General features: G+C 37.9%; 2 protein-coding genes and 1 long non-coding RNA gene across 3 annotated transcripts; 2 read left to right on the forward strand and 1 right to left on the reverse strand.

Annotated features, from left to right (window-relative positions):
- Positions 1-31,170: 31,170 nt before the first annotated feature.
- Positions 31,171-32,334, reverse strand: LOC141626620 (uncharacterized). The gene is made up of 2 exons (XR_012536223.1): positions 32,191-32,334; positions 31,171-31,948 (listed from the first exon to the last, which is right to left on the reverse strand). It is a non-coding gene; the product is annotated as an uncharacterized LOC141626620 (long non-coding RNA).
- A 19,477-nt stretch (positions 32,335-51,811) lies between these two features.
- LOC141627793 (uncharacterized) lies at positions 51,812-54,939 on the forward strand. The gene is made up of 3 exons (XM_074441014.1): positions 51,812-53,431; positions 53,858-54,103; positions 54,232-54,939. The coding sequence occupies exons 1-3, from the start codon at positions 51,812-51,814 to the stop codon at positions 54,937-54,939; spliced, it is 2,574 nt and encodes an 857-aa protein (XP_074297115.1).
- A 3,218-nt stretch (positions 54,940-58,157) lies between these two features.
- LOC141627794 (uncharacterized) lies at positions 58,158-60,025 on the forward strand. Its single transcript, XM_074441015.1, has 2 exons — positions 58,158-58,865; positions 58,976-60,025. Exons 1-2 carry the CDS (start codon positions 58,158-58,160, stop codon positions 60,023-60,025), a joined length of 1,758 nt encoding a protein of 585 aa, XP_074297116.1.
- The last annotated feature ends 12,064 nt before the right edge of the window (positions 60,026-72,089 follow it).

The following is a 72,089-nucleotide window of genomic DNA, read 5'->3' on the forward strand; positions in this document are numbered from 1 at the left end:
TGTTACGGACGTCCTTCTTCGTCTTCTATGAGCATTCATGGCGGATCTTTATGAACGGTTTCTTGTCTTTCTAGTCTTTACCAGGTCACGGAAGATTCGTTCCCAGTGATAGAGTTTGGTGCAAGCGGTCTCGGGAAGGGTTGGTGTGCGTGTTTTGTGTGTTACGCGTCTTGTTGGTTCCGATGGGTTTTCGGCCCTCCATGGACTTCTGTGTTCATGGAATGTTTGTGGTGGAATTAAATAGTCTTTTCCTTATTTGTCTTTTAAGGTGGTGGTTTAGACCGTATGTTGGGTCTGTTTTTATGCCCCTTTTGTGTCGGACTCCCGTCCCTTGTCCTGTCACCAAAAACTGTACGTGCAACCTAGGGGTGATCTCCCCCCCCATTCCCCTCACCCCTGGTATGGCCGGTCTTTTATTATTTCGTTGGTATGTGTCGATGTGCTTGGCTCGTCTGTTGTTCTAAAGATTAAAGTTGTTGTTGTTCTTTGTGGTGATGTTTGGGTCTGATATGGTGTTCCCCTCTTTCCCCCCACCTATTGGCCCATTTGCCGTGTCAATAGTGTTTAGTCATTGTTGTACCTTTGTTCGGCCTTGTTGCATGATAGGCGGTGGTCTTGGGAGGTGTCGTTAGGTGAAATTGGGTGTCTTTTGCGGGGTTCCCAATCAATCATGTTCTCCTTGTTCTTGCCCTTCTTTGGTAAGGTGTCTGTGTTGGCCCGCCCTTGCCTTGGTGGTTTTGTCACTCTGGTGTTCTTTCGACAGTTGGGGTGGTTGTAGTCTAGAGGTTTATGCCTTTATGCGCCCGTGTCTGCTATGGTACTATTAATTGGTTACCTCTAGTGAGTGCGAGATGTGTAGTGCATTTTTTGAACTGATTTGGTTAAGGGCTCTGGTGGTCCATCTTTCGTTTTCTTTTTCGGACGGTTTGTGTGAAACTTATGGATGGTTTTTGTTTTCTTTCGACCGCCTTTTGTGAGCCTCTTTGGGTTGGATTCTTGTTGGGGTGAATCGTTGGACTGTGTCTACATGAGCCTGGTGTGGAGTTGGTTGGTCTTGCTGTGGTGGTTTTTCTCTTCATGAAAGGACTTTGTTGGAATGTAAGGGGATTAAATAACCCCCTTGCCCCTACAATTGCAAAGACTAGGGCGCTTCTTTCGAGTACGTATTTTGATTTTCTGTTCTTAGCTGAAACAAAATGTAAAGTTGACTTAGTTGATCCTATGTTTCGTGCTTTTGGGTTTTCTCGGAGTTTTGGTGTGGATGCTCACGGAACCAAAGGAGGCCTCTGATTAGGCTTTAGACCTGATGCCCATTTTGAGTGTATTATAGCATGTCAAAACTTCATTATTATCAGAGTCATGCAATGCAAAGGTCGTTTTTGGTACTTATGTCTTATTTATGGAGAACCGATCACCCATAAACGAGAAGCTGTTTGGAATGAGCTTAGTCAATGGATTCGCTCATTTGGTAACCCTTTCCTGCTTATTGGTGACTTTAACCAAGTTGATTACCAGGAAGATAAATGGGGGGGGGGGTAGTAAGGGTCGGATTCCGGGAGCTGCTTTTTTTAATAAATGGAAGGCTGAGCATTTTATGATGGATATTCCGTATAAGGGGCCAAAATTTACTTGGTGTAACAAGAGGGATGATCATAGTGTAGTGTTGGAACGGCTTGATAAAGGTTATGTATCATGGGATTGGAATGACTATTTTCCGAATTCTGGTATTACTCATCTTCGTATTCAAGTTTCAGATCATACGCCTATTATCTTTCAAACAGATTTGATTATTTGTAATGGTAGACGGCCTTATCGAATGGAGGCTTGGAACCTGGATTATGAGGAATGTATTCGCTTGGTATATAACGAATGGCTTGACCCAGTCTCAGGTTCTGCTACCGTCCGAATGATACGTAAGTTATCTAGAGCTAGGAATTGTATGCGTCTTTGGTCTATTTCCAAGAGGAAAGAATGGAATAAGAAATGGAGTGATTTTGATGACACTTTGGTAAAAGGGCTGAAATTGAGACAAAGGGAGTGACTCGAACTTTCACTAATGCTTATGATAGTCAAGTGGAGTATGCTAAGGTCTCATCTAAATATTGGAAACAGAGGGCCAAGATCAAATGGAACATTGAGGGAGATACATGTTCCAAGTACTTCTTTAATTGGGTTAAGGGAAGGGCAAGTAGGAATTACATTGCTGGGATTAAAATGGATAATGGGGAGTGGAATTTTGACTGTGAGGACATTAAGGGATTATTTCTCCAATTCTACTCTAGACTCTTCAAGGAAGGAGCAAATCAGATCACTTTTGAAGAGTACCTCCCTACTGTTAAAAAATTTGTTCAGTATCGATAAAGGGTTCCTTTCTCCTGATGATAAAGATGCACTTGGCATTCGTTTCACTCATAAGGAGGTTCGTACGGCTGTGTTTCAATTTGGTCCGTTAAAATCTCCGGGACCTGATAGTATTCCTGCTATTTTCTTTCATAAGTGTTGGCACTTTATTAAGCATGATGTCGTTGGGACTGTCTTGGCTATCCTTAATGGTAATAGTTCACCAGAATTCCTGAATAAGACTTTCTTCGTTCTTATCCCTAAATCTAGTGCCCCTGAAACGGTTGATAACTTCCGATCGATTAGTCTATGCAACATTATAATGAAAGTCATTACTAGATGTATCACTAATCGTTTGAAGAAGTTCATGGGAAAACTAGTGGGTGACTTTCAAAATGCATTTGTTCCTGGGAGGAATATTGGTGATAATATATTAATTACAAATGAAATACTACAAAAAATTTCTTCATCTAAAAATGGTAGGATGGCCTTTAAACCTGACATGAGCAAAGCCTATGATCGGTTGGACTGGAACTTTATCAGAGGTACGCCGATCCTGATGGGATTCCCTCCTAACTTCATTCAGCTGATTATGAAGTGTATCACGACGGTGTCTTATGAAATACTGGTAAATGAAGTTCCTTCAAGACGCATCCACCCGAGTTGTGGCCTTCGGCAGGGTGATCCTCTTTCCCCGTATATATTTGTTCTGTGTACTGAAATTCTCTCTTTAAACATACTACGTATGGAGAAGGAGGGTCTTATACAAGGAATAAAGGTCAGCAGAAACAGTATCCCTATCTCCCATATGCTCTTTGCGGATGATTCTGTGTTTTTTATTGAAGGTAATTCTACGAGTTGCGTAAGCCTGGACAGAGTTATTAAGGACTATTGTCATGCTTCCGGTCAAGTTATTAATGATAATAAGTCCTCTATGATGTTAAGTTCGTGCTCTAGTCTATCTTTTGCTCGGAAATATTTGAAAACCTTCAACATATCGTGTGACACTAATTTGGGCTTTTACTTGGGTATTCCTACTGATGTGGGACTCTCAGGTGGTAACAAAAGTAAAAGGGACATTTTTGAGTTTATCATTGATAAGGTTAGGAAGCGATTATCTTCATGGAATTGCATTCTTCTATCGTCGGCTGGTAGATTGGCGTTGATTTCTTCTGTCTTGTCCTCCCTCTCAGTTTACTTTCTATCTATATTTAAAATACCGGTAAGTGTGACAAAAAGATTAGATGCTATTTTGTCACATTTTTGGGGGGCGGGTCATAAGAAATCTCATTCTATTAGCTGGTGTAGCAGGCTTTTCCTAAGCCAACCCAAAGGGAATGGTGGCCTGGGTATTAGACGTATGAAGGAGTTCAATCAAGCACTTCTAGCAAAGATTGGATGGCGAATGATCACTCACCCAGATTCTATTCTCAATAAGTCTATTGGTGCTAAATATGGCTTAAAGTGGCGAGATGGTGACCTGGTTTTTAAGGATGGCATGAGTAATTCTTCATGGGGATGGAAAGGTATTGTTTGGGGCCTTCAGCTCATCAAACCTCTTTTAGCGTGGAACATCTTTCCATTTTCTAATCTTGGGGTTTCGAATACTAAATGGGTTCATGGAACGGTGCCAAAACCACGATTTGTAGAGCTTATTATTGATTCCCCCAACTTATGCAATTTGAGAATCAAAGATCTTAATTGTAACAGTAACAACTGGGATCATAGACTCGTGTCTATGTCTTTTGATGAAACTTCTGTGAAGGACATTCTTGCTATTCCAATTCGATGCTCTGAAGGCAGCGACAATTTCTATTGGTCGGCTTCATCGTCTGGGAATTACTCAGTTAAGATTGTCTATCACATTTCTCTACAAAATTCCTAGAATACTTCAGCTACCCCCAAAGGACCGTTCAAGAGTTCCTTCTGCGTGTATGGGTGTTTTTCACAAAATCCTATGGAACCTACCAGGGCCAAAAGGCTGGATCATTCTTATGTGGAAACGTCTCACGGAATCGTTGCCCAGTGGGCAAGGATTCTTAATGAGGGGTTTTGATGGTCCATTCTCTTGCGTGATTAGCGATTCACAAGAAACGAAATCTCATGACCACCTGTTCCGAGACTGTTCTTTTGCTAATAGAGTTTGAGCTGGAAGTCTCCTGGGAATTAGGGCACATTTAGGGGATAGTTTGAGTCTCCGGACTTGGGTTTGCAATTGGCTCTATGTCCTCTTTAAAGCTAATAATAAGCAAGAGGCTTGTCTATCCTTTTTGTGTACCATTTGGACTATTTGGGTGGTAAGGTGCAGAAAGATCCTTGACAACACCGAGTTCTCCCCTATTGGTGCTATCTTATTATATCAAGATTCCCTTAGCTCTTTCTGTTGAAGATAGGAAACCGGGGGCCATACCTTTCCAAACACCCGAGGAGGAGGACTTGACTAAACTTAGGAATGGAGTGCCCTTTCTTTTGATTCGGAGTTCTGTGAGCTGCTCTCGGTATGATATTTATGTGGATGCGACGTGGTCTAAGGAGTTTGCTGCTGGGTTTGGTGGATGTATCATTTTTTATAATGATGTTGTTTCTGAATTATGTATCAAAGGAAGTGCTGAAAATGCTGAACAAGCGGAAGCTTTGGCAATTAGGGAAGCTTTAAAGTGGGCACTCTCTCGCAACATCCTTCATATTAACATTTTCTCTGATTGTCTATAGGTTCTTGCTCAAGTCCTACGGTTATCTCACCTCAAACATTGGACCAGGAATACTATTGAAGATTTAACCGATCTAGCGACAAACTTTCACTGTATTTCTTTTGCTTAAGTTCCTAGAATTTGTAATAAAGCTGCTCATAGGATAGCTAAGCGTGCTATTAAAATGTAGATCTCGTTAACCCGATTGTCAAAAAAAAAAAAATGTTGATTTTAAATTAGAAAAAAATAAATTGTGTTTGTTTTTTATAATTGTGCAATATTTTTTTTTTTTTAGATTTTCTAGAGAAAGAACTTAATTCATCTACTCATGCTGGTAATATATTTTCTTGATTAGTGTTGTATTTATTCAAAACAGATTCTTTGATAACTATTTTACACTAATATAGGCATGATTTTCTTGTGATTAGACCCGGTTTACGAAATCTTCGTGCAAAATCTCTTTCTACAAGACTCAATATTAGACCTAGCAAAAGTAACCCGACCCGAAAAGACTGACCCGAGACCCGAAGTGACCCGAACTACATCACCCGAATGTGACCCAAAAACCCGAATTGACCCGAACATGACCCGAGTTTTCTTGACCCTAATTGACCCGACCCGAAAATGACCCGATCCGAAACCACCAAACCCGAAAATGACCTGACAAAATATAACTATAATTGAACCGAAAAGACTTGAAATGGCTATTTCTCTATTATTCATTGACCCGAATTATGCATTTATATGCCTCCCCTTACTTTTGATACGATTTTCGTGATAAATTATATTGTTTATATGCCATTTATATTAGAATGTCGTCACTTCCGCTATTTGGTGTTTAATGCAGCAATTATGCATTTATGGAGCAAAAGAATGAAATGTAGCACTGTGACACCCCCATATACCAATGAGCCTTAACAAGACCTTCCCTAGCGTATAACAGCGTCACCATCTCGGTTACCCGAGGACAGTAATAATCAAATGTCGATAAAAGAACAATTAAATTGTATTATAGTGATTAACAAAACTAAGATACATATATATAAAGGAACAACTCAAACTACTATCAGCAATGTGAACTACTTATGTCGTGACTCGTGAAAGACTCATCCCGCCAAGCACCCAACTAACATCCAGATCACGACCTGCTAAGACTGGCTGCTCACCATAAGGGATCACGGCAGACACAATAGAAACAAACAACAAGACAAAACCACACAAGGTCAGTAACTGAAGAAACAGACCAACAACCACAGACACAACACGGGCACAACAGAATATACACACATCACACCTCCTCCAACCAATCTCTGTCACCGAGTATCCACTGACCAGCCCTGCCAGTGGGGGACCGCTGCCGTACCCACCAAATCCCCGCTCATCATACCGAGCGATAAACCCATGTCCATTAATGTGCACATCCCCTCCCGTGGCGGGTTCCATGGAGGGCGAACTACGGGCGTGAAGCCACTCCCGCAAATGACTCCACTCAGCCGAGGACGCACCTCGAGAACCAAAGACAAACAATCACAATCAGCTGCACCACAACAACGATAAACAAAATAACACAACACCAACCAATTACCACAATCAATCAACCACACCGACACTACAACCAAACCACATCAAAAGACACTCTAGACCACCAACAGTACTGAGTAGGCGAACATACCTTTAGCCAACCACAGTAATTCCACGTCCGACCATATGATATCAACCAACCACGCAACGCACCTATACAAATAGTACAACCATCTATCACTATCACTAAAACCCTTACTGAAAAAATAACAACGACAATGATGATGACGACGACATACCTATGCATAGCAATCCGACGTCAAGACTGCTACCCAACTCAAGCAACCCATTCCCATGGCATAAGCATCCTCGAGGACTCCAATGGAAGGGACTATGGTGAAGGGAAGAAGGAGAGACGGCATCTAGGTTTAGGAAAAGAGGTGCGGAAATGATTTGAGGTTTCACGAAACACGATTTATAATTCCCCGCTGCAAACCCGTTACTCGATCGAGTAACTAACTTACTCGATCGAGTGGCACCTACTCGATCGAGCACCCAAGCTGCTCGATCGAGTAGCCTCAGCTAGATCGAGTCCCGCGTAGAATATAGCTCACATCGTCACAAGACATAATCCTTAAGGTTTCCCAAGGTCAAGATCAGTGTCTAAGGTCAGTCAACGTCGGTCAACGGGTCCCTAAAAGGACGGGTATTACAGTCTTCCCCCCTTAAAAATAACTTCGTCCCCGAAGTTCGACTCATCCGCTCCCGCGGAACACGATAAAAAAACCAAGGTCATCACCACCATTTACCCGACACAGGTCAACATATTTGCTTAGAAATACCATCCCCCTACGTATGTTCATCAGGCATCATCATCATCCACCTTAACACACAGTACACAACACGACTCTCAACGAATCTCTAACTTCCTTTTTGAATCACTGAGGACATACTAACCACAAGAACGACTAACTCGACTATCACTTGCACTTACTACACAATATTATCCAAACGTACACCAACACAATTATCAGACTATACTTTTGTTCATCACTCGTCAACCATTATCAATTACAAAACATACAAAACAACGGTGCTACCATAGATTCACAACAATACATGATTCATTCCACCCTCTCACTTTAACCACACAACAATTCTACCAAAATACCACTATTGCTAATAGCATCTAATTCTCAAGCCATCCTAGCGAATAATTACTGAAAATAAAGTATACAATATACTATTTTATTCAACCATTATAAACTCTTACTCAATTGCACATTAACCACTATAAAACTATTCAAACAATTATTCACATACTTTAAAATACCACAAAAATACTGTAAAATTGTTATAATTACGTCATTTTTCCTTTGCGACATTACTCTTCCCCTCTTAAAAGGAACTTCGTCCCCAAAGTTCATCATCAACCAACCTTCCTGCCCCGCAAAAAACACGTAAATATCTCATTGACATAACTCACAACCATAACGCAAACCTTGACTCATGATAACCAATATACTTCTTAACATTACTCAATGTAACTCGTATAAACGTAAAACCACTGAGAGCATGTAGCACCCGCAAAGGTATATTATTACAAATTAGCAGTCATGTCACCAATTATTTGTTATACGATCATACCGATTATGCAACAAAATTATAATTATTATAAACTACCTTTCTAATGGGGCTTGATATAGAACACAAATTATATAAATATCACCGAGAGTTGTACAAATTAACCAATACGCACGTTCGACTCAGGCTAGCCACGACATTTTCTTGACATTACATGAACATGACTCACATGTTATATATATATATATATATATATATATATATATATATATATATATATATATATATATATATATATATATATATATATACTCCCTCCGTACCACACCAAAGGTAACACTTACTATAAACGGACGTACCACACCAAAGGTAACATTCCTTATTTGGCCCACAACATTACCAAGTTATCCTTATAACCATTTGATATTTACACAAAATGTCACTACATACCCCACCTACCAACCCACAATTAAACACTCAATTACATACCCCACCTATTTATTCCCTCTGTACCCTTACTTTTTCCACTTTTTCTTAAATACTCCATTTTTCCCCACGTTACCTTTGGTGTGGTACAGAGGGAGTATATAACTAGTAAGAAAGTGAACAACATCGCTGGACATCCAATCATCAACTATCAAACCTGTCACGACTTACTCCCTTATACGATCATACCCACATGCAACAATAGTGGCAACCGTCACATATTACGTTACCTAAAGCAATTGTTGTATCGTTCCAAATGATACTCATAGCATTAAAAATTGTATACAATTCACGACCACACGCAATTATATAACTATTGTTGAAGCTAAACAATGATATAAAACACACCCAACAAGAAATGATATCACAACATGATGATTCAATCAATTCCCAAAACGGAAATAAGCTATAACAGTGCTACTCGATCGAGTTGGTTAGGCACTCGATCGAGCTGAGCTTACTCGATCGAGTTCATCAGCTACTCGATCGAGTAGGCTGAGATCAGAACACCTCTCAAGTGACACACCTGTAGTTACTCGATCGAGTGAGAGGCACTCGATCGAGTAGCCACAGGTCGAAAAGCCTCCATAAACCATGTTAAAACCAAACAGTTATATAAACACGAGTCGGAACGCCTTCCCGACTCCAATATCCTGCAAAAATAGTCTAAGAGTACTCAAAATACGGCCTTATGGACAACGTACAAACCAAGGTCTAATAAAGTACTACCAACAAAACAAATACTATCCACTACAAATCCATGAAACGATAGAAAAGAAAAGGAGTATCATCACTCCGCGTCCTGCTCATCCATGACCTCGTCACCACCACCATCACCAGATGTGCCCGCTCCTGCTGCATCATGACCTGCAACACCACCAACACCAGCATCCGCGCCCATACGCCACGGGGTCAAGCAACCGTAGGGATATGACTGAGGCTCTCCCTAAGTAGACCTCTCCACGCCGAAAAAGTGAAAAACTCCACTGTCGTCCCCAACGCCCCTCCACCACACAGGCTGCATTGCCTCGATCCCGATGCCCTGCACATACGCCATCTCATAGAGGTTCCATAGTGTCAAGGTAGCAGACACCCTCTCCGTAAGCTGGCTCACTCTCATCTCGGGGATATAGAAGGGAGGATAATCGGGAAACTGGTACTGTGGAGGTACAGGCTGCTCTGGCTGAGTCTCAGCCACCCTCTCCCTCACTCGTCGCGGTCCTTTCCCCAATCGAGGCTGGGCATCCTCAGGTCTCACATGGCCCTCCTTCCTCGGCTCGAGCATCACCTCCAAGATATCTGGGTCAATGAGGTACAGCTGCCTCTCAGGAACCCCCTCATCCCCATCATCATAATCGGCAGCCACTACCGCCGCCGGCTAAGGCTTAGTCACTGGGAGGTGCTTAGGATCAGGTATCTTCATCCAGCTCATTCCCCAAACTCTCCAAGCTAACCCACCACCCTCCAAAGTTCTCAACCATTTCTGGTCGAGGAAATACTCTCGATCCAGGGTAGGCACCATAGAGGTCAAAGGGGTATAGGCCAAGGAGGCCTCAAAGGTAGTCAGCCTCTCTGCCAACCGAGTGGCAATGGCACCACAACTCGGAAAACGGGTGTCGGAAGAGGCCATTAAGGCCAAGCTGGCACACACTATGTCCGGGGAACTAAAGGTGACTCTCTGGGATCGGGTGGGGTTAAGGTATGCCACCAGTAACATTAACTCATGTGAGTTAAGCTTACTCACATCCTTCCTCTCGTAAAGAAGACAAGTCAAGGCACGGAGGAAAAACTTCAAGGTGACATGTTGGACATCTTTTATCAACATGTTACTCGAAGTGGGAGCGGGTTTGCCGGTAAATCAAGGCATGAGGCTACTAACCCCACACTCATACGGGATGCTCCTGAGGGCTCCCTTGGCCGGTTTGGCAAGGCCAAGGTAGGTGGCAAACATATCCATGGTAAGAAGAAAACTGGTGTTCATAAGGCGGAACTCAACGGTCTGTTCCACTGCATCATACTTAAAGGAACTCATGAACTCAAGGGTCATAAAAGCATAAGATTGCTTCCGGAGGCGGTACAACCCAGTCATTCCCAAAGTCTCGAAGATATGCCTAACATCGGTCTCAATCCCCAAGTCAGTCAAGAGAGTTGTGTCGATACAACGGGTGGGTCTCATCTTTCGTCTTTGTAAGGCAAAAAAATTATACCTTTGTGTAAAGTCCACACAGACAACAGACGGGTACTCGGGTACTGCTAGGATCGTAGGTCCCCCACTCCCCTCTCCTAACTCGGGCTCAGAAGCCCTCCCCCTCTTGCTCTAACGGGTTCCCACAGTTGGTCTTGGCATCTGTTTTGTGACACAATCTTAGATTCACATATCACATATACTTGGAAACATGTAAAACATTCATGTATGTTCATGGAAAAGGATTACTACGTATACACTTTCACTAAACAATCAAGAAATTATAATTATAACTCTCAAATTTATCATCAGACGATCTCACAGCTGTAAAAATTTATAACAAAGATGGCATCAATTAACAATACAACTATTAATTTTGAGAATTAAACCTTCAAATTAGCTTTATAGATAGACAAATTTCACAACAATGTAAGACGAATTTCAGTTTGGGGCACTGTTAAGACGGAGTTTTAAGGCAAAATTTTGAGTGCAAACCATCAAAATCAACTCCAAATATGATATATACAACATACATTACCCAATTTTCCCCCCTTTTATATCCAAAAGATCACCAAAATCCAATTTAAAATCTCAAACCCTAGAAATTTCGAGTCATATAATCCCCTTTTTTTTTCTTTTTTTTGCATAACTAACATCAATAATCAACAAAGCAAATAGATCATATTACAACAATTACAAGCAAGATTTGGCACATATAATTCGATTTTTCAGCAAATACCAACATCCTACATGCTTCTAATTAGTTAAAAACATAGGAATAGGATAAACAAACTCACCTTGATGGATTAGCAAGCAAAAAGGGAATGAACTAAGCAAGAAAACACAAGATCTAAGCACCAAAGATCACAAGGTTGAGAGCACTTTGAGAGAGTTTTAGGAATTAGGGTTTTGATGAATGAAAGAATAAGGAAGAAATAATAGAAAAGAAGGGTTATGAATCACGCGAAATCCCGATATTGTTCACTTACTCGATCGAGTAAGTAGATTACTCGATCGAGTTGGAGCTACTCGGTCGAGTTTCCGCTGGCAGATCCAAGTTTTTCGACGTTATAACTTCCTAACTAGATCGAATGAGGTCTACTCGATGGAGTAAGCACTCCTACTCGGTCGGGCAAGATTAAGAACAAGGTAAAAAGTTTCAAAACAACAAATCGTGTTGATTCCAAAATGAATTCGGAAATCGTCACAGATTATTATATTCATTCATGAAGTATTACTACTAATAAAATGTAACGTATCGATCTATCAAACATATCACTTCACTCAACACATTTTACTTCATTCTATGACAACCATTACGCAACCAATTGTCTACGCTATTACCTTTCTCATGCATACATTAACACATTTCTTTACCTCTATTCATGCATTTGCGACTTCAACAATACAACGTCTAATCGTATCACTCTAAGCATTCATCTAACATTTAACCATGTCACAACAAATCATCACTAGCTTTCTCAACCTAATTATGCCATATTACGGAAGCATTCACCCATTCATCCATCACACTTACCAAATACTACTCTGACAAACGTTACAATCAATTCAAAACTCACTACTTACTATCATCACCACATACAAAACTCACAATTATTTTATATTAGTCCGCATAAAATGATTTGGAAAACATTACCATCACTACATCATACACATTGTCACATATTATAAACGTTTTACCACTTCTACTACTTTCACATTTATTTCCATTCAACCTCAGACTCTCACTGCTTCTCATCACAATCATACATGCTAGCATCGATAGAGACTTCATCACAAACATTTCTAACATAACCATTATACATACAAGGCACATAGTTTTCCGACTCGACATTCCCATACCCGGTGACTGCTTAAGCATAATGGGGCCATGATTTTGAAATGAGGGCGCCTACTCACCCAAAATCTAGCATCAGCTGGGGCTCCCAATACACATACACCAGGTTCATTTTATTAGACTCACTACGTTCATTAGGCTCATTTGTTACAGATTCCAAAATCGTCGCTCTGATACCACTTTGTGACACCCCCATATACCAATGAGCCTTAACAAGACCTTCTCTAGCGTATAAGGGCATCACCATCTCGGTTGACCGAGGACAGTAATAATCAATAGTCGATAAAAGAACAATTAAGTTATATTATAGTGATTAACAAAACTAAAATACATATGTATAAAGGTACAACTCAAACTACTGTCAGCTATGTGGACTACTTCTGTCGTGACTCGTGAAAGACTCATCCTGCCAAGCACCCAGCTAACATCCAGATAAAAACCTGCTAAGACTGGCTGCTCACCATAAGGGATCACGGCAGATACAACAGAAACAAACAATAAGACAAAACTACACAAGGTCAGTAACTGAAGAAACACACCAACAACCACAGACACAACACAGGCACAACAGAACATACATACATCACACCTCCTCCAACCAATCTCCGTCACCGACTGTCCACTGGACCAGCCTTGCTAGTGGGGGACCGCAGCCGTACCCACCAAATCCCCGCTCATCATACCGAGCGATAAACCCATGTCCATTAATGTGCACATCCCCTCCCATGGCGGGTTCCATGGAGGGCGAACTACGGGCGTGAAACCACTCCCGCAAGTGACTCCACTCAGCCGAGGACGCACCTCGAGAACCAAAGACAAACAATCACAATCAGCTGCACCACAACAATGATAAACAAAACAACACAACACCAACCAATTACCACAATCAATCAACCACACCGACACTACAACCAAACCACATCAAAAGACACTCTAGACCACCAACAGTACTGATTAGGCGAACCTACCTTTAGCCAACCGCAACGATTCCACGTCCGACCATATGATATCAACCAACCACGCAACGCACCTATACAAACAGTACAACCATCTATCACTATCACTACAACCCTAACTGAAAAAACAATAACGACAATGATGATGACGATGACATACCTACGCATAGCAATCCGGCGTCAAGACCGCTACCCGACTCAAGCAACCCATCCCCATGGCATAAGCATCCTCAAGGACTCCAATGTAAGAGACTATGGTGAAGGGAAGAAGGAGAGACGACATCTAGGTTTAGGAAAAGAGGTGCGGAAATGATTTGAGGTTTCACGAAACATGATTTATAATTCTCCGCTGCAAACCCGTTACTCGATCGAGTAACTAACTTACTCGATCGAGTGGCACCTACTCGATCGAGCTCCCAAGCTGCTCGATCGAGTAGCCTCAGCTAGATCGAGTCCCGCGTAGAACATAGTTCACATCTTCACAAGACATAACCCTTATGGTTTCCCAAGGTCAAGATCAGTGTCTAAGGTCAGTCAATGTCGGTCAATGGGTCCCTAAAAGAACGGGCATTACAAGCACCTCGGAGATGGCATGAAGGAATACACGATGCATGACACGGAAATCTAGAAGAATAAAGGAAGAGAATTAAAGAAGGTTAGACGAAGAAAGGAGCTGAAATGAGAAGTACTCGATCAATATGACAAGGACTTGGTCGAGTGTGTGTACTCGATCGAGTTCCTTGTGACTCGATCGAGTATACCCCGATATGATAACTTCCGCGCAATTTCCTAAAGTCGATTTATGTTTACTATAAATACCTAATTAGTGCCCTATTATAATTTACGTATTATTTTACCCTACAAACTCCTAGAATACTTTAGATTCAGTTTATTTACGAATTGCTTCCGGATCTATACTCCCTAATTACGGTACTAATCTTTCTTTGGTTATTAATTAATTCGAAGTTCTTATTATTACAATTGCTTTATTAACATTCATCTCATTATGTTTTTAATTATGTTTTCTCCTATTGTTATTGTTGTTGTTATTATTAGTATGAGTAGCTAATTCCTTTATCTAGGGTGAAAAGGGATCTAGGTTGTTAGAAGGGGGTAATTAATGAATTGATGGTTTGTTCAATTGTTGTCTTAAACCTAATTGATTAATTACTGGTTAGGATTAGTTAATTAGCATTGCGAATTAGGATTATTACCAACCGGATTAAGACAAATATAGGCTACGACAATTGAATAGGCTGACTTAATGATAGCGACCGCATGTTAATTTTAGACCTAGAGATATGTTAGAATCGACCGATCATATGACGTTCAACAATATAAATTGCTCTATCAACTAGTTAGATCACACCCCCGGATAACTACCTAGGGAACTTGATCCCTAGACTCTTTAATATTATTGAATTTGTCTTTTATTTACATCGGAGTTAGTTTTTAGCAAACCAATGAATCCTCCAAGAAACGGTTACTTTAAGACGGACTTAAATATTAACAAACTAGAACAATTACCTCGCCTGCCTGTGGATTCGACCGTTCTTACCGCTAGCTATTAGTTAGTAGTAATTTAGGTTTATTTTTATATAGGTGATACGACTTTGGCCTTATCACAATATCCCAATGGAAATGTACCTGAATTACCATCTCAATTTTGGTTGAAGTTAGTTCCCAAGTGATCAGGTGATGTGTAGTAGTGGAATTAAACCTCGTGATGCTTTGTATTTTTACTGTATGTGGTTGTGATCATGGTACTACTCTAACAACATTGATGAATTTTCTACAGGTTCACTTGGATGTTTAGATTCTAACTTGTTTTGTGAAATTATGTTTCTGGATTTTTCCTCATTTGATTAGCTCTAACGTCTTAATTATTCGATTTCGTCAGTGATTTGGAGAGATTCTATTTGCTTAAAACAAGTGGTCTTAACTCTTACGGTATGTGTTGGCTAGTTGTTAGGGTTTATTGGATGTTATGGAACAAGGTAATTGAATATGGGGTATATTCTGTCTTCATGCTTGTTTTGCAATCGATTTTGTGGGGGTGCTTTTCCTCCTGCGACTAATTTTATTCAATGGATTCCCTGATGTAAGTTAAAAGTTGGATGGCATCCCGTGTTTGGGTCATGACCATTTTTGCAATAGGCTTGGACTTGGAGACATAACATATGGGTGTACCGAGCAAGCTTTGCATGATAATTATTTTGATTTTTAGTCGTAAATTGAATGCAATGGAACAATATGGTGTGGGTTTGAGTGTTGTATGCTTTCGTCAAAGTGATTATGATGATGTCTACAACAGTCGGGACCATTAATGTCGGCGCTAGACCTAACAAAAGCCAAAGATGATAACTAGTTAATACTTTCTCCTATTCACTATATTCTTCCCCTTTCCTTTTTGCACAAGGAATAAGAAATCAATTTTGGATCACACAAAATACACTACCCCACATGTAATTTAATTTGGACCACACAAATAAACCCAAAAAAAGAAATAGGGAAGAAAACCCGAATAATTCGAATAACGAAATAGGGAAGAAAATGGTGAATAGGAGGGATTATGGAACAAACTTGTTGAGTATCTAGAGCGTGATGTTGATGATATAGATGTGGTTATGTCATTTCATGAGTCCGTTTTTGAAATAATGCTCAAAAATAAAAGAATTGTCGTTTTGGGTCGGTTTTGAAAACATTTATCGAAATGGTGTCCACGTAGGCTCGGTTTTGACGAGCCTGTATGGGGCTTAAACACGTCATACGTATTGGCGTGTTTAACTCATAAAACACGCCATTACATATGGCGTGTTTAGGCAGTCCAAAATTGAAACCAAAGTCAGTAGCTGAATAAGGAAGGAAAGGAAACACGCCATTACGTATGGCGTGTCTTAAGATGGAAACACGCCATTACGTATGGCGTGTTTTAGCAGCCCAAAATTCTTAGCCAAGTCCAGTAGCTGCAATAATAGAAGAAAATAGAACACGCCATACGTAATGGCGTGTCTTAAGAGAGAAACACGCCAATACGTATGGCGTGTTTAGTCAGATTTTTTTTTTTTCATTGCTGCACAAATTTCCTTCGTTCTCGTATCTTTCCTTTGCCAAAACAGAAAACCAAACTCAACAATGCTCAACAATGCTCAACAATGCAAAGGACAACACAAACCATTGCCTATTATAAATAAAAACCGAGTTTACACACCACATAAGCTTCGCACAAGGGGATTAAATTCTAAGTTTTACAACTAAAATGTCAAACAAATTAACCATCTAAAATGTCAAACAAACCATTAATCCTCTAACTATTACATCAAGTCCTCAAGTCTTCTTCTTGCTTTTTCCTCGAATGCGACTCCAAAACCCTTTCTTAGGCTCCGGGGTGCCTTGTTCATTGACGGGTGACATTGAAGACATGGAAGGCATTGAAGACATGGCCGGCATTGAAGACATGGAAGGCATGGAAGACATAGAGTGTCTAGCCGGCATGGATGACTTAGAGCGTCTACCCCTCCTAGTGTATTGAACCAATGGTGCATCGTCATCCACATTCATTGAGTCGAGGGACTCTTGAACTATTGGTGAACTTTCTTCCCTTGGTTCTACGGTTGGTTGAAGGAGATGGGAATAGCTTACATGTTCAAGCGCTTAAGAGGAGTAGTCCCGTAGGTGTGAAACCATTGTCCGGAAATGAGGAGGCACCTCAAGAGGCATTTGTCGAAGCTCCTCATCACATGTATTATGGACATTGACGAAACCTTGCGCCTAAAACAAAATAAGTAGTATAAGCTAATCACATTTTATGATATATTGGTTAAGAATTTTAAGACAATTATATTAAGTGTACTTACAAGATATTGTGTGGCTCCAAATGGTGCTTGATAAGTAGCTTGTGGGGGGAAAGGGTTCAAGCGAAGAATAGTGCGATCCCGGTACCAAACCATGTAAGGGTCCTAGTAGCTCATTTCAATATCATCCTCTTCACCACGGAACCGAAAATCACCCCTCCTAACCCAATTTGATATGTAGGGTTGATGCTTTTCTATCCAATTCCGTGAAGAGGCACCCCTTTTGTCAACTTTGTGCAAGTTTGGTTCGGTATTAGAGTTTAAAGGGATAATTTGTTTCCACCCAAATTGACGAGCTATCCTATTAGGAAAATGCCACTCAACAATGTCGAAATAAATCATAGGTGCCATCACTGTCCAATCGTCGGAGTCATCATAACAAAACTCGGGCAAAAAAGACAAAATCTGTCGGGTGTAAGGTTGCCATGTAAACTAATCATGTCGCATTGAATCAAAAGCATCCCTATACCCAATTAGTGTGGTCACCCCTTCCGGCCTCTTACGATTCACACTTGCCCACCTACGACCCAATGAGTCAATCCTGATTTGATGTTGAGAACCTAATGGGTTCGGTCCATGATGGGTAGCATTAACGGGTCTCATGAGTGTAGGTCGACCAATACTAATCCTCTCCCATGCCCACAATTGCAATAGAACAAGGGGACCTCCAATGTCTTTGGACTTTACGTTGCTTGCTCTACATAAATTGCGATATAAAGTAGCAAGTACGGCACTTCCCCAAGAGTAATTATCTAAGTTGCTCAAATCCCTCAACAAAGGCAAATAAACAACTTGTATGTCATTACCACTCTTATCCGGAAACATGATAGTGGCCATTAAGATAAGCAAATATGCCCTCACATATTGATGTAGAACATCTTCATTTGCATCTTCCGGAAGACCACTAAATTGTTCTAACAACTAGGGGTGAGCAAAACCGTGTACCCGATACGGTTTTGAAAACCGTATCGGGTATACGGTTTTAAAAGTCACAAAAATCACTATACGGATCCGATACGGTTTAACCGTATATACGCTTTTCGGGTACCCGGAAAAACCGTGTATACGGAATCCGTATATACGGATACGGTTTGGTGACAAATGCCCAATTAAACATTGTAATTATTCAAGAGTTAATAATTATCTCTAACATGACCACCTCTTATGAAGGGCTGATTTTTGTTTATTGAGATAAGTTGGTAAAAAAAAGTCGTAAAAACATTAAAAGAGTGGAGTTGAAAGAGGAACTTTGCATTTTTTAATATTTTTTTATACAAAAACTTCAAACCGTGTCAGAAACCGTATATACGGTTTCGTTTTTGCCCGGATACGGTACGGTTTTATAAAAACCGTATCGTATATACGGAAATCCGTATAACTCAAACCGTATATCGTATCGTATTCGTATTATAAAACCGTATCGTATATTTTTGCTCACCCCTACTAACAACCAACCAATCCTCAAAGAAGCCCCCTTAAGGTCTTCACTACTCGGTGTTTTGCCTAAGAGTTCAGTTATTAACAAGGGCCAATTATAAGCGGTTGGTCCACTAATAATATCCCCTCTAATCCGTTGCCCTAACAACACTTGAACATCTTGCAAGGTCACAGTAGCCTCGCCAATAGTCAAGTGAAATGAATGGGTTTCCGGCCTCCATCGCTCAACCAAAGCACTTATTAATTCCACATTAAACTTCAACCCCACTAACCTATGAATAAAAAAAAACTGAGTGTCCCTAATGAAATCAACTACATGCTCACTTACCAAAAACCCCTTGTGCGAAACTAAGTGTGACCTACATCGAAGGGAACCAACGTCCCGCCCTTCCAATATTGCCTTGCTCCGGTGTACCTCTTGTTGTGTGAGAAGTTCCGGGTTCACCGGGCCTTGTTGTTGATGTTGTTCCATTATTCCTACACATTTAAAAGAAGATTATTAGATTAGCATGAAAATAAATGTTATTCAATTCATCCTCATCTAATTGATCAATCTTATTAAACTCAACAATGGGAGCACTAGCAAAGACAAGATCATCATCACCATCTTCTTCATTTGCCAACAAATTCTCATCAAGTATTGCCAATTCCTCATCAATCTCATCACCTTCTAAGTTACCATAAAATTCCCCATCAGTTACGTAATTAGTTTCAAGTGAAACAAATTGAGCAACATCATCTAGCCTAATACTTGGTGTAGGAGTGACAATTTGACTAGTAGAAACTTCTACAAATATGTCCATTGAAGGAGCATGTGAATGACGAATACTTGCCCATAACGCTTTAAAGGCTCCCTCATTATTAAGGGGAACAATTTTGAAACACCCTAAGACTCGGAAATTTCATCATTACCTTCAATTGAGTACCCAAACTTTGAACACCGATTCCCTTATAAATCTCTTCAACTAATTCAAGATATGTCATCTTTGTACTAGCTAGAATAAAACATTGATTCCCTCCTCTATAGGTTACACATCCATTTTGCTCCAACACTTCTCCATCCCAATAACAAATAAGAGGAAAATCACAAATTTCCATTCTATAAAAAAAAATTGAAAAAATTTAGTATAAATCAACTACCAATAACCTAATTTCCCTAAAATACATACCTAAACAACAATTAAAAATCATAAATCGTTCATCCTACCTAATTAGGGTTTCGAAAATTTGGGGCTTTTTTTAAACAACCTTAAATTAACACATATAAGTTGTAGATCTAGGTACAAAACAACATAATTACCAACAATGAAGACAAAATAAGCAAAATCTACATTCAAAAGATGAAATTAAATAAGTTAAGAGAATTAAATTACCTTGCTAATTAGGTAGAATGTATAATTTGAAAAGCAAAAACCCAATATAATGCCGGAGATACGCCGGAGATTCGCCGGAGATGAGTGTGAGGTGAAGAAATAAGAAGGGGAGTGAGGTTTGTTGAGGTTTGTTCTATCGCACTTGGTGTTTGTGAGGCGAAGATGATGAATGTTTTGTTTAATTTGGTAGAAAGGGACGGATATACTAAAAAAAAAAAAAAAAAAATCTGCCTAAACACGCCATACGTATTGGCGTGTTTCACTCTTAAGACACGCCATTACGTATGGCGTGTTCTATTTTCTTCCATTTTGCCGACTCTTTGGACTTGGGCTAAAAATTTTGTCAAGTAAAACACGCCATACGTAATGGCGTGTTTCCATCTCAAGACACGCCATACGTAATGGCGTGTTCTATTTCTTTCCTTATGTTGCTACTGGATTGAGGGTAGAATTTCAGACTGCCTAAACACGCCATATGTAATGGCGTGTTCATTGAAATAAACACGCCATTACGTATGGCGTGTTTAAGCCCGCATCTGCTCGTCAAAACCAAGCCTACGTGGACACCATTTCGATAAATGTTTTCAAAACCGACCCAAAACGACAATTCTTTTATTTTTGAGCATTATTTCAAAAACGGACTCTCATTTCATGCACTATTTTCCGACCTACGTTATATTCCTTTTATGCTATTGTGATCCATCACACGCTAGACATTACTTTTCATATCCACATTCTTGAGATATTTTGATCTTATAGTCAAGCATGCCTTATAGCTTAGATGAAATAAGGCAAGCTTACTGTGACTTTCGCTACATCTTGGAGACACTCATATTACTATATGTAAATCCCATGGTCAAGGTTTTCATGAGGCCTTGCTGAAAGAATACTCCCTTCCATCCAAACCAAAGGTAACATGGGAGGGGGCACTTGTTTTAAGAAAAAATGGAAAAAGTAAGGGTAATATTGGAAATATAGTTGGTCCACTTGCACTTTAATTGGAAGAGGACCACAAATATAATGGCATTGTATGTAAATAATAAGGGTATGTAAGGGTTTTTTAGTGATGTTTTTTACTAAAAAAGGAATGGGTAATTTGGTTTGGATGGTCCGAATAAGGTAAGTGTTACCTTTGGTTTGGATGGGAGTACATGAGATTGGTGTTTTTTCAGCTATGTATGTGTTAGCGTTACATTATTATTGTGCAAAGTGTTTTTCTCCACCCGGACCCGGACCCGGACCCGGACCCGTAACTCTAACCTTGGACCCATACCCGACCTGTACCGGAAGGGTCCAAAATAAGCAAATCCATAGCCAGACCTGATGGGGATAGGTCGGGTCGGGTCCGGGTCTACCCGTGGGTCCAAAATCCAATAAGTCATCACCCACCATATATCTCTTCATCTCCACAACCACCCATTATCTGAGTCGTGAAACCAACTACCGCTACCGATTCTACGCCGGAAATGTCACCAGCACTGTTTAGTCGGGATGAGAATGCCATTTTATTAGAATATGGCCGATAAACCCATTAATGAACTCTATTTTTACAAATACCAAGTGCTTTCTAGTAGATCTGGGATAAAGAATCCAATTTTTTCAAATTTTAATAAGATAATGGAGGGTAGATATGGAAGAAGGCAAGCTTTTATGGAACGAAAGAGTGTAAGACATGTGTTCGGAGGCTCGATTTTAGATCGAGACATTAGACAAGGAAAAGGAGTAATGGTTATGGTTATATATGTTTAAATATAGTGAAATGTATACTCATATGAAAGAGTTTTTCATAAGTAATTTAATAGTATATTTTTTATAATTTTTTACCAAATATATTTTTGTAAATATTAAAGTCAAAGGCTCGCCTCGAAAAAGCAAAACGTCATATATTTAAAAATGGAAGGAGTATATTGATACGGGAAAGTTGATGAAGAGTATTGAAGACTTGATGCTAATTGGACTACAGTATTAATTATTGTCATTAACCCATTAATTAATTGAAACGGAGTACTGGAGTCTGGAGATCAAGGTGGCTAATTAATTGCTCATAAATAAATTGATAAATGAGTTTGTAGAGAGATTAGGCACTGTTTGGTCTTGGAAACTGAAGGAAATGTAGATTCATATACATACTAACATATTCATATATGTTATAAATTAATTTGTCATAAAATTAAAACGGATTTTATGCATGCAAACAATAATAAAATAGAGGAGAAATCATGTCCTTACAATGATGATTTCGGTTATATTGGGCACAAGAGAGATCACCTTTCTCTCTTGTTCTTGAGATTTTCCTTATGGATGAACCAAGATCCAAGTATAGGATCTCTCCCTAAGCTTTATACCCAAGGCTTTCTCTTAATTTAATTAATATTACAAGAACTAGTATAATATTAATTAGTAGAAAATTGAACCAAAAATCTTTATAAATCACATAAATGTTTCGGTTTTTAGAGAGAAGGAGAGGAGGATTTTTATTCTCTATAAAATTGTATTTTGGATGATAGAAGGAATGAATGAATAATACACTACACTTAGTATATTATTAAGTAAAAATTATAGAAAAACAATGATGGGTTTTGCTTCTCAAAACCGTGTAAGAGGAGAGGTAAAGGGGAGCCAATGCATGGACTTATTTGTCTTCACAATGCACCATAGGCTTGCATGGCTACTAAAGCAAAACAATCATTATGTTTAGCTACTAATTAAACAATTAATTAGCTTAATCCTCTTCTTGTAATTTCGGCCCATTTGATAATATGGATTCCATATTATTTTGTCAATTGTCAATATATCACATGTCATATGTGACATAAATTTGTTATGTATTTTTAACATATTAAAAATCAACGTATTAATAAAAATACGTCACTTACAAAAATCGACTTAGTAATTTCATAATTACTTGTGCCAAAATATTTTACCATTTATAAATCACAACAGATTGTATTTATAACAATTCATTCAATTTCGATTGTTTCTTTAAACATTAATTTCATCCGAGTAATGATACAATTCAATTACTCAGACCGTATCTTATTTAATCACATTTCAATTTGATACGTAAATTTTACTTCCAAAATCGTCCGTCAATTTTCAAGTAATTTAATTAACTCGCAACATTATACGATTAATTAAATAATCAATTAAGAGTGTTGCCCTATAGGTATGACCTAGAAGGTCAACTGATCACCACCGTCGCACGACGATAATGTCAAACTCTAGTCGACCCATCATTACCGATATATGTTGACCATTGATTGATAACAAAATTACTTCCCAATTGTATTCTTTATAATGAGATTTAAACATGTGATCATCATGATCAACAATCGTGATCGCATTATTGTCGGAGGACACATATTCCAACAATCTCCCACTTGTCCTCGACAAGTGTGCTCCACCAATTCTCTTGTCCTATTACTATCTCCCACTCAATGCAAGGTGTCTTTCGGTCGTGCTTGCAAGTGATCATATCGAGAGTGGTTACCTCGATCCGGAGAATAACCGATTGACCTGGATTTATCTACTCTGGATACCTTCCGAGCGTGGCCACGCATTTCCAGTTCATTACTCCTCGAGTGGCCCTGAGATATCGTTATAACCCTGACTAGGGGTGGACAATTCCTATCGCACTCATTCCCTTCGATTAGCCACAGCCATCATAACCCAAAATATGCCCATTTGACCCCATTTACGAAGGTCGTAGTAACACAAATCAAAGTTAATCAAATCGTGCCATCTTAGGAGAATAGTCTTTAGTCAAAAGAATCGACTCATTTGAATACTATAGTAGCTCTCGCCACGACCAGGCTATATAAATTTGCCAGAACTCTATAAGCGGTCATTAGGCCCGACAAAATGTTCCTAACAGTCCGCCTATGTGATCGACTAGTCATCTCACATGACTCTATGGCACTTGAACTTGCCATCAATCGCATCACACTCTAGTCACTTCGAGACGTCACCTCATATAAGTAACTATGGGCAAAAACAATGTTAATCCATGTTCACTTTAACGGGGTTCAATTGTCTCTACAACCCGTTTGGACATAACAATGTACAAGGTGAGTTAATAATAACTCAAACGACAAATGTTGACATCACACTCGGGTAGTCAATATCATATTACAACCTTGTGATGTATATCGTCAGTGTAAACACTTATTGATTGCAATAGAAGTTTAACATCTCATGTGTCCATGTGTTCAAACTTCTTTCACTTGCAATTTCCTTGGCATTCATGTTCTCTCTCATAGCATGAATCCTACCAAGTACACATCAAGGTTCCCGACCTCGGTTTCGGTTCTTTAACTTGAAAGAACGTTCTTATCGATTATCACATAACGAACGAATTTGTGATGAATAATATAACCTGTACTGATCAAGTATTCCATCCACACACAATGCACTAGGTATATGTTTTGTAGAATCTTGTAACAATTTGTCAAGATTATTAGCTTAGTACTTCTCACAAGTCCTAGCTTAACCAGGAAAGATTATCTTTGAATAACCTCTTATTCAACCAAGCATCTTTCCAAAAACTTCTCATTTCTCTTTCTAGGCTTGAAAGATTTGGGATTCTCATAAATCCTTATATGTGCTCGGATTTTCTACAATATGTGTAACCTCTTAACACACAATGGAACATTCCGTCAAGCACCGAAATCGTTCATCGGATTCTACTTGAGAATTCATGACGTTTCTATTATGGCTCACAAATCAATCATCATGCTCTTATGCATATGATTCATAATTAGACATGTACATGATTATTTTAATGGCGGAAACATTAGTTACTAATAATCATGAGATCAACCGTTCATAGGTTCAATGAACGACCATGACTGCTAATGGCAATTCCATTTTCATCTACATGAATAACCTATGTGAATGTTGATAGTATCTCTTAATACTAATCCGACATCCCTTGATGCAATTGGATTCATCATTGTCCATTTTCATCCATAATTGAAAACTCAAAAGCTTCTTTATGAAAGAAAGTATTAGCTCGTCATTCTTTAATGAGTGATGAGTCGTAAATATTCGAAGGATGATAGCTCCCACTAAATTCCATGTCTTCACATGAGAATTTCTTAACTCCCACTCAATTCTGCACATTTCGAAATTGACTTCTCAATCGAAATTTATCAAGAATTGAAATATAAATTGCATTGCCAAGTTATTAGGATAAAACCATATATGTTCCCATCATATCATTTCAAAATACCTATTTTGAAGTGGTCTTATCTTAACCTTACGGAAAGAGATTTTAAATCTCCCACACACTCATGTCATAATGATGTGTAGCAATGTCATTATTCAAGTATAAACAATATCTAGAATACGTCCTTCGCAAATACCCTTTTGGAAGGATGTTTAACCATTTCATAGTGAGGTTAAGCAATGACATTTGCGTGGTTAAAACTTTGGCCATTGAGGATATCGGTATATCAATCTTTGCAACTCGATCATAACTAGTATGTTACTATGATTTATTTAGGCTCTTAAGTAAATCTCAAGGTTGAAACTATTGGTCAAGTGTTTCATAAACTTAGTCAAAAACTTGTTGAGACTTTACATTAGTCATTTTCTTCCAAAACTTTCTTTTGGTCTCCTCGTGTAGTTATCTTGAGAATATACTCTCATGTTAACTACACTTGGTCTCTTTAGTCATATAGAATTAACTTGAGACCATAGATCTCATCTATTCGGCATACTATGTAAATAGATATACCTTCATTCAAATCATTTTCTCTTGCGTAGATCTTCATTTACACAAGTACACAATTTTATCTTACCTTGTGTGTTGTGTCCTCATTTTTCTCCCACTCTATCTTTAGAATAAATACACTAATCATTCAAAGATAGCATATGAGACACAAATTAATGATGTTGAAGTATAAGGAGAACTATCTCATAGATAGACTAATAGTTATTGATTTCATATGTGTTCTTGGTGATTGACATTCCTTTAAGAGAGTTCATAGACTCAAAATCGCTTCATAAATGATCATACACAAGCCTTAAGCATGTGGACATATAATGAAACCCGTCATTATATTTGTCTATTAGATCACTTTAAGTGAATAGTCTTATGTTCCTAAGAGCAAGCATTTAAAGATGAAAATTTAGAACATAAAGGATAAATGATAAAACGGGTGACTTGGGTTGCAAACCAAGTCACCATCATCCAAAATACAACTCATTATCGAAAATACTTTTCCATGTCGAACACGGAAACTTAAAGTTCTAAAAATTCAAAACATAACTTAAAATAAGACAATGAAAAACAAAGCTCCACAAAAGCTATCCTTAGCTTCTCCATGGTTTCTCATGCTTGTTTTTATTTTCCCTTGTCTTTGCTTGGTGGAGGCCCTATTTACAATAAAAAGGGAGATACATTATCACAACTTTGCATCATATTACCATAGTTGAATTTAGAAACATAAAAAGAAGGTTAGTCATTTACCTACTGGAGTGATCTTTCCAGCTTTGATATCACCAAGGTATTTGGAACAATTTCTTTTCCAATGTCCCATGCCATTACAATAATGGCATTTATCAAGAGGACCCTTCTTGACTTTGGATGTGCTAGCTTCACAAGACTTAGCTTTGGTGAATGTGGGAGCTTGCTTTTTACCCTTCCTTCCACTCTTCTTGAATTTCCCTTTACTCTTAGTGCTTATGTTAAGCACATCTTTGGGAGGGTTCACATTTAACCCCATGTCCCTCTCGGCTTGCACAAGTAACTTGTGCAATTCCTCAAGAGACACATCCTTGTCTTGCATGTTGAAATTCACCCGGAATTGCACATATGCCTTGACTTTGGACAAGGAGTGTAGAATCCTATCTACGATGAGTTCTTTAGGGATTTCAACCTTTTGAATTTTTAAGGTCTCGACGAGCTCCATGAGTTTGAGCACATGAGGGATAACCTTTTGGCCCTCTTTGAAGTCGAGATCAAAGAATGCCGCGGCCGCCTCATATTGGACGATCCGCGGAGTTTGTGAAAACATGGTCACAAGTTTGGAGTAAATCTCATTAGCATTGCCCATTTTGAAGGCTCTCCTTTGGAGGTCCGCCTCCATCGCAAATATTAAGACATTTTTCATTGCGGCGGACTCCTTTTGGTATGCCTCATATGCTTCCCTAGTGGCCGCGGTGGACCTAGTGGAGGGTTCGGGTGGAGAGGCCTCGGTGAGGTAACGAAGCTTGTCGTCACCTTCGGCGGCTAATTTGAGTTGGGCATCCCATTCGGAGAAATTTGACCCATTCTTTTCAAGTTTACATCGATCCATAAAGGATCGGAGCCAAGATGAACTAGCGAGTGGTGTAGCATTAGGAGTTGGTGTTGATGTTGCCATTTGTTATGAAAAAGAAGTGGTCTACAAAACAAAAATATAAGGAGTAAAACAAATGTCGTTTTAATAATACTTGTAAAATGTATGATTTAAACAAGTTTTATGCATTTTTCTAGTGACCTCTACCCAACTAGATAAATGATTCCAAGACCCAAATTCATATCGACTTAGGCACGGTATGGCCGATGAAACCTTTATCAATATAACTCGGTGGATTAACGTTTTAATCGATTCTACTTCTAGAACTCTTGGTCGATAAAATTACTCTAATAATTATCTATAGCCCGGAACACATGCAACTACGGTCGCGAATACTTCCGTTGAGCTCAATCCAAATTTCGAATAAATGTGTCCATTATCCAAATCCACATCAACTTGGGCACGGTATGGCCGATAAAACCCTCATTAACATGAACTCGGTGGATTAACACTCATCACCCACTTCCCCTACGTAACAAGGTTTGTACCCCGGTAGGGCCGAGTGCACTCCCTCGCGAAATAGGTTTTCATGGTTTCTACTATTTGGTAAGGCTATGTCTCAATTGTTTTATTATCTATCACGTTTTAAGTGAACTAAAGCGGTGAACTACGATAATTCTAATTGACACGGTCGATAAACTCGATAGAATAAAGATGCATGTTTTAGTTATGGCGATTTAGCGATGCATGTGACATAAAATAAAATGCAAGCATAAAGATAAATAAATCCTAGTATGGCCTTTCCTAAAATAGAAAAACTATTTAACTATTACATATTCGGAAACCAACTCCATTGGTCCCTTGAACTTCGGTTGTGGCACGCATCTCGAGGTAACACCGTCTTTATGTATCGCCATCTTGAAGAAATCCGTCTTTGGGAACTCCGAGATAAATAAAAAATACATAATAAATTACATAATTTCTTATTATACATTTGTAACTAAAATAAAATAAATCTATTAATTACAAAACGGTGATACGAGATCACAATAAAATTACAACCGAATCGGTATTCCCATACATTTCGGGAAATACCAATTAAAATCTAAGGCCATACTAAGTAAAATTACATAATTCAAAATTACATAAATTAAAATTATGATAATCATAAAGAAAATGCAGCATTATAATATGTAAGAACATGCTCAATTTTAAGCTAAATCGCCTTTAATTAGCCAATATCGTATATTACTCGGTTTTTACGGATTTGCGTGATTTCAACATTTTATAATCACAAAAATACATAAACTCATATTTATGCATAAGTTAATTACCCTAACCTCTTAGGACTCAAAATTTAGTCCTCACTAATAATTTGACCATAATTAACCCATATTTTATAAAATTGTTCATAAAAGGACCAAAAATTACAAAAATAAGCTATATACTTCAAATAAATCACAAAATTTCAAATAAATTCAAAATTTGAAATTTAAACTCATGAACATTCTGGGAAAATTCCATGACACTCATAATGTTCAAAATCTTAGGTTAAAAATTTCGAAAATTTTCCGGAAAAACAATGTTGCGGTTTATCGATTTTTAATAAAATAATCATAAAAACATGGAAAAATTATTCTCACTAACTTTTCATTTTAGATCTGAAAAAGATAATAAAATGAAACATTAGACGTTTTTCCTAAGTCATAGATTATGTTTTATTAATTTTCCACTAATAATGTCACTATTTATGCTATTTTTCTTCAAAAATCTATAAATCATGCAAAAAGACTTCTTTATAACCAATTATTTTACACACATCTTTTAAAATTGAATGTGACAACATATTAATTTTCTATGACCAGATTCGAAATTTAACTCATATTAACCTATTTTTCACTTAAATTCGAATTTAATAATGAAAAATTCATTTTTCGAGCATAACAAGTCCAAAAATTATGAAAATTTACAGGTTATCTCAAAATAATATATGTGACAACATATCCAAAAATAAACTTAAAATTCTAAGTATAGCTAATTTTAGACCAAAAATGACATTTTTACTCATAAAATCACATTTAAATGCCATTATTGTAAATTATGAACAATAAAAATCCGTAAAATTAACCAAAATATCCTAAAACATTTTAGGACCAGAAATATTAACATGCATGGATTAATTTCGTGATATCTCATAATAACACAAATTTTACAAGTTTTATTTGTTATTCTTATAACTCGGAAAAACTTTTATCCGATTTGCATGCAAACAACCGTGGCTCTGATACCAATTGAAGGAAATGTAGATTCATATACATACTAACATACTCATATATGTTATAAATTAATTTGTCATAAAATTAAAACGGATTTTATGCATGCAAACAATAATAAAATAGAGGAGAAATCATGTCCTTACAATGATGATTTCGGTTATATTGGGCACAAGAGAGATCACCTTTCTCTCTTGTTCTTGAGATTTTCCTTATGGATGAACCAAGATCCAAGTATAGGATCTCTCCCTAAGCTTTATACCCAAGGCTTTCTCTTAATTTAATTAATATTACAAGAACTAGTATAATATTAATTAGTAGAAAATTGAACCAAAAATCTTTATAAATCACATAAATGTTTCGGTTTTTAGAGAGAAGGAGAGGAGGATTTTTATTCTCTATAAAATTGTATTTTGGATGATAGAAGGAATGAATGAATAATACACTACACTTAGTATATTATTAGGTAAAAATTATAGAAAAACAATGATGGGTTTTGCTTCTCAAAACCGTGTAAGAGGAGAGGTAAAGGGGAGCCAATGCATGGACTTATTTGTCTTCACAATGCACCATAGGCTTGCATGGCTACTAAAGCAAAACAATCATTATGTTTAGCTACTAATTAAACAATTAATTAGCTTAATCCTCTTCTTGTAATTTCGGCCCATTTGATAATATGGATTCCATATTATTTTTGTCAATTGTCAATATGTCACATGTCATATGTGACATAAATTTGTTATGTATTTTTAACATATTAAAAATCAACGTATTAATAAAAATACGTCACTTACAAAAATCGACTTAGTAATTTCATAATTACTTGTGCCAAAATATTTTACCATTTATAAATCACAACAAATTGTATTTATAACAATTCATTCAATTTCGATTGTTTCTTTAAACATTAATTTCATCCGAGTAATGATACAATTCAATTACTCAGACCGTATCTTATTTAATCACATTTCAATTTGATACGTAAATTTTACTTCCAAAATCGTCCGTCAATTTTCAAGTAATTTAATTAACTCGCAACATTATACGATTAATTAAATAATCAATTAAGAGTGTTGCCCTATAGGTATGACCTAGGGGATCAACTGATCACCACCGTCGCACGACAGTAATGTCAAATTCTAGTCAGCCAATCATTACCGATATATGTTGACCAGTTGACAGTAACAAAATTACTTCCCAATTGTATTCTTTATAATGAGATTTAAACATGTGATCATCATGATCAACAGTCGTGATCGCATTATTGTCGGAGGACACATATTCCAACAGAAACATCGTGAGTATGGTGACGTTTATTGTACATTTGGTATCTAAATTCACCATCGTTAATTTCGAGTGATGCAATCTACTTCCGGAAATGTCCAAGTCATCTATTAACATGAGAACAACAACTACTAACGAAAGATAATAACACGTGAATAATGTCATCTATTAACACACCCAAATAATTCCTCCTAGGTGTCCTGCCGTTCAACTCATTCACCACAATCATCGAGTCCGTCTACATGTGCACCTTTGCGATTCCCATCCGCAAGGGAACTTCCAGGCCCATCAGTACCGCCTTTGCTTCTGCCTCCTCCACTGATCTTGTCCTCACACCACGTTTACAGCTAACAACCACAACGTCCATATTAATTTTGATCACGCCTTCCCCGCCTTTGCTTCTGCCATCACGTTTAATTTGTGACGATATTGTATTTGGCTTGGCAATCAATAAGAATTGATGAGATATGGAATTAATTGTGGCACAGATATTCAGGATTAAGGTCTCGGTTAATAAAAGAATAAACCGATGAGATGGATTGGGGAAAGAGGCTGCTCCTCAATCAGTCGCGCAATTCCGTCCAAACAGTCCACACCGTCATCAAAAACTTCCCCATAGCTCCTTCGTCAAGCCTATGTTGTGTCCAGTCCAAAACATGTCGACATGAATCCGTTGGTGCCTCGTCAATGACCGTCTGAAAGCCCTCATTCCTCCAAATCTCTTGTACCTCGTCGCACAAAAAGAGAGCATGGACGACAGAGCATGGACGACACTTTCCACCTCGTTCCCGCACTTGGAGCATACATGATTTTCTATAGCATGTCTTCGCGCCAAGTTTATACCAACAGGGAACACATCCATACCTGCCCTCCACGTGAAATGCGCAAGTTTTGCAACAACAACAACAACCTAATTAAAAACTAAAACTAAGTACAGATGTTCATCAACAATTCAATCAAATAACATATAATTAGGGTTTTAAAATTAGGCATAATCAAGTTGAATTAGCGATAGACTTGAAAGTATGAGCATTAGGAATTAATGAATAAATGTAAGGGAACATACCAGCGATATAATTAGGGTTTATTTGTTAGGATCAATGGTAAAATTCCGAGGGAAATTTCAGGGTGTCGTTCACTCCTTTGGGTCGTCCGATATATTCAGTTGTTTTGATTAATTTTGATTTATGATGTTCGCTTGCGTGTATTTATAGAAAAAAGAGGGAAAGTATTTGTCTTGATTTAAAAGTCATATTGCTAAGCATCGTAACTGTAGGACATCAACATTTAAATCCCAATCATATTAAGATATACTTTTTTTATATTATTATTAGTTATTATTTATCTTTAAAAATATTTAGTATGTTAAGTAGTTTAAAAAAATTGGAGTCTCTCTGGTTGCTCGAAAAAAGTTTCCTTTATTAATATAGATAGATAGACTAGATTTAATGCCCGTGCGATGCACGGGCCACTTGTAATATTCGGTCTCTTGAACTATCGTTGAATGTCAAGTTATACTCTAACACAACTCCCTCACAAACATATCCTTTTAAGTTTAAAGAGTGAATGCATTGCAATCCTCTCATACACATAGACTATTAATCATCCCATTTTTCGATTTTAAAAGACATGCATAAAAGTATACACTCGTTTACGGAATCCAAATACGTAGTATACCATGGATAGGGATTCATATCTTGGTATGTAGTACACCCAATAAACAAAAGTAAAGAAAAGAGTTTTTATTATTTAGGTCCTGTTCTTTTGGACTTAATTTCAGCTTATTTCAATTCAGTTAATCTTATTCAGTTTAGTTTAGTTTAGATTATTTATCCTACCGCAAAACCAATTCTCGAACTGCACCTCCCGAATTCTGAATAACATTCAAATTTTAGCCAATTAATCTCTTTTTATGATAGAACTTTATTGCCGTTAGACTATTGCTCAAAGCTTGTTTTAAGAGTTGAATTGCATATCCTTCATAAAAAAAACTTTAATTTATATAATAAATCAAGTCATGTATTTGCATTAGCAATTTAGCATGAAATTTGCAATAAGTACCATAAAGTTTCATATCAAGACTCACAATCTTAATGCTAAAATCGGTTATTATTGCTCCATCAAGATATTTAGTATATTTTGTTAAATTACGTACCAATATTTTACTATGGATAGCATCTATGCATTTTTTTTGGTAGATCATTATAGGATAGTTGGACACTCGTCAAATGCTTCATCCCAAAAAACAAACATTGATTTCAATGCAAGATACATTACATAATACCTAAACTTTTACAGAATAATATTATATTATTAGTTTATTATTGTAACAAAATTAACCATACATAGTAGATGATAACTAAAAAAAAATCAGAGGAATGTGGCCATAAATATATTTTACAAATCAAGCTCGAAATAACGCAATACAATACCTTATGTAAATAAGCTGACGGGAGCATACTTTAGTAAATCTAACCCATGTCATCTCCATCTACGTGTTGGACTATTGGAGCACAAATACTACTATACAACCTGTTGTACAAGAGTATTGTACAACCATCATAAATTTAATTGAGCTTATTTGTATTTTGTACACAAAATTTGCTACACACAATTATACGGAGTATAACATAAGTATCATACCCCATGTTGATCATGTCATGAAATTGCTAATTTCCAATTGTAAGGTAAGAAACTTTTCTAATTATAAATAGACATTGTCTCTTACTGTAAGTAGATAGTGTATTAATGCCATCGTGTATATGTATGGTCTTCAATATATTCTTCCGAGATCTATTTATTCTTAACCTGCATCATAAATAAAATTAACGAATAATGTCAGTAAAATCATTGTATTCAATATTCTTGGCTAACTAATTAAATAAAAAAATATTAAAACATCATAGAAGGAAGGGGATTGTTTCAAACAGGGGTCTGTGTGATATGCAAGATGCAATATGATCAAATATATATATAGAGGAAGTGGTAGATACGATGAGATCTGGGAATTTTATTTCAATTAGGATGCAAATGACATCTTTATCTTTTGACTATTTGAGAATTTGAGTTCTTATTGTTATTAAAATTCATAGTCGAATTTCTTGTAGAAGGATAGAATTTTTTTTTTTTTTTTTTTTTAATATGGAGTGGTACGTAAAAGTTGGAGACTCTATAAACGCTCGAAAAAAGCTTCCTTTATTAATATAGATAGATAGATATTGATATATTGATTATTGTTTAATTTATTGTGTTATTAAGGTTATTATTGTTTTTAATAATTTTAGTTTTTTCTAAAAAGAAAATGTGATCCGATAAACAAGTAGCTGGTTGCCCGGTACATTGTGAGGAAAATGAGGGCATAGCTCAGGTTATTCTGAGTTAAAATATAGTTTAGATTAATTTAAGAAGATAAGGTATAGTTTGGATTATTCTTATCAAATAACCCTTTTTTTAATTATAAAGGGTCTACGGGTCGGGTCCGGGTCTTGTAACTTGGACTCGGACCTGAAAACCCGCACCCGAAATATTTTTAGAGGACCTATACCCGACCCATGCCCGTTCGAGTCTCAAAAATTCAGATCCGGACCCGACTCATTAGGGTCTGACCCGAAGCGTGTTGAGATGATATACAGCAACTCTCCTATATGACCATCTTATATTATAGGACTGACCCAATAAGAGAATAGCCCAAATTAATCATTAGATTATATTTGTACTAGATTTCATGCCCGTGCGTTGCACGGTATTTAAAAATATTCTATTTAAATGTGGCGCTGTTTATTTTTATGCGTAAAATTGGTCATTTTAATGTTAAGTTGTGTATTAACATCAAAATTGAATATTGTCATCGGTAATATTCTCATTTACTTATCAAGTATTGATTTTTATGCAAATGAAATTAGCAAATTTGGGATGAACATTTCATTAACTTGCCTTAATTATTAATGAAGGAGAATTCTCCAGCTAGAGTTGAGCATGACATCAAATTTATTTTAATCTTTTGATGCCTGGAATATGTTGGAAGCAAATTTTGTACACGTCTTACAATTATAAAGTTGCATATCCTAAATTCACCTCAAACTATTAAATGTATGTATACTACCATGTTAATTTATTGTGTAGTTTACAAGGAGTCATATTAACAAATTTGGTGTTGAGGCTATATGAACAAAATCATCAAACATTCCAAATGCAAGATTATGGAGATAAAACATACAGACAGCATCGACCTTTAATTAGTTTGATTTACTTATACGCTGATAAAATTGAAATTACTCCTCTATGTATCTTATAGGCTTTATCTCGTATTTTTACCAAATTTCAAGGGAAATTAGATATCGAGTCAAACTTTTTCACACGGGATAATAATTATAATAATAAATAAGTAAACTATAGATAAATATCATGCTATATTAGGCTATATAATCCTCTTCTCATATATTATTCCCTCCGTCTCGATTATTTGTTTACCTACTCCATTTTTTTGGTGTCTTAGTCAATTGTTAAATTTTATATTTTAGGTATGTCTTTGATGAGCAATTCTTCTTGGTTTAAACTCTAAACCAAAGATAAACAGATGAGCCGGAGGGAGTATATTATATTAAGCTATAGACAATTATCATATCATATTACTATAAGACTAACCACAACATTATCCGTTCCAACCTTTCATACATTATGCTAGCATATTTTTGGTGGTGTTGGCCTTCTATATTTGAACTGATTTTTTTGTTTTATGTAGTTAATTAATTTGAGTTCTTTTCATACTACCTCTCACATCTTCTATATGTGTTCGACTCATATTCAGTTACTTGTAAAATTATATCTCTAAGAATCAAATTCGAGTATACTTAATTATCTTTATTACTTTTTGCTTCCTACTCGAATTCATCTATCTATAAAAAAGAAAAAATTAAAGAGATTAAAAATTAAAAAATACCGTCGAAGAAAAGATATATCGCTACGCGAATCAACTTACTTATCTAAGATGATAAAAAAGCAAGTATCAATGTTTAGTTGCATTGACATTCACAAGCAAAGAGGAATTACCTGTCCTCTGCTAAGCATTTCGGATTCCTTCAACTTTTTCATGGCATAAATATTCCCTGGTTTCTTTTCCCGGCAAAGTTGAGCCTGAAATACGGAAATTCGTATTGAGGTGAAAGTAGTAAAAAAGGACAAAATCACACATTCATGGAGTCGAGACATCAGTTAAAGAGTATATGGAAGTATTCTAAGAAGCAGACACCTACACGGTGATGTTGGACAAACAAAATCACTAATCTTAAGCCGTCTCTTCATAGAATGATGTTAGACATGAAAAATAACTTAAATTTTCTTCATTGATAAACAAATTTGTGAATATAAAGTACACTTGTCCCATGAAGAATAAAAAATAAAGTATCCTTCTTAAATTAATAAAGAGGGACAATAAAAATAGGGTGAAAAGTATGCAAAATTTAGGTACAAATTATGTTATTATCGTCTATCTATTCCTATTATGGTTTCATTTTATGGTTTACTGTTTTGATATAGTTTTCAGTCTTTTCACTTTATATCGAAGAGAAGGCATGGGGTTTGTAAAGCAGTTATTCGGTGAGGTTTACTAAATTAGAGTAGCTACATGTCTTAAAGTAGAATGCTAATATGCTTAAAACTTTTATAATACAATCAATAATTATAATAACACTTGTAAGCCTATCTAATACAAATCATTTGTGTTGGTCATATATTATTTCCATGATGAAGAGCCTGCTTGAATGAGATTTGTTTTGACAGAGTAGCTACATGTCTTAAAGTAGAATGCTAATATGCTTAAAACTTTTATAATACAATCAATAATTATAATAACAATTGTAAAGCCTATCTAATACAAATCATTTGTGTTGGTCATATATTATTTCCATGATGAAGGGCCTGCTTGAATGAGATTTGTTTTGACATCATTCTCTTCCTCTTGTAATGATGATATCAACAATAACTAATCAATTTGCTTTCTTGTTCGTCCAACGCCAAGCCTTCTGCATCTCCCTCACCAATCCCGGCTTTCGCTTCGCAACACCGAAATACAACGGCCGAAACTGGTCATTCGTCAAATCAGCAAACTTATTAAGCCCTAAATCATACGACCTAGACTCATCACTATTATGCTTATCAACAAACCCTAAATTATCCTTTAAAATCAGAAACCGCTTTTCCTTCTCCCCCAAGGCATTGTAGTTTTTGCGGTGCGCTACTAACCATGTTTCGTAGAGTTTCATTACTTCGTCCTCGGGAAATGCTCCTGAAATAAAACATACAAAAATAAATATCAGTTCCAATATAATTATATGATGAATACATTGTAAAACAATTACTATAGTCATATTGATAAAGATAATATAGAGAAAAAAAGGCATGATTTAGAAGGCTAAATGGGAAAAAAAAGGAATGATCTAGACGACTAAATAAAATTGCCTTTTGTAAGTATTTATAATGCCAAGTTAGATTTAATGCACAATTTGAACTCTACCTATAAAGAAGCATACCACAAATACAATTGCGATAAAATATTAACTCGATAAAATTAGATTTGATAAGATAATTATTTAAAATAAAAATTATAAAAAAGAAGAAGAGTGTTTTAGCAAATTTGGAGTCTCTAGAATTGCCTGAAAAAAGCCTCTTTTATATATATATACTATATTTAATGCTCGTGCGATGCACGAGCCTATTTGTATTGCTCTGTCATGTATATAATACTATACTATAGTTTAGTAAACAAAAAATGTCGATGTATATAATTTTAACTATCTATATGCTAATGCCTACCAATATTAATTTCAATTCTATCATAGCTTTTGAAAATTGTACTACCTCTCCTTTAATAAATTACTATTTTGTTAATATTTTCTTTTTACGAATTGAGTTGTTTGCCCGCTAGATTATCTAACACTCCCTCCTATTCATTTTAACTCTCCCATTGTAAAAGGGCACGCAAATTAAGGGGAGAATTATTTTATTGTAAAGTATTATGGTGGTGTAAGGTAATTGGAGAGAGGGAAGGTATTATTGTGGGGTAAGATGATTAAAATAAGTATTGTTGTGGGGGTAAGATGATTAAAATAAGATAAAGTATGAGCATTGTGGGGTATTATTGTGGGGTAAGATGCTTAAAATAAGTATAAAACTTTACTAAATAAGAAAAGGAGGAGAGTTATATGAATAGATGAAAAAGGAAAGGGAGAGAGTTAAAATGAATAGGAGGGAGTATCACTCAAAAGATTATCATAAGAGATACTCAAGTCTATGTTTGAGAATTAGTAGTTCAATTCCTATCAAACTAAAATCCTATGTAAATATACTACTTTGAAATTAGGGGTTGAAGTTGAAGTTATTATCTTCAATTTGATATCAAGTCTCATATGAGATTTTTGATAATCACTTTAGCTATTCAGTGGTTTAAGACTTGAAGTTATCATCTTCTATTTTCATGTTTTATTAGATTTCTGATTACTTGTATTATCTTATCCTACGTACCTCATTAGACTTGGCTATTTGCAAAATCTCTCCCTTAGCTTTGTGATTTACTATAATTCTAATTATAATTCTAATCCTTCGTAAAGTTGACATCTTTGAGTCACATTGCAACTTGAACTTAGAGTATTATAAAGGACATGGAGTTTCCCATGCCTATTTGTAGTTTTCAATTGTTTACTCCCTCCGTCTCAATGAGTCTCGATTAATTGTTGTTCTTTGGTTTTGACACAAAGAATAACGAAAGAGGAGGAGATCAACTTTTAAATGGCAAGTGGACTAAATTGAGCATGAATGATCAAATTACTTTTTAAGTTCATTCTTAAAATAGAAATGACAATAATTCACTGAGACACAAAAAAATGAAATAGGACAATAAATAAGCGGGACAGAAAGAGTATAATGCAGTAACTGAAAAATGTTAAAAGTGTATGATGTAAATATGTGCTACTTCAGGGTATTAAAATATTACATACAAAAAAAAGAACTCATAAAAAAGCGCACCGATAACCGCTGTAAAGAAATTTATGATCCCTAATACACAATACTCTTTATTTAAATCTCAACGTACAATGAGGTGTAAAAAATTTGTAACGCGCTATTTTGGAAAATTTCTCTTTATGTACGTAGGACTTACTACCATACTCACACTCATCCACAACACGTTAGAAAGGCGACTACCAATAATGGCACTGAAGATACGGTTAGTAATAGTTGTGCCAGATTGCCTGATATGAATAACCTTTGTACGTGAGACGTTATAGTTTATAGACTATACATTAGATATGTATTATTAAATAATCTCTTTATTATTTCATAAAATTTTCGAGTTTTGCTTTAAATATTATGAGTTTTAGTATACAAATTTTGAGCACGTTCACTTTATTACATATTAAACTAAAAGTATACAATATTGCTCAAAAGCTATACATATATGCTCAATATAACTAAAAGGGTATAAGATAATCAAGAGTACTTGTAGAACATACCATATACAATTTGCATACACAAACTCCGGAAAGACGGTCTCTCAATAGCGTTATTGAGAGACCTCTCACATGATAGGGTGAGGGACCCATCGATTTTTTTCCCCTATTATGTTTCTTACTAAATTAGTGGGAGACGGTCTCTCATGAGACCTATTGTTTGCATAAAAGATACCGTCTCTCTGGAATTTTTGCGTAGAACATATATAACACATACCGAAAGAACAAAACTTGTTAAATTCGTCTCACCGTTAATCCTAAATTATACGATATACCCTGAATTGAAAAGAAAACAAAAGTTTAAATAAGATTAGCCGTAAAACAAAACTAAACAACAAACTCATTTAATAGAAAGTATGAAAACACCAATAAATCCATAAGCACGACTGATGAGATAGGGTTTGTTTTTGCAAGAAACTCCCTTAATTAACTTAATTTAAATTTCATTATTAACTGATCAGTTGACGATAAATTTCCTCTACAATCTTAGATGTTATGAGTTCTACCACCATTAAATCCATCTCTTAAAAATTCAGTATATCATCCTCCTTTCATCTAACCACGTAGCAATCTTTGTTTATTGTCCCTACAAAATAATACTACATCAAACATATTAAAAGAAGTACCGTAATAAATTGTAATAGAAATTTTAAAACTATCGATTCACTATTATATTTCCTCTATTCGGTTTGATTCCATATGTTTCATTAAAATATACCTCATATATATGTTAAAAACAAACGTATGAAATCAAACCGAGCGGAGGAAGTAATAAAATTGTAAAACTGTGATGGTGTATGTCGTGAAATGTGAACAGAAGAGAAGTTTAGTTTTTTGTAAGATAAGCATATGATATAACTGAATATTTAAATAACATGGATTATAGAGCACTTACCATACAATAAATTATTTGATGCTTTTTTCCACGCATGAAGTAAACAATAACCATGTTATAGATCAAACTCAACTTAATATTATACCTGAAAATTTGAAACAAATTACACTATTAGTATTACCTAAGAACAATATGAGTAAACATAACATGAGTATAACAATTAATATAATACAATTATTACACATCAATATGACAAATTAGGAAGAGTTTATCTAACGTAAAAGAAAATCAGACAAAAGCTAGCCGAAATAAGTTGAGAGAAGAATAGATTGTGCTTGATAATTTAATATAGTCTTTTTTATAGGTAATGGAAAACATATGTTTGTAAGTCATAATAACTCCTTTAACTAATATAATATTGTTATGTTATTTGATAGACATTCTCGTTGAAATTCTATTGCTATAGGGACACGACACTCTTTTTTATCTTTATCTATTTTTTTCATTAATTTATTAATTTAAGTAATATGTAAAATTTGGACTCTCTGTAATCGCTCGATCTAAAAGGGTATAAGATAATCAAGAGTACTTGTAGAACATACCATATACAATATGCATACACAAACTCCGGAAAGACAGTCTCTCAATAGCGTTATTGAGAGACCTCTCACATGATAGGGTGAGGGACCCATCGATTTTTTTCCCCTCTTATGTTTCTTACTAAATTAGTGGGAGACGGTCTCTCATGAGACCTACTTTTTGCATAAAAGATACCGTCTCTCTGGAATTTTTGCGTAGGACATATATAACACATACCGAAAGAACAAAACTTGTTAAATTCGTCTCACCGTTAATCCTAAATTATACGATATACCCTGAATTGAAAAGAAAACACAAGTTTAAATAAGATTAGCCGTAAAACAATACTAAACAACAAACTCATTTAATAGAAAGTATGAAAACACCAATAAATCCATAAGCACGACTGATGAGATAGGGTTTGTTTTTGCAAGAAACTCCCTTAATTAACTTAATTTAAATTTCATTATTAACTGATCAGTTGAAAATAAATTTCCTCTACAATCTTAGATGTTATGAGTTCTACCACCATTAAATCGATCTCTTAAAAATTCAGTATATCATCCTCCTTTCATCTAACCACGTAGCAAATATTTGTTTATTGTCCCTACAAAATAATACTACATCAAACATATTAAAAGAAGTACCGTAATAAATTGTAATATAAATTTTAAAACTATCGATTCACTATTATATTTCCTCTATTCGGTTTGATTCCATATGTTTCATTAAAATATGCCTCATATATATGTTAAAAACAAACGTATGAAATCAAACCGAGCGGAGGAAGTAATAGAATTGTAAAACTGTGATGGTGTATGTCGTGAAATGTGAACAGAAGAGAAGTTTAGTTTTTTGTAAGATAAGCATATGATATAACTGAATATTTAAATAACATGGATTATAGAGCACTTACCATACAATAAATTATTTGATGCTTTTTTCCACGCATGAAGTAAACAACAACCATGTTATATATCAAACTCAACTTAATATTATACCTGAAAATTTGAAACAAATTACACTATTAGTATTACCTAAGAACAATATGAGTAAACATAACATGAGCATAACAATTAATATAATACAATTATTACACATCAATATGACAAATTAAGAAGAGTTTATCTAACGTAAAAGAAAATCAGACAAAAGCTAGCCGAAATAAGATGAGAGAAGAATAGATTGTGCTTGATAATTTAATATAGTCTTTTTTATAGGTAATGGAAAACATATGTTTGTAAGTCATAATAACTCCTTTAACTAATATAATATTGTTATGTTATTTGATAGACATTCTCGTTGAAATTCTATTGCTATAGGGACACAACACTCTTTTTTATCTTTATCTATTTTTTTTCATTAATTTATTAATTTAAGTAATATGTAAAATTTGGACTCTCTGTAATCGCTCGATCTAAAAGGGTATAAGATAATCAAGAGTACTTGTAGAACATACCATATACAATTTGCATACACAAACTCCGGAAAGACGGTCTCTCAATAGCGTTATTGAGAGACCTCTCACATGATAGGGTGAGGGACCCATCAATTTTTTTCCCCTATTATGTTTCTTACTAAATTAGTGGGAGACGGTCTCTCATGAGACCTACTGTTTGCATAAAAGATACCGTCTCTCTGGAATTTTTGCATAGGACATATATAACACATACCGAAAGAACAAAACTTGTTAAATTCGTCTCACCGTTAATCCTAAATTATACGATATACCCTGAATTGAAAAGAAAACACAAGTTTAAATAAGATTAGCCGTAAAACAAAACAAAACAACAAACTCATTTAATAGAAAGTATGAAAACACCAATAAATCCATAAGCACGACTGATGAGACAGGGTTTGTTTTTGCAAGAAACTCCCTTAATTAACTTAATTTAAATTTCATTATTAACTGATCAGTTGACAATAAATTTCCTCTACAATCTTATATGTTATGAGTTCTACCACCATTAAATCGATCTCTTAAAAATTCAGTATATCATCCTCCTTTCATCTAACCACGTAGCAAATCTTTGTTTATTGTCCCTACAAAATAATACTACATCAAACATATTAAAAGAAGTACCGTAATAAATTGTAATAGAAATTTTAAAACTATCGATTCACTATTATATTTCCTCTATTCGGTTTGATTCCATATGTTTCATTAAAATATACCTCATATATATGTTAAAAACAAACATATGAAATCAAACCGAGCGGAGGAAGTAATAAAATTGTAAAACTGTGATGGTGTATGTCGTGAAATGTGAACAGAAGAGAAGTTTAGTTTTTTGTATGATAAGCATATGATATAACTGAATATTTAAATAACATGGATTATAGAGCACTTACCATACAATAAATTATTTGATGCTTTTTTCCACGCATGAAGTAAAAAACAACCATGTTATATATCAAACTCAACTTAATATTATACCTGAAAATTTGAAACAAATTACACTATTAGTATTACCTAAGAACAATATGAGCCAATTCCACACTACACTTTCTCTCTCTAACTTCTTAGAGAGAGCTTTTCTCTCTTCTTGAGAGCACGTGTCTTTGTTTTTTCTGCTTCAATCTGTTCTTCTTCTCTATCCAACCCTTTAATCTTCCTTTTTATTCTCCCAATTTTTGTCAGATTAATTACTCTTTTCTAATTGGAGAGTTTGGGATTAATCTTTCCCAGCTATGCTAATCTAGATACTTTCCGTATTAATTTCCCCCTAGCTACTCTTAATCATTCACCTATTATCGTTTTAATTGGGTCATATAAACCCTAATTTCTTTCTTCTGCAGAATTGGGGATTTCTTCCGTATAAATCCATCCATATTCCTTTTAATCATTACTAACTAATGCATTTAATTGGTGGTCGGCCGTTGTTAGGGGCTCAATAATACTTCTCCCAATCCTTTTTTCTGCATTGATTTGATTGTTGCGACTTATCATTTCCCCCCAAATCCCTTCTGCTTCCCAGCTTCACTATTTAACACGAACAATGGCTGTGGGCAAACACTCACAGTCTTCCCACTTTCTTAACCTCAAATCTTTGAAAAATAAAATAAATAAACCTTATTGTCCTTCACAAAAACTGTCTCAAGTACAAAAAATGGAGTTTGAGAACCAATTTGGTCGTTATGAGGAACTGCAAAATGCTCACTTGAACCAGAATTTCCACCAACCCTTCCAGAATGCTGAGTTCAACCCCATGAACCCACTTCATGTTAATATCTGGAGGTTCCCAAGGTCGGGAGGAGTGATTAATGTGGACCCAGCTGAACTTGGTCAATCACGGGAGTTTTGGGGAAAATGCGTTGTGGGTTTCTTGGTTGACTATCGTCTCTTTGAGGCAGAAAAGGTGAATGATGTTATTGAAAGGAAATGGACCTTAAATGGGAGGATTACTGCTTTTCGAATGGGGGAAATCTATGTCTTCCATTGTGAAGATACTGCTGACCAGGAAGGTCTTCTTGCTAGAACAACGGTGACTATTGATGGGGCGGTTATGGTCTTGGCTAAGTGGTACCCTGATACTATACCACGTACTGTGAGATTTCTATACGCAGAAGTTTGGGTGCGTGTGTGTGGCCTGCCGTTTGAGTACCTTAACATGTATGTGGCGGGTAAGCTTCTTAGCCATCACTATTATGTTGAACCTTTTGAGTTCGTCCCTGACAATGATTATCTCAGAATAAAGGTCTGCATTAAAATAAATGAACCACTGGTGCCGGGTTTCTTTTTAGCAATGGATATGGGGCACTTACTTTGGGTCCAGTTCAAATATGAGGATGTTTTTAAATACTGTATTAGATGTGGAAAGATAGGTCATAGGGGGAGTCAGTGTAGGGAGAGCCTAGCGTCTGTTGTCTCAAGTATTGAGGGCATGTTAGACAAGTCTGTAGAAAAGGGGTTTGCTGTGTTTCAGGCGCACAGTACTCATACAATGTTCAATCTTGATTTAAGGGCCACACCGTCCACCACTAGATTCACTTCTTCAAGAGTTAGGTTGGGACAAAATATGAGGAGGCCTAGACAGAGGTATAGGAGTGAGTCACCTGAAAGAGCTATAGACTTTGATTTAGGGCTTACACCAGGGGGCGTGTGGTACCTGGTATGAGGTTTGCAGTCACGTCCCAACCCTTTGCAGGACCAGTGGTGTTCCAAGTGGGGACGGGGGCAAATGTGGAGAGGGTTACTAGGGAAGGGGCACCATCTCCAGTGGATGTAATGATGGAGGAGGCTGAGGGAGATATGAATGGGGTTGTTGGGATGCAAGGAGTTGGCTCTGGTGTGGGTGCTGATCAGGATGTTGAAATGCTACATGTTCCTAATATGGGTCTGGGTGGGGTGAGGCCAGGGGCAGGGGGGTGGCTAAATGAAGATGAGGGTCAAAATGAGATGTATCACAGTGCTGAAGAAGAGTTTGACAACCCAAATGTCAATCAGAATGAGGTGCTCGTGCAGTTGCAAGTGAATGATCCTTATGTAACCTATGCGGGTCAAGGGAGTCTGAGTGGAGTGCTAGATAAGGATCAAAGAATTCAGGAGATTATTAGGGACAGAGTTGAAGGGGATGAGAACTGGGCTCGCATTGATGATGATCATAGAGGTTTCAATCAGACTTTTGATCCTCCTCCCAGGGGGATGCCTATCATGTATCATTACCCTGATGGATACGTGCAGCAGGTATTTGAAGGAGTCAATTTTGTTGATGTGGTGCCTGATAGAGGAAATGGGAATAGAGAGATGGATGTGCAAGGAGATGACAGGCTTAATGAGGTCATCATCATCAGTGACTCTGATTCTGATTCCTCTCATTCTGAGATGTCTGGATATTTGAGGGAAGGGTCTGCTTCTGCAAGAAGAGTCCGTGATTCTTCCGAGGGTAGATTTATGGATGCTTTGTGATCCTAATCTCATCCGAGGATTACGAGGAAGGCCGGGATAGGTCACACCTGGTTGTTGAACGTCTTTCTTTGAGACTGTTTCTGTTGAAGATGGGGAAGAAATTATGAATGAATGCATACCTGAAGACCAGTTACCCGTTTCTTTGAAGTCAGTGGGAGTTATGGAGAAGGATAAGGAGTTGCAGGCTGTTTCATCCACCTTGAAACCACTTGAAATTCTGTTTAGGGAAAATGAAGAGAAGGAGAGAGCCCAGGTTAGCAAAGGGGAAAGAGTTCATAAGGGAAAAGAGAAAATGTTTGATATTCCACAAGTTGGTTCAATGTCCAAACTCATTGGTGAGGTATCTTCTGGGAACATATCAGATGGCTTTATGGGGCTGGCGGATGCATATCACGTGTCTGATTTACAGCTTGGTTGCAAGGAGGAAATTGCTAATGCTAGGAAAAGAAAGTGTTGCACTGATGTGGGGGATTATATTATCCCTGAAACTGCTAGAGAATCTTTGGAGAATGCAAAGGAATACTTGAGAGAATTGGCAAAGAGGAGCTGTATTGGCCTGAGCATTCAAGAAAATGTTGGGCAGAAGAGGAGCTATGGTTTCAGGGTGAGTGTGCAAGATGTGGTGATGATTGATTCCTCTGATTCTTCATCGTGTTCTGTTAATGGAAAGGCTACTGATGCTGATGCTGATTCTGTTCTTAAGGGGTTTGAGGAGGTTGGTCCATCAAAACCTCCTCACTCACCATGATTGGCCTGATATGGAATTGTAGGGGCCTTAATAACACGCTCTCTCCTACAATTCCGAAGATAAGAGCGTTATTAGGTAGTAAGTTTTATGATTTTATGTTTTTAATTGAGACCAAATGTAATGTTAGTAGTGTGTTCCCAATGTTTAGATCCTTAGGTTTTGTGAAACATTTTGGAGTCGATGCCATAGGGGCTTCGGGGGGTCTATGGGTAGGATGGAGAAAGGAGGCAAAAATGAGCCTTGTAATGGCATGTAAAAATTATATCATCCTGTTGGTTAAGAAATTTAATGGTCTCTTTTGGTACCTCGTGCTCTACTATGGTGAACCGGAAGTGGCAAATCGCACACATGTTCTTATGGAGCTAGAAAAGTGGATGGATTCTTGTACATACCCCTTCCTTATTGTGGGAGATTTCAACCAAGTGGATTGTATATATGATAAATTAAGTAATAGTCAGAGACCCGTAGAAGGAGCAAATGCCTTCATTAGCTGGAAGCTACGTAATGAGTTGATTGATATACCGTTCAAGGGACCCAGATTCACATGGTGCAATAACCGGAAGGGGAATAAGAGGGTCTATGAACGAATTGATAAAGCAATGGCATCGAAGGATTGGCTGCTATTCTTTCCAAATACGGGTACTAAACATTATCCCATTCAATTGTCTAATCATGCACCAATTGAGGTGGATTTACAGCTGACCAGGAACGAAGGAAAAAAACCATATAAGTTAGATGCTTGGGCACTTGATTACGAGGAGTGTTTGCAAGGCATTCAAAATGTTTGGTCGCCTAGTGTGTTGGGCTCACCGGCTTACAAGGTTGCTCGAAAGCTGGCCCGTGTAAGGACTTCTGTGAAGAAGTGGGCGCTTGATAAAAAGGGGGAATGGAGGATTAAATGGGATGAGTTTGATTCGAAGCTGGAAAAAGGGATGGCTACTGCGACATCCGGAGGAGGAGATGAAGAGCTCAGAAAAGCTCAGGTCGAAGTAAAGGAATTTGCTAGGGCGGTAGCGGTTTTTTGGAAGCAACGTGCTAAGGTGAAATGGACGGTAGATGGCGACGCATGTACGAAATTCTTCTTTAACTGGGTGAAAGGTAGAGGTGCTAGAAACTATATACATGGTATCAAAGATATAAGTGGTGCTTGGATTTACGACCCTTACCTTGTTGGTATGGAATTTCAAAAGATGTTCAAGACTCTTTATGAAGCGGACGATTATAATAATGGGGATCTTGGGCTAAGGCCGGAATCGTGGTTTGAAGGTATCCTTGCTTCGGTTACCAAGAGGGTTTCATCTGACCAATTTCTAATTCTTAACAATCCCTTCACTGCCAAAGAGGTACGTTGTGCGGTCTTTCAGATGGGGAAGTTTAAATCACCTGGTCCGGATGGCATTCCGGCCTGTTTTTTCCAGAAATGCTGGCCCCTAGTTAAAAATGATGTCACTAAGGCTACTTTGTCAATTCTTAATTCGGGTAGAGTCTTAAGAGAATTCAACAGGACTTTTATTACACTGATACCGAAAGTAGATAATCCTGAAGGGCCATCGGATTATAGACCCATTAGTTTGTGTAACGTTTTCATGCGCATAGTTTCCAAATGTATTACTAATCGGGTTGCAAGGGTGATGGGATCGCTCGTGAGCGAATCACAAAATGCCTTCATACCGGGAAGACTCATAAGTGACAATATTTTACTGGCACACGAAGCTATTCATAAAGTCACCAGTCATAGGAGTGGTAAGTATGGTAAGTGTGTTTTCAAGGAGGACATGAGTAAAGCCTACGGCAGAATTAAATGGGACTTTTTGGAAGCAGTACTCCGTAAGTATGGTTTTCCTGATAAATTAGTGAAGCTTATTATGAACTGCGTTACATCAGTCACTTATGAGGTGTTGTTCAATGGTTCACCCTTACCTCGTTTTAAGCCAAATTGCGGTCTTCGACAGGGAGATCCATTATCCCCATTTTTGTTTATACTCTGTATGGAAGTACTAGGGAGTCTCATCGACCAGGCAAGTAATGCAGGGATGATAAAGGGCATTGCTCTATGCAAGGAGGAAAAACCGATTACTCACTTGTTTTTTGCAGATGATTCTGTTTTCTTCTTTGAAGACAGGGATAACTCGGCAAAAAACCTAAAAAGGATTATTGATCAATACTGCGAAGCGTCGGGTCAAAAATTAAATCACGAGAAGTCAGGTATACTCTTCAGTCCAAGTACCACCTTGGCTAGTGCCCAAAAAGGAATACAAGTGCCAAGTGTGAGGAATAACAAGGGCATTGGTAAGTATCTGGGAATTCCCGCAGAGTTCCAAGCATCAAAACAGGGGATTTTTAGATCCCTTGTTGAGTATGTGACGAAACGAATATCTTCGTGGAATGGAATTTTTCTATCACCAGCGGGTCGATTAACCCTCATTAATTCAGTTCTATCCAACCTTTCCAATTATTTTCTATCGGTTTTCAAAATACCGGTAAGTGTGGCAAGGAAGATTAATTCTTTATTGTCGCAATTTTGGTGGACTGGGTGTAAGGGGGGAAAAAATATTCACTGGTGTAGTAAAAACTTCCTGAGTTGCCCTAAGAGTTCCGGAGGTCTGGGAATTCGAAACATTGAGTGCCTCAATAAGGCACTCTTGGCCAAGCATGGTTGGCGTTTGGTTTCTGGAGATGACTCCCTGTTTAGTAGAATATTTCGTAGGAAGGTTTTTGGAGAAGCAGCTTTTTCTGAGGACACGGCTATCAAGAATAGAGCGAACATCTCATGGGGGACAAGAGGAATTCTGTATGGGTTGGAGCTGATTATGGAGAAAGTTGGATGGAAACCGGGTTCAAATTCTACTTTGAATGTCTGGAACTCTAATTGGGTAGACGGCTCACGACCGGAACCAAGGGACTACCTGCTGGACCCCAGTTTCATGCACCTAAGGGATTTAACAGTGCATCAACTTTGGCTTCCAGATCAAACATGGAATGTCGCGCTTGTGAGGTCTTTGTTCCAAGAAAATTACGCGGCCCGTATTCTTGCTATGCCACTATGTCAATCGCAGATTAAAGATGAGGTTTTCTGGCCGTACACAAGGGATGGAGAGTATTATGTTAAGAGCGGTTATGGCTTAATTTTTCAGGAGTTTTTCCACAAAAAAGGATCTGCTAAAGATAAGAAAAGGGTAAGTGAAATGGGGATAAACTTCTGCAAATCACGTTTATGGAACTTACCGGGTCCAAACAACTGGAAGATCCTCGTTTGGAAAATTATTACAGGTACTCTACCTGTGGGTAAGGAGTTTGAAAAACGAAGGACTGGGGAAAATTTTGAGTGTAAATTGTGCAGTCATAGCCAAGATCATGTGGAAACGGCCCAACATGTTTTCAGGGATTGTAGTGTGTCTTATAGAGTATGGGCGGGGTCGGATTTAGGAATCCGAACGGAGGGATCGGAAATGGTCGATGTTGGAGAATGGATCATTAACTGGGTCCGGTACCTTGAGAAACTTCAGGAGGGGGAGCAGAGAGTTCTTAGATTCTTAGCCACGCTATGGGGCATATGGACACTTCAGAATAAAATGGTTTTTGAAGGGTCCTTACTCCCTGCACAGGTCCTTTTCCAGTCCATTGCGATGAGTATTGACAGCAGTCTTAGTGGTCTTCGATTACAAGCGGAGAGGAATACGAATAGGCAATTCCCAACTGACTTGCCAGAAGAAGTGCTCTCACAAGATAACTTGGCGATTAAGAATGGCCACCCAGTACTCATTATTGGAAATTACCATCTTTGCCGAACCACGCGGGTAAAGGTGGACGCTAGCTGGAACAAAAACTTCAATGCAGCTATATGATGGGTGGGATATGACAGTAATGGTATGGTCGTGACAAAGGAAGGCAGGAAAATGCGGGCGGAATCTCCGCTGCAGGCAGAGGCTTTGGGTATTTTGGAAGTCTTAAAGTGGGCGGAAGGAAGCTAGGGCTATCCTTCACTTGGAAGTGGCGTCTGATTACCTACAATTGATCACGCAAATTGCAGGACATGAAAGAGCAAGCCATTCTATAAAGGGTATTCTGCGAGACTGTAATAAGTATTATGCTTCTTTTCACTGTTTAGGTTTCTATTATATTCCTAGGTATCTTAATACAGTAGCGCATGACGTAGCTCGTCATGCTATGAGATTGTAGAACCTTTATTTACAGTTGTCAAAAAAAAAAAAAAAACAATATGAGTAAACATAACATGAGCATAACAATTAATATAATACAATTATTACACATCAATATGACAAATTAAGAAGAGTTTATCTAACGTAAAAGAAAATCAGACAAAAGCTAGCCGAAATAAGATGAGAGAAGAATAGATTGTGCTTGGTAATTTAATATAGTCTTTTTTATAGGTAATGGAAAACATATGTTTGTAAGTCATAATAACTCCTTTAACTAATATAATATTGTTATGTTATTTGATAGACATTCTCGTTGAAATTCTATTGCTATAGGGACACAACACTCTTTTTTATCTTTATCTATTTTTTTTTCATTAATTTATTAATTTGAGTAATATGTAAAATTTGGACTCTCTGTAATCGCTCGAAAAAAGCTTCCTTTATTAATATAGATAGATATTGATTTTAATTTTATTTTAATAACCCGATATCTTATGAGACACATTTAAATAAGTAATTTATCAATATAAAACATTAGGTTATCAAAATAAAAATTTTTTATACTAATTTATTAATTAATTTTATTGGGCTTTTTATAAGTGGACTTGTCTTACATATAAAGTGGTTTTATATAACAATTAGATACGCAATTTTTGGTGTAGTTTGTCTAATACCCAATTTTTTTGGCGATAAGCATTAGTACTTTATTTACCAATCTATCTTTGTCCCTTTGTGGTAGAAAGATGAGAGGATAATAGGTCTATAATACGGGTCTGTACCAGGCCCGTCTCTATGTTATTTTGTATTGGGCTGTGAGCCTAACCCTAATATGTATTATCTATATATTTTGGAATGAGAATAAGGAAGACAGATTGTCGATTCATTCGTTTAGCATGGTATCAGTGTATCCTATATAAAAATTAAAATCCTAAAAACAAAAACCCTAGCCGTCACCATGACGAACGGTGATGGCGGCTCCGGGTCAAAAATCGACCCCTCTTCCCCGTATTACCTTGGTCCTCAAGATAAACCCGGTGACTCTATCACCCACATACGTCTTACTCTAGATAATTTTGATGAATGGGCACACGAAGTCCGAGTTGCGCTCAAATCGCGCCGAAAGTATGTTTTTGTTAATGGTGTCATTAACGAACCGAAACCTCCCTGTACGGATGATGATTGGGAGACTATACACTCTATGCTTGTCGCGTGGTTGTCTCGGACAATCTCCCCTGAGGTACGTGCTTTGCTTCCGAAATTTGAAAATGCTAAAAGTTTATGGGATGCTCTGCAAGAGCGATTTGGTGTTGTTGATGGGTCTCGGATTCATCAAATACAGGCGGGTCTTCGCGACTGTCAGCAGTCGGAAGGGATGTATGTCACGGTCTACTACGGCAAATTATGTCAGTTGTGGGACGACCTTGACAAACATCAACCCATTATCGAGTGTAAATGTTGCTCGGGTTGTACTAGTGCCAAGCAACATCTGGAACGACGTGAATCCGATCGTTTGCATCAATTCCTTTTGGGTCTGCACGCGGTTCAATATGGGTCTCTCAGGTCTGTGATTTTGGCACAAAATCCGCTGCCCACAGTAGCTAGGGCTTTTAATATGGTGTGTCAAGAAGAACGGGTGCGTGGTCTTGGTAAACCTCCCGAGGCTCCAACTGAAATAGCGAGCTTTAATGTTCGCTCACAAAGTCCTATTCCCAATAAACCCCCGTCTCAAATGTCTCGAACTGAGCGCCAATCGTTGTACTGTAATCATTGCAAACGGAATGGACATGACCGAAGCATGTGTTTTGATCTCACGGGAGAAGTTCCTGATTGGTATTACGAGTTAAAAAGCCAACGGCGTGGTGCTGGCCGTGGCTCATCTACGCGTGGACGGGGTGGGGGACGTGGCAGTGGGAATGTTCCTCGCTCACAACAGGAGGGTGGGAGTCGTGGGGATGGCTTTCAACAATCCGATTCCAGTAATGCGGTTCACACTACCTCTCCGACATCTCCTGCGAATACCTCTCAAATGGCGTCCACATCCTCCGCGTCATCTGTAACGGTATATGGTACGCCTACCCATGATCATTCTGGTAAGTGGCTAATTGATACGGGATGTTCTCATCACGTAACTGGTAATTATGCGCTGCTCTGTGATGTTCGAAATATTTCGAACCGTGTTGTTGGATTACCTGATGGCTCAAAAATTCTTGCTTGCCTTGTGGGACGAGTTGATGTTACTCCAAATATATCACTTGATCCAGTTTTATACGTGCCCCAATTAACTTGTAATTTAATTTCGGCCTCTCAGTTGAGTGATGCCTTGCACTGTGACGTAATTACTAATGCTAATTCTTGCACTATACAGGACCGGGATACGAGGGAGGCGATTGGCACGGGTGAAAGGCTAGATGGACTATACTATCTTCGTCAAAAACCGGAGGAGGTGAACTTGGTGACATCTGGGTCGTCTGTTTTCAAGCTATGGCATAATAGGCTGGGTCATCCATCCGAGAAAATTGTTAAATTGCTTCCTTTCTTACGTAATAGCAAACATTCTTTGTCACAACCATGTGAGGTTTGTCATCGAGCCAAACACATTCGTAGCAGCTTTCCTTTGAGCAATAATAAAAGTTTGAATGCTTTTAAGTTAATTCATTGTGATTTATGGGGACCGTATGATATCCCTTCGACGACTGGAGCACGATATTTTTTGACTTTAGTTGATGATTATTCCCGGGGAGTATGGATTTATTTATTAAATACCAAAACCGATGTCACTATTAAATTCCAATTGTTTATTGCCATGATTAAAAGACAATTTTCCGCTGACATAAAAATTGTGAGGAGTGATAACGGTACCGAATTTCATCCACTAAAACCGTTTTTTTCTACCCAAGGAATTTTGTTTCAGTCGTCATGTGTGGGCACCCCCCAACAAAATGGAAGAGTCGAGCGAAAACATCAACATATTTTAAACGTAGCTCGAGCATTACGGTTTCAGGGTGGTCTTCCTATTCGATTTTGGGGGGAGTGTGCTCTAGCTGCTGCGTTTGTCATTAATCGTACTCCTTCCCGGCTACTTAATGATGCAACACCATATGAGCTTATCTTTAAGAGACCTCCAAATTTTGACATTTTACGGGTCTTTGGCTCCTTATGTTTTGCTCACAATCAAAAGTCGAAGGGTGATAAATTTGCTAGTCGAAGCCGCAAATGTGTTTCATGGGGTATCCCTCCGGACAGAAAGGTTGGTACTTATATGATCTCGACCGTCACGAGTTTTTTGTATCACGTGATGTCAAATTTTATGAAAATCAATTCCCCTTCATTTCTACACTATCACGTGAAGTAAATGCCCCTGACATTCCAAATCAGAATAATGAGAATGATTTGCTCATCAATTGGGACGATGAGCTAATTGCGACGGATACTAATGACCACGTGGATACACCACCGGGTACCCCAGCTCCCAACAATGGGTCACCCATGACTGGTCCTGCCGGACCCACCAGTGACATCTCCCCACCGTCTCCTCCCATGGGCCGCGGACATCGAAGCAAGATTCCCACAACGACTCTCCGTGACTATGTCCTTAATTTTGACAGTGACGATGATAATGATAGTAGTCCATCTAGTGCTGCTCCTCTCCGTGTGTCAATGCCAACCTCAGGTACTCCGTATCCTCTAGCTAATTATTTATCTTGTAAGAAATTTTCGTCTCCACATCGTTCTTACTTGGCAGCCTTGACGACCCATAACGAGCCTCGCAATTACAAAGAAGCTGCTCAGAGTGCAGCCTGGCGCCAAGCTATGGAAACTGAAATGAAAGCTCTGGTCGATAATAAGACATGGGTTCTAGAACCGCTTCCTCCGAGTAAGAAAGCTCTTGGAAGCAAGTGGTTGTACAAAATTAAATACAAATCCGATTCTACCATAGAGAGATTTAAGGCCCGGTTGGTTGTGTTCGGTAATCATCAAACCGAAGGAGTGGACTATGATGAGACATTTGCTCCGGTCGCTAAAATGACCACTGTTCGTGCCTTTCTTACCGTCGCAGCAGCAAACAAGTGGCACTTGCATTAGATGGATGTCCATAATGCCTTCCTTCATGGCGATTTGGAGGAGGAAGTGTATATGAGGTTGCCTCCGGGATTTCAATCTCCGGTGCCTGGTCTAGTGTGTCGATTGAAGAAGTCTTTGTACGGCCTCAAGCAGGCTCCTCGATGTTGGTTTTCAAAACTCGGGTCTGCGTTGAAGAAGTATGGGTTCTCCCAGAGTTACTATGACTATTCTCTATTCATTTTTGTGAAGGGTTCGGTTCGCTTTCACGTCCTTGTCTATGTCGATGATTTCATTGTCTCTGGGAATGATCTCAATGCTCTTGTTTCCTTCAAAGAATATTTGCATAAGTGCTTTCACATGAAAGATTTAGGTGATTTGAAGTATTTTTTGGGCCTCGAAGTGGCTCGTAACACCGATGGAATTTTTCTGTGTCAACGTAAATATACACTCGACATTCTTCAGGAGGTGGGTCTTCTCGGTTGCAAGCCCGCATCTACTCCCCTTGAGCAACATCATCAGCTGGGTTGCAGTGGTAGCAAATTCCTTACTAATCCTGAGCCGTATCGACGATTAGTAGGCAGGTTAGTTTATCTTGTGGTTACTCGACCTGACCTGTCATATTCCGTACATCTTTTATCCCAGTTCATGAGTGCTCCACGGGAGGACCATTGGAATGCGGCCCTACGCGTTGTGCGTTACTTAAAGGGCACCCCCGGTCAAGGTATTCTTCTCTCTGCTCGGTCTTCTTTGCTGTTGTCCGGATGGTGTGACTCGGACTGGGCTAAATGTCCTGAGTCTCGCCGTTCCTTAACAGGATGGCTTATGTTTTTGGGTTCATCTCCCATCTCGTGGAAGACTAAAAAGCAGCCCACTGTCTCATTGTCCTCTGCTGAAGCGGAGTATCGCGCTCTTCGCGCCATTACTTGTGAAGTTAAGTGGCTCAAAGGTTTACTCGGGGATTTGGGTGTGTCGCACCCCACGCCTGTTGAGATATTTAGTGATTGTAAGTCCGCTTTGCACATAGCTCAAAATCCAGTTTTTCATGAGCGTACGAAGCATATTGAGATTGACTGTCACTTCGTTCGGGATGCTATTCAGCTAGGCCTTATCGCGCCGTCTCATGTCTCGACCACTGTTCAGTTGGCCGATGTTCTTACCAAAGCCCTCAGAGTGTCGCAGTTCACATCATTGGTGCGCAAGTTGGGCATTTTCAACCCCTATGCTCCAACTTGAGGGGGGGGGTAATAGGTCTATAATACGGGTCTGTACCAGGCCCGTCTCTATGTTATTTTGTATTGGGCTGTGAGCCTAACCCTAATATGTATTATCTATATATTTTGGAATGAGAATAAGGAAGACAGATTGTCGATTCATTCGTTTAGCAGAGGAAGAAAGAAGGAAAAGGAAGGGGATGGGGAGAGCAGATAAGAGATATTTCATGCGGGTTGAATCAGGGGTGAAAAGAGTTTTCTTCCAAATTTCTTGTCCCTGGATAGGATGATTTGATGTATGAAGAGATAGAGAGAAAATTTTTCACCTCTAATTCTCTTTTATTTCCTTTGAACCCTCTCTTGACTTCTGGAGTATTACTCATACAACGGACGTTGGAAATATTCAAAGAAAAATTCCCCAAACACTCATAAAACCTAATGTTGTGTTTATTTTGTTATGAATATTTGTTACTCATTCATATATTTCTTTTATAGGTGAATTAGATGATGATATGCAGTCTTTCGCTAGAATTATTGTATTTATTTGTTACAATTAGTTGATTTTTGTTTTGAAAAAGAAAATTGTGTTTGTTTTTGATAATTGTGCAAAATTGTTTTTTTAGATTTTCTGGAGAAAGAACTTGATTCATCTACTGTTGCTGGTAATATATTTTCTTGATTAGTGTTGTATTTATTCAAAATAGATTCTTTGATAACTATTTTACAAATTCTTGTTTCAGACGGATACTTTTGGTCTTATTTGTCTGACGGATAAAATGTTGCCATTTTTTAAGAAAATGTAACCAATTAATTCACAAAATGTTATGACTAGAGGTGTCATTTTTTACCTGAAAATGATGTGAACAATAATAGTAACATGTTATCAAAAAATAACAACATTTTATTGTAAAATGATGATATGTTACCCGTCTTATTTCAGACCAAAAGCAATAGTCTTAAGAAAAACAGACCGATTTTACATTAATATGGGCATGATTTTCTTGTGTTTAGACCCGGTTTACGAAATCTGCATGCAAAATCTCTTTCTACAAGACTAATTATCCCAATGGAAATGTACTTGAATTACCATCTTAATTTTGGTTGAAGTTAGTTCCCTAGTGATCAAGTGATGTGTACTAGTAGAATTAAACCTTGTGATGCTTTTATTTTGGGTCCTACTATAGGTCGTCGACATTTTACTAATTATCATTGACAATTAATGTAAATTTCCAAGTTTGCCCTCCATAACATAACTCCATATCCGTCTCACTGAAATGCAATTTCCGTCTCCGTCTCACTAAAACACAAGTCACCGTCTCACTAAAATTTTTGAAACAAAAAAAAAAAGTCAGTTTTTCAGAAAAAAAAAGAGCGGTATTTGTAATTAACAACATGAACGGGAACGATTTTTACAACGATTTCAACAATGAAGCTAGTAACGAGGTGAGTTTACGATTTTGTTTTGTCAAAAATTTATGTTTTATTATCGATTGAATCCCGAATTAGGATAGATGCCTTGATTGTAGACGGAATTATGATAGAATTTGTGACGGATTTATTTGAAAATGCAATTGAAAAAAAATAAAAAAAAATAAGACGAACTGGGCTTGGACGAAGAGAATTTTCGTCCAGACCAGGTATTGGACGAAAAATTCTTTCGTCCAAGGCCCATATTGGACGAAACAATTTTTCGTCCAGGCCTGGTTTTGGACGAAAAATCCTTTCGTCCAAGGCCCAATTCGTGTATTTTTTTTTTAATTTTTTTTGTTTCCGACTCGTTTTGTATAAAACAATTAAAATGATTAATTTCCGTCTTTGTATTATATTTTTTTTATTTTTTATTTTTTCCGACAATTCAAATAATTAATTACCGTCTTTATATTATATTTTTATCTTTAATATTTCCGACTCGTTTTGTATAAAACAATTAAAATAATTAATTACCGTCTTTGTATTATTTTTATTTTATTTTTTATTTATTCCGACTTGTTCCGTAGCAAATAATTAATTTTTAACTAATTTATCGAAATGCGTGCGCCGGCGATTAACGATGGAGACGGTATTGATTACTCAGATCATTTTACGACTACCTTGTTCTTTGCATCAAGTATGGAAGCGTTTAATTGGGCATATGAGATCGGACTCCGGCTCGGGTTTGGTATAAAAAGAGCAAGCAACAAGAGAGTTGGTCGTAACACGAATTTGAGACAAGATTATTTTGTTTGTCGGATGGGTGGAAAAGGTCTCGTAAATAAGGATGCCGATTCTTTAATGAGGGGTAACACGGCTACCGCGTGGTGCAAATGCAAATTTTCAATGAAAGTTATTGAATTAGAAGAAAATAAGTGGAAGCTTATGATGAGATCCGGGTTTCATAATCATGCTTTAACGTTGTATTGTGACGGCGACAGATACTTTGCAAAGTTTGATGAAGAGGAGTTGGCTTATATCGATGCCCAAGTTAGAGCTCATGTTAAACCGGCAATTATTAGTGCGGGTTTGCATCAGCGGAATATGGAAAAGTCAAGACCTAATCGGCGACAAATCTACAATCGTTCTCAGAAAGTAAGGGCCGAGGAAAGAGATGGGAGAAACCCGGCACAACAGATGTTAGCCCTTGCGGTTCAGCATAAGTACGTTCCTTATTTGGTCACTAATCAGGAGACCGATGAGCTAACCCACATGTTCATGGCTCATCCAGAAGCCGTTAAGATGTTTCGATCATACTATTATGTGGTATTGATCGATTCCACGTACAAGACAAATTTATACCGTCTTCCGCTTGTTGAGATGGTTGGAGTCACACCCATCGGGAAAAGCTTTGTCATGCGTATGCTCTTGTGAAGCATGAGTTCGAGGATGGATATTTGTGGGTCTTACGGAAACTGAAGGCCCTTCTCAATGATGCTGTTCAACCTAATGCTATTGTTACTGATTGCGAGGTAGGTTTGTTGAACGCGATTCCCATTCTTTTTCCGGATTCGTCTCACTTGATATGTCTTTGGCATATATATTCTAACGTGGAGACGAAAGCACTTGATATCACGGGTCAGGATAGTTGGGCTAAGCACATAACTTGTAACTTGTTTGAAGCGGTTGTCGAGGTGGAGACCGAAGATAAGTTTAATGTGGCGTGGGGCAATTTGGCAAGGAAATGGGCGGGAGTGGCGGCTTATATTGAGAGGCAATGGTTCCCGCACTTGGAAAAATGGGCCAAGTATAGAACGAACAAGATAACTCATTTTGAGAATACTTCTACATCCCGGGTTGAGTCGGCTCATGCGAATTTGAAGAGATGGTTGAATAGCGCGAAACTGGCCGTTGATAGCATCTGGATTAGGTTTCATTCTATGATGGAAATGCAACATGTTGAGATCCGACACTCGTTGGAGTTATCTAGATCGAGGCGGTTGACGGGGATTCAGCAATTATTTTCCATACTTTCTTTAAAAATATCAAAGAATGCCATTAGTGAATTGCGTGAAGAATTCGAAAGAGGTGCCAAGATGACGGAAGATGCCTTGATTATCGATTGCGGTTGTGTAAAGGCTACTACACTTGGTTTGTTATGTGCTTGTTCACTTCATCGCATTGCTAGAAATGGATCTCGGGTCCCTGTTGATGTGTTACATGCATTTTGGAGGAAGTTGGAGTACGATGGTTCGGAGATAATGCCGACTTGTGACGATGATCGATTGGAGGAGTTATTCGATGAAATTCGGAATGCAGATCCGAGTATGAGATCATCCATGTTCGATGGCCTTTACTCTCAGATACATCCGGAAGAGGAGGATGTTAATGAGCCTCGGGTGAACGAGAACCCTAGAGGGCGCCGAGTAGGGGAACTCGTAGAGAGCCATCCGCCGTTGAGCATGCACGGGTTCAGGTTCGAGTAGGCAGTGCTACGCCCCAAAGAAACGCGTCTCCCAACGAACTCCGTCTATTACCCCCCGTTCCACTCCGACGGTTCCTGTTACTCCGTCTACTACTCCCCGTTCCACTCCGACGGTTCGTTTTACTCCGTCTAGTACCCCCCGATCCACTCAAACGGGCCCCGGTACACCGTCTACCACGACTACCACGAGTACGGGGAGTTTCAGCACGTCGTATTGCGCACCTTTTGAGGTAGACTACACCATTGGTCATTCGAGGTACTTTCCTTATCTTGACTTTTTGCCTTCCTGGTTTCACGAGCATCTAGAAGCGTGGTTTAATCCTTCCAGAGACGGTCATTGTGGTTTTCGAGTTCTCTCACATGCTGTTCGGGGTGACCAATCTCATTTCACGATGGCTAGAATATATTTACTTAGGGAAATCCGTAGTCCCCTTTACCGTGATCATATTTATGTCCCAGTGAGATTTGATGCGGAGGTAGCTAGAATTAAATTTATGGATCAGATACCGTGTGGCTCGGGTCATTGGATGGACAGTTTCGATCTATATGATTATGCTACGATGTACAATTGGGTGATATGTTGTATTGCTGATCATGAAGGTCACCGACATTGGAATAGTAGTTATACTTATTTGCCTTTACGAGCCCCCACCGGAGTACGTACCCCATATGGTGTCTTATGGGTATTACATGCGGGAAACCACTATTTGAGGCTCCGTGTACGCCCCTTATCACCTATGCCTCCAATAGCACCTTGTTGGGTACATGATGAAAGCGTAGCTCATTATAGTGGCATGTATCGTCATCAGCTATCTTTATGGCGCAGTTTCGCGAGTTGATCTTAGCTTTTATTTGTCCGATTATTGTAACTTATATTTTATATATCCGAATATTGTACCTTATATTTTATTTATCCGATTATTGTAGTTTATTATCCTCTTAATTCGATTAAATGACTTAAAACATAATTTAATTAAAATATTCCTTAAAACACAATTTGACATATTTTAATTAAAACATTCCTTAATTTGAAATACAACGACATTACATAAACCACTTAAAACATAATTAAAACATAAACCACTTAAAACATACCCTAAACCCCAAACCCCAAACCCAAACCCTAAACCCTAAACCCCAAACCCCAAACCCAAACCCTAAACCCTAAACCCTAAACCCCAAACCCCAAACCCTAAACCCTAAACCCCAAACCTCAAACCCATGCCATAAATGATTATTATTTAAAACATAACATAATTAAATAACTATCGAACTTAATTATCTTCCGATGATGAAGATGACGATTCCTTATCTTCTTCATGATCTTGAACCTCAATTTTTTCAGGTTGGGTAGACATATATTGAGTCAACAAATCATTGATGTAGAGATAAAGATTTCCTTGGTTGATCACTCTACCGGCACATAAGTCTGATAGTCTTGGGTAATCGATCACGGTGAGGATGCGCTCAAAATATGTAAAGATATCACTTCTTAACCTGCGAAACTCCCACATCTTCTCGTTTAGTGCTTCATCAGAAACAACCTCATCTCTAACTGCTGGAGTTAGAACATGATCCGGGTTTCCGGTTAAAATTATACAAAGGCTACCAATTGGAGGCTCTTCAAGCATGTGCCATACAGTGGCACTGGGAACCACTGATTCAAGACGCTCAATTAGAACTGGTAAATTTTGAACAATTAGATCGATTCTGCCTTGATAACCTCTGAGTTTTTGAGTATTTGTGAGAACCATTTTAGTATTGTAGTGAGTGAATCGGATTGGTTGTTGTGATTGAAATTGACATAGAATGGCCTATTTATAAGCTATTTACTATAACGGTAACATTTGAATTATAACGGCTATTTTGAATTGTAACGGTAACATTTGAATTATAACGGTTATTTTGAATTGTAATGGTAACATTTAAATTGTAAAGGTAACTTTTAAATTCTAACGGTTATTTTGAATTGTAACGGCTATTTTTGAATTATAACGGTTATTTTGAATTGTAATGGTAACATTTAAATTGTAACGGTAACTTTTAAATTCTAACGGTTATTTTGAATTATAACGGTAACATTTGAATTGTAACGGTTATTTTTCCCTATATAAACCTCTACATATTCTTGTATTTTTGCACTCATCTTCAACTATTTCTATTTTCCAATCATCTTCATCTTCTTCCATTTTCTTCTTCAACTTTCTACTTATGTCAACATCATCCTGAAAGTGGGGAAACCACCCAATTGAAGGCTCTGATTTTAAGATTCAAATTTGCAATCGTTGTCACAAAAACGCTATCATAAAGATTTCCGGGTCAGTTACTAATCCGAAAAAAGCGTATTTTAAGTGTGTACCTTGCGATCATTTTGTGTCGTGGTTGACTGAAGATCATTTGACAATAACAAAAAAGTTGAATATAGCATGTGAAGATGATGATGCATCAAGTGGAAATGTCATGAAAGAGCAAGTGATAGGTATAAAAAAGGAGATTTCGGAAATGTCAAGGATGACAAAGTTTTATTTCAAGTGTATCTTGTATTTGTTTGTTTTCATTATGTTGGCCATTGTCATGAAGTAGTGAGTATTTCCAGAAATGTATTAATTTGCATCAGTTGCTATGTATTCAAGAAATTTAGGAAATTTCAGAATTAAACAAGGTTCAATTAGTCAACTAACATAATCATCCAACATAAAAATTGTCTCCAAAAACGTACAACATAAATAAAAACAAACACAAATAGTCTCCCGACTACTGATCATCCTCTTCCTCGCTATCAGTGTACACACCATCTGCTCTACGCTGAACACGATCACCGGGTGTTTGACGAGGTCCTCTATTACGTATAATCTCCCTAGCCCTCTCAACCAATGGGTCGATGTTCTTCATCATCTTGCGGAAGAAGGAAAGCTGTTTCTTGTCATCGGTAATCCTTCCGGCCTCAGCAAACTGAAACACTAAAGCACGTGCAGGCTGCAAATTGACAAAAATAACTAAAACATTATAAACATTATCGACGAACAGTAAAAAAGTTAAACAATTATTACAACAACTGTAAGTAAAATTATTACCTCAGCAGGAACATCAAAATGGTCCTGTGCAGCGGGGGCATCATGGTGGTCGGGATCAATGATCAACGGGTGAGAATTCCCATTATACCAAGCCTCATAATCTGGCGCCGTCTCACCAGGGAAACTAACTGGGCTCGATCTATGAGAAAGGTGAACCACGTGATCCTGCCAGCAATCCCAAAGATGACCAGTCTCCGCAACCCCGACCCTAACCTCGTACCCTAACCCCGAAGGAGGACGATGCGCTTCCAATCTCATAATGGGATTGGGTATTATCTGCACATACCTAAACTGTCGTAAACACCGATCCGGCTGATACGGCTCGGCAATGTCCATGAAACGAACACAATCGGCAAACAGGGTACGAGGATGATACTCCTCCTGACACGGCCCGTACGGATCCCACCTAATGGAAGCACAAGTAAGCCCATCTAACAACCTCCGATACTCCAACAATTTCTCCGCATTTTGAGCGAAGGGACCAACGGATCTCCAAGAACACGACCGAGGCTGAGTAGGGTCAATTACCGAAGGTGGACCGGGTCTGAACATAGGAAAATACTCATAGATCCACGATTGCAACAAAGTCAAGCAACCACAAATAGTCTTCACACCAGCACGTGAAGCCACACCCAACTGTCGGTACATGAAGGCTAGTACACCGGCTCCCCAAGCGTAGTGGTGTACACAATCAGTATCATACACTAAAGGAAACAACTGAGGACGTAACCTATCACCTGATTTGTCGACAAATAGAGTCGACCCCAACACCGTAGCCAAAAACCCCTGAGCAAAAACAACATCACAACTAGCTGCCGCCATTTCACAAACTGCATCTACCAATATACCCCTACTCTTGTAAATAGGGGCCTTCTTACTAGGGTTTAACGGCAACCTCAACTCGACTAATGAAATCCCAAAGAAGCCACAAACAAACATAAGGGGATCCGCCAACTTCCCGTCATTAGTCTCCACCTTACAACAATTACCATCAACCCGAACACCTAAGATCTGCGCAACATCGTGAAGGAGTATGGACATCTCCCCAAAAGGCATGTGAAAACTGTTGGTGTCGGGTTGCCATCTCTCAACGAAAGCAGAAATAAGGGGCATGTTAAAATGCTCGGCCATGGAATCTAATAGGTGAGAAAGACCACTACCGTCATAAATAGTCTGAACGGCCGAAAGTAGTTCCTAACAACTCAACAACCTCGTCTTACCAAACTGGTGGTAACCCGTCAAAACTGGTCGACCGACCTCATTAGGAGTCGGCCATAAGGTGTTGGCAATGTGTCGCCCAAAGCTAGGAATCACGTGGGGAAACATCGGACCACCCGGAACACGATCGGAAATCAACCAAGAGACATCCTTAACGGACTTCTTCTTCTTCGGAGCCACGACACTACTAGAACTACCATCAGACATCCGCTGAAAACGCCCCTTCTCATTCCGTCTACGGGGCACCCTATGCACTCGCTCATCACCCGCCTCCTCCTCACCTATCACATCACCAGACCGAACCACCTCCTCCAAATGCTCCGCAGTCCACGACTGGGTACTACCATGTCCAACCTCAGACTCAAACTGGAGCCCCTTTCGAGCTCGAACGTGACGGTCTTTTCCTCCACCGACCATCTATTCAAAAAAAAAAAACGTATTGATTACTTAGATTAATAAAACAAATAATTTATAAACATATGTTTAAGTAAATTAAAAAATAAAAATAAAACAAAATATCCCCGAACTGGATTTATTAGTAATAATTAATTAATATTTTACAAAACCAAAACGAGATGGAAAAAAAAAATTACAACGAGTTTATAAAACAAGACGAGAATTATTATTAATAATTTATTAGTTTTTAACGCTAACAAAACAAGACGTAAAAATAAGTTTTTTAAAAATTTAAAAAATAAAATAAATAATTTTACAACGAGTTCGCCACGGACGATGTTTATTATTAATAATTTATTAGTTTATAACGATAACAAAACAAGACGGAAGAATAAGTTTTTTTTTTTTTAAAAGAAAAAAAAAACCAGTAGTTGGGCTTGGACGAAGAACATTTTCGTCCAGGTCCAGACCCAGACGAAAATGTTTTTCGTCCAAGACCCATAATGGACGAAGAACATTTTCGTCTGGGCCTGGACCTGGACGAAAATGTTCTTCGTCCCAGCCCAGATTTCGTTTTTTTTTTTGAATTTTTTTTTTTTTGAATTTTTCAAGTGATTTTAGGCATAACACGACTTAATCCGATTCAAATCAAAGCATCTATCCTAATTCCGTCTACAATAAAGGCATCTATCCTAATTCCGTCACAAATTTCTATTCTAAGAAAATACTACAAAATTTTTTTAATAACAATCACATAGCTTGTTAAATGTTTGAATTCGTGACGGAAATGATGCGGTCGATACGTTTTTTTGTTGTTATTTGAGTCGGTTTTTTTTTTTCAAAATTTCGAATGTGAAAGGGAGTTTTTGAGTAAAAAGGAAAATATTAGGGGGAGTGTGAGGGAGGGGCAATTTTGGAAGTTCATTAAAATTGTCGACAATATTTAGTAATTTGTCGACGACCTTTAGCAGGCAGGTTTATTTTTACTGTATGTGGTTCTGATCATGGTACTACTCTAACGGCATTGATAAATTTTGTACAGATTTACTTGTATGTTTAGATTTTTTTTTGGAGAAAAGATCATTATCATTAATAAAAAGTCATACGACATCTACAACATATGCCAGGCTCAATCGGATACAAATCGATTACAATCATAGGAAATAAATTCTTGTTCAAAGAATGAAACACTGCAACAGATTCTGTATCATCGATTCGCTGCAAAAGGCTTTCATCCATAAGAGGGTTTCCGAATCTTCCTTGACGAGTATCTATTTCTTCTGACGTGATTGATTGTAGCCATGAATCGGACAAAATATGTAAAATGATATAACGATCTATAACAACGCTGATCTTCTGCTGACTTATTAGAAAACTGCAAACGAACCAGAAAACGAAAGCTCTCAAACTGAGAGAAGGACACCACCGACAGACGGGGATAAAGCCCTCAGAAAGAGAGACGAAACAAAAACGAAAGCGGAAATTAAACAAAAACATAAAGGAAACAAAGCGGAGGACAGGAAAAAAAAATGGAAGCCACCGCCTGTAATACTACGGATTTTATAGGCTTGTACTCGACCGAGTATGGCCTACTCGGTCGAGTAAAGTGTGTTGGTATTCTGTTTGGCTACTGCCCAGGAATACTCGGCCGAGTATGGGTAATACTCGACCGAGTAGAGGATACTCCGGTCTGACGGGTAATATTTTCCGCGGTTTGATTTAGAGATGATTAGGCGATATAAAATATGTTGAGCAGTTTCTAATTACATTTTACAAAACCTAAACACTTCTACGACGCTCTAATTCTCTCTAAATCTCTCCCTAAAGTGTGTGTGGTCTTTAGCAAGTACATTCGTTCCTTCGTTTCCTCGTTGGTAAGTCTCTTATGCCTTGTAATCAGTGAATAGATTGTCTTTAAGGTTTTGCCCTAATTATTGTTTTGGGTTAACTGGGGATTGTTGATTATAATTGTTGTAGGTGACGATGTGGTATTTGTTATGCATATTGTATGATTGATTGCAGCATAGCGGATTGCAAAAAGGTAGGGTTTCCCATACTCAGTTACTATTGATTGATTAAGATTGTGTTTGTTTTGTAATTGTTGTTATCTGCTGATCATCGGAGTATGGGTGTTGTCGTGACGGTGGTGATGTGGTTGTTTTGCGACGATTGTGGTGTTGTGACAGCTGTGATGTTGTGGTGTGTGTGTTTGTGGTGGAGTCACTTGCGGGAGTGACTTCACACCCTAGTTCGCCCTCCGTGGAACTCGTCACGGGATGGGATGTGCACATTAAGGGACATGGATTGATAGTCACTCGTTGATGAGCTGGACTTGGTGGGGATGGGCTGCGGTCCTCCACCGGCGGAGTGGATTACCTGTTGCGATGGGTAATCCGGTAGGGCTGCACACTTCAGTGTGTAGTCAGTTACTGTGGAGGATGATCAGCCGATTACATTATTTGTTTATCTTATCTTGATTGAACGGTACTGACCCCCGTTGTTGTTTTATAAAAACTGCGGTGATCCATTCGGGGATGGTGAGCAGATTGTGACAGGTAATGCAGATGTTTAGCTATGAGACAGTCATGGGGAGTCATCACTCGAGTCTAGCTTCCGCCGTCAAGAGACTTAGCTTGCATTCTTTATAGTTGTTAGACCTTTCACAGTTATACTTTGGTTTGGTGTTGGAAACATGTAATCACTAACTCTTTATACTTTAATAAAGGTTGTTTGGAATTGGTAACTTTGATATACTAACCTCGGGAAACCGAGATGGTAACAGCCTTTCATGCTAGGGTAGTCATTGGTAAGGTACCTTGGTATGAGGGGGTGTTACAAAGTGGTGTCAGAGCCGAAGATTCCGGCACCTAAAACTAATCATTCCAATGAACTTAGGGAGTCTAAATAAAATGAACCCGGGGAGAGTTGTTTGGAGCTACCGCAAAGACTGGGGAGACGTTCCGAAGTCGCACTAAGGCCCTTACGATCTTTAACCAGTCACATGGGGGAGTCTTGGTCAATGTTGTATGTTTGAGTCGTGTGTGTGTAATACTTGTAACTTGAGCCTTGTGAAGTGGTTGGATGAAATGGTGACAGTGTTGGAACATGGTAGTATATGAAAGGTGAATTGTGAAAATTGTATATGATAGATCTTGAGCTTGAAGTATGTTGAGCATGTTATATGTTTAATACGTGGCTTTTAAAAAGGGTAGTTGTGCACGTGTATATTTTGATAGAAAAACATGTGTAGGATACGAATGTCGTGTTTAATTTTCATGTGGGTATGATAAGAGTTCAATTACGTACTTGTTTCATGAAGTATTGAGTTGTTGTTGTTGCCTTATGCATGTTCAAATCGTTTTGGTTTAGAAAATTTGATTTGTATGAAAACCGATTATGGAAGGGCTGTCTTAAAACTATCATAAGTTGAGTTATAGAAATGATATTGCTGTAACTCCAATTGTAGGTGATAGCTTGTCTTCTTACAATTCTAACAATATGTCACACGCCGAAAACAACCAAGTAACGAGTGAGATATGACTGTTTTACGAAAATTGGACGGTGCTGAGAACTGCGCCGATACTCGACCGAGTAGTCCCTACTCGGCCGAGTATCTTTTATACTCGACCGAGTATTCCATATTCGGCCGAGTAATCTCTCTGTGATAATTCAGTTTAGCTTCTGGAGTCGTTAACTTGGCCGAGTAGTCTCATTACTTGACCGAGTATCCTATACTCGACCTAGTATGCTATGTACTCGACCGAGTACCTCAGTGGGCGGGCATTTTGAGTCAGTGGCTATGTTCTTACCTTTGTTTTGAGTCGGTGGCTATGTTCTTACATTTTTTTGAGTCGTAGGGTATGTACACATGTATGTTTTGAGTCTTAACGCATTCTTTTATATGTGTGACGGTCTTGATACGTAAGTTACCGGATGTTATGACATGGAGGATGCCGGCTTATGAGGGACATGTGTTGGGTAAGGAAGACATGTGTTAATGTGGTTGTGAGGGATAGTGGAAAAATAAAAGGGAATAATGATGAGCTAATCGAGGTAAAGAGCATGTTTTGTGAGGTATGGTGAGTGATATAGTCGTGCGTTGAGTAATATAAAAATAAGTGTTTATGGGCAAGAGTGATATAAGTGTAAAGAAATGTGAGAATGAAACGTTGAGATGAAGGATGTGATAACCATGGTAACTTAGGATATATAGTGATTTCTGGAGAAAGATGATTATGACGATGTTGGGTAATGAGATGAAAACAGTGTCTAGAGAGCTTAGATCGAGTGATGCCGCAATAAGGATTTGTAGATAATAGTTGTTATAGGGATTTATATTACTAGAAGCTGAGCCTAGTGTATAATCATCTGGGAGATCACGGGATGAAGTGGAGCTTGGTTCTCTAGGATTATTAGAAGAAGATGTAATGGATTAAGGAGAAATTGTTGAGTGGGCGGATCTATCGGTGGAGAGTATGAGTGAAAAGTGCGATAAGAAGGATTGTTGATAAGAAATGAATGAAAAATAATGCCATGGGCGAATAAAGTTTGATTTTTGGAAGTAATGGGAAGAGAAGGATGATGGTAAGTTAATTGAACGTTAACAAGAATTTGGGGACATGAAAGTCAGGCAACATGAAATTGTGTGATGCTACCATGAGGACATAAGTTAGAGGAGTATATTTATAAATGGCAGGACGACTTGTCAGACCTGAGTTGAGGATTTAAAGGAGTGGGGAAGTTGGTAGAGTGTTTGTATGGTAGGAGGCTATGGTGATGAGGTAGATGATTATATAATCAAGGATAAAGGTTGGATAGTTGTTGAGGTCAATTTTGTTGATGGATTTAATGTTTAAATGTTCGTTATTTTGGGTGATAACCAGGAAAGGATATAAATCGTTATATTTAGAGGTGTTAGTAAAGGAGTAGTTACATGTAAGATGTGGCGCCGTTGTACTATAGTGGTGAAATAAGGAAGTTAGCTGTTCTAAAGAGGCTGATCTTGTAGAGACTGATCTTGTAGAGACTGATTGGTATGTACGGTTGTGAGGGAGTACAAGATGTGGTTATAGAAGGTGTTTGCTAGTATTTGGGTAAGGACGGTATGGTTACATTTGTCAGGAAGTGGTAGTTATGCGAATGGGAGAATGTGTTAGGAAGAACCTATGAGTTGAGCACTGGTGGGAGATAACCTTGTCAGGTGGTAACTTACGTAATCAGGATTGGCTAGTTAGATTTGTTTATGGGTCTGTGATATGTGTAAGTGTTTGTGTGAGGTTCTGACCTCACGAATAATGGTTGGTATGATAGTAATAAGTCGTAATGTGTTATTTTGTGTAATATGTTGCGTTGTGATTTAGCAAAGCGGTTTTAAGAAAGTCTTCTGGTCAAGGAATTTGTACTGAGCCAGTATTATTAGATTGTAAAAGTGGTGATGAATATTGATATGGTTGTTGTGCCTCGAGTGGCGCGATATGCGCACGGTTATAATAACTGTTGTTTATTTACTGATGAGACTAATTTTGGAAAGTATATATATCAGTTATATAGTTTGTTGTTTGTTTGCTGCCGTTTCCTGTCAGTGTCGGTTGGGGCGTATAGACCGTTGTTTTGTTTTCCGATGTTTCTTACTAGTGTCGGCATGGGAGTGAGAATAGAGTATGATATGAAAGAGAGTTGGGTGTGGTTTTGTTGTTGTGATGGTATAGTAGTATTCTGTTAATGGGACACAGTTGTGAGAGGTTGTTAGAGTACTTTTGATCTTGTTTTAGATGAGGTATTGGTGAACATAGTCGTGGCAAGAGATTGTGGAGCATGTGTGGTACTGAACTGGAACTACATGTGGTTTACCACCTTTTCTTGGGACAGTGAGTACGGAGTTTTGGGACTTAGTATCATGTCAAGTCAAGGGTGAGTTTTGTGGTAATAAAAGAGGTGAACTTGAGAAGCTAATGTGAGTGTGTGTAATAATCATGGATCGTGAGCTAAGATTGTTGGTCTCAGTGTATAGGTATATAGAAGTATGTCGTTTTGCGGTAATATGGAGGAGATGGAGTAATGGTAATACTGAGGATTTTATGATATATGTATGTGAGTACAGAATAATTGAAGACACGAGAACTGTTAGAGAAAGAGACCCATGGATATAGGATTGGTTGTAGGTCTTGAGGTTATAGTGGGAGATCGTTGACATGCGGTGGTAATGAGGATTATAGGAGGTATAGTAAAGGACCTAGTATTAGTGAGTTACGAGGACGTAACATTTATCTTAAGAGGAGTAGGATGCGACAAGAGAGTTTGATGGTCATACAGGTTGCAATTGGAAGTTTGAGTGTTGGTGTAGTATAAGAATGGATTTGTGTGATGGTCGATTTTATTACAGGTAATGGCAGTGCTCGTAGTAGTATGATGTTTAGGAGTGTGAGTAAACTTCGATAGTGTTAACGGATTGTGTGATGATGTTTATGTACGTGAGTAAACTTCGATGACGAAGTTCGTTTTAAGGGTCGTAGAATGTAACATTCCATTTTGGTGGTTGATCTTGGCTGGTAGATTGTCTTGGTATTGAGTTTGCTTGTGAACGTTATGGAAGTAAGACAGAGTTGGCAACACTTATGTTGTGGGTATCCGATAGTATTATGGAGTTAGTATAGGGAGATTTTGCTGTAGTTGAGACGATATCGTGAGCCTTGTTGTGCAAAGGAGCGTGGTTGGTGGAGTTAGTGTTAGGTGTCCATGTTTTATAGGTTGGGTTGGAACTTCGGGACGAATTTATTTTTAAGGGGGGAAGACTATAATACTACGGATTTTATAGGCTTGTACTCGACCGAGTATGGCCTACTCGGTCGAGTAAAGTGTGTTGGTATTCTGTTTGGCTACTGCTCAGGAATACTCGACCGAGTATGGGTAATACTCGACCGAGTAGAGGATACTCGGGCGAGTATACTCTATACTCGACCGAGTATCCGGTCTGCCGGGTAATATTTTCCGCGGTTTGATTTAGAGATGATTAGGGCGATATAAAATATGTTGAGCAGTTTCTAATTACATTTTACAAAACCTAAACACTTCTACGACGCTCTAATTCTCTCTAAATATCTCCCTAAAGTGTGTGTGGTCTTTGGCAAGTACATTCGTTCCTTTGTTCCCTCGTTGGTAAGTCTCTTATGCCTTGTAATCAGTTAATAGATTGTCTTTAAGGTTTTGCTCTAATTATTGTTTTGGGTTAATTGGGGATTGTTGATTATAATTGTTGTAGGTGACGATGTGGTATTTGGTATGCATATTGTATGATTGATTGCAGCATAGCAGATTGCGAAAAGGTAGGGTTTCCCCTACTCAGTTATTGTTGACTGATTAAGATTGTGTTTGTTTTGT

Source organism: Silene latifolia, chromosome Y (assembly GCF_048544455.1).
Source record: "Silene latifolia isolate original U9 population chromosome Y, ASM4854445v1, whole genome shotgun sequence".
Classification (NCBI taxonomy): domain Eukaryota; kingdom Viridiplantae; phylum Streptophyta; class Magnoliopsida; order Caryophyllales; family Caryophyllaceae; genus Silene; species Silene latifolia.

Bases quoted from the DNA above. Each gene is read 5' to 3' on its own strand.
- LOC141627793 (XM_074441014.1), top strand. From the start codon at position 51,812: ATGACGAACGGTGATGGCGGCTCCGGGTCAAAAATCGACCCCTCTTCC. The intron at 53,432-53,857 runs GTTTGTCATCGA...TTACGGTTTCAG, and splicing joins CTTTGTCACAACCATGTGAG to GGTGGTCTTCCTATTCGATT. The intron at 54,104-54,231 runs GTTGGTACTTAT...ATTCCAAATCAG, and splicing joins GTATCCCTCCGGACAGAAAG to AATAATGAGAATGATTTGCT.
- LOC141627794 (XM_074441015.1), top strand. From the start codon at position 58,158: ATGCGTGCGCCGGCGATTAACGATGGAGACGGTATTGATTACTCAGAT. The intron at 58,866-58,975 runs GTATTGATCGAT...GCTCTTGTGAAG, and splicing joins TTCGATCATACTATTATGTG to CATGAGTTCGAGGATGGATA.